This window comes from Teleopsis dalmanni, chromosome 1 (assembly GCF_002237135.1).
Source record: "Teleopsis dalmanni isolate 2A chromosome 1, ASM223713v2, whole genome shotgun sequence".
Lineage (NCBI taxonomy): Eukaryota > Metazoa > Arthropoda > Insecta > Diptera > Diopsidae > Teleopsis > Teleopsis dalmanni.
Window position 1 is genome coordinate 146,047,735 of NC_051846.1, and position 72,089 is coordinate 146,119,823.

Sequence of the window (72,089 nt, forward strand, 5' to 3'; positions counted from 1 at the left end):
GTCGAAGGTCGTCCAGAACGCGGCATGTCTTCGACGGTCGTACGACAGTCCTGAAAGGCTTTGTACCACTCATAAACTTGAGTTTTCGATAAAACTGATTCCCCATAAGCCTTTTGTAGCATTCGCAACGATTCTGCACACGAAATTTCGTTCGAAAAACAAAATTTGATGCAAACTCTTTGTTCAATATTTTTTTCCATTGTTTTTTTCGCAACGCACTACTGAGGTGAACTGGTTTCAACAGCTGCCGTAAACGAACTGTCCGACAGATCGCGCTCATTTTTGGCATAGTAATTAAGGACAGTGCTGCCAAACTACATAAACTTAAAATATCGAAAAATATACAGCGCGCGAATTTTAAATGAGAACCTCCGAAAACTTTTCGGTCACAATGTATAACTTTATTTATTATTTTATTTTATTTTATTTTATTATGCATTTAATATGCGTTTAAGTGACGTATAATTATAAATTCATATCGACAGGGCGATAAAGCTTGACACTGAGTGTGTCGTCGATATTGTGCGTTGTGCATCGAAAAAGTGGGTCAATTTTTAATAATGACATTTCAATTTTTATTATTGAAACAAGTAATTCTGAATGCATATTAAATGTCAAGTAATGGAAATTTTCAAGCAGATTTAATGCCCCAGAATATCACGTCTTCGGTTTAAATAATCGCTTATTTCTGAAACGAAATTTCAATTAAGAACTGTGATCGCAAGATTTACGGCATGGAAATGAGCGTTTAGGAAAGCTTAATTATGTCGAATGCATGAAGTGAGTTACAGACAATTTTTATAAACATTTTATTGTTTTTTTTAAATTTATTCAAAATTTTCCTAATTTAAAAAAACTACAAAAAAAAAAAACCAACAATTCTTCGAAAACCTCAACAACTTTCAATTCCATTCAATCTGATCCAATTCAAATCTATGTCACATGCATAATCAACTGCGTTCGCATCGGGCACCAGGCATCGGGCATGCGGTCTGAGACTTAAGTATTCGTCAAAAGATACATTCGAGTGCGGATGGGAATGTTCATTTGTTAGGTTAAATAGAAAAAAGTTGGAGTGAGTAACTGAAATATTGTCATTGGTTTTGTTGATCGTTTTACATGATTGAATTTAGATCGACAGCGACAATCGATTCAGTGTGGGAAGCCTGTTCGGTTGTTTGAAATGTGAATGCTGTCAATTGAGGTTGCCATATTACACATTTTATGGAACGTACATGGAAAGTGTAACGCATTGTGAATTCTTTTGTTTTTATTTTTATTATACTTTTTTTTTTGTTATAACATATTGTCATTTCTAGTTTATTGTACCTTATTGTCAATTGAAAATAACTTTAATAAGATCTAATTAATTAGAAGCACTCTCACCGCATGTTCAACATGACACAATTAAATCTTTTATTTTATTTTATATTTTAACTTTGTACTAAACTTTTTCTATTTATTTATTTTATTGAATAGAAATAAATGTATTTGTAAAATTTATTTGTACTCCACAAATGTTTCAAATACAGACGAACTATTAACGGTAGGCATTGTTTAAATCTTTTGAAGATTGATGGCAACATATGTAACCATAACAAAGCGTTTCATAATATGGTATTGAGTCTTTATGTGATCTAGCAATGGTTAATAGGAAATGTACAAAATATACTTCAATATTTATTTTAAGAACCATACTAACAGGACGTGTGATATGAGAAGAAAACTGACTAATTGGGGCATATTTTCAAATACTATTTTCAGAGGAGCAAAAGGAAAACATCGCTAATCTACACTATAAGTATAGTATAGCACGTCAATCAGTTGGAATCTACTTTTACAGAGTATTGCCGTAGCTATAGGTCAGGGAAGCAAGGGACACTTTCTTCACTTTCTCTGTATAGTATAGTATACAGACAATCTGGAGCCTGTTTTCAGGGAGTATTGTGCTACTAGGATATTACTATAAGAGCGTACATCCCAATCAGCCAGGACGTCGAGTACCTTTTGACACTCGCTCGTAGGTACCTCACCTGGCTCCACGACCTCCCCTCTGACGTCTCTATTCCTATAACCCTTGTTATTGTTAACCCTTGTTATGAAGATCTTCTTCTAGCCTTGTGCTTTAAACCAATACCTGTCTCACTACCTCAATGAGTGGGACCGTAACCTCCACTCCATTCCCTTATATAACCGCGGCTTTCGTGACCTCAGCCAGAAAATTTACCGCTAACCTCACCCCGCTCATCTGCACTAATCACACCACCTAACCAGTTGGGGCCTCTTTTCAAAAAACACTGCCATAGCTTGAACGAAATTAGGAAACAAAAAATGTCAATAATTTTGTTAGTGTGGCATAGCACGCCAAACAGTTAATGACTGCTTTCACCGACAATTGGCATCGTTACCTATATGTCAGAGAAAGAAAACGATAACGTCACTATCTACTCTATTAATACACTACACTCATCAGAAAGCTTTTATCCAGTTTAGGGATTTACTTTCTCAAGTGTCTGCCAAACATTACCAGTATCAGTAATGAAGACAAATCCTATTTCTTTAAACTATACAGTAATAATCTAGTTTAAAAGAGCGTTTCTTTACTTACTTTACTTAGAGTTCCTGAAAATAATTAAACACTGTGATCTTAGAACATTCTCAAGGCGTTCTAGGATTTACCATCTCATATCTGGTTCTTTGTCAAAATCATAAGTTTATCATCATAATCATAAACTGATTGCAGTTTTATTTATTACTTATTATAATATCCAAGTCTTCGCAGGATATTAGTTTAAAATAGGTAATTAAAATTGTAAACAAATGGAAACGAGTTACTATATTTATAATTAAGAATATTAATTTGTTCTCCTATTCAATGGATAGGTATTTAAGACAGTCCATTTTATAAAGAAATATCTTTATATACTAAATGTTTTAGTGTTATCTAGCACGCTTACCACACTTGAGTAATACTTCAGGATTAATTGTGCTATATTAATTTTGAATGCTTGACACACTTGATGAATTCTGCAGATTGAAAATTAGTATATATACATTCTGTTTGATTATATGTATGTGTAGAAAAGCAAAAATGCAAAAGAAATATTTTAAGATAAAAATTAAAATTTATTACATATAAATTTTTTTTACTTTTTTACTTGGATAGATAATATCCAAAATTGACTGAAGAAAAATATTGTAGGTTTCATCGTCTTTTCAACAGCATCCAAGCATGAGTTAAATTTCAATCCACTGAATGCAGTACACTGTGCGATAACTGTTATAAATATTAATTTTAATCTAAAGTCAAGTCAAGTTAGTTAAGTGTGGCATGGGCCTATAGTAGAAGATTAGTAGTATTGTAATTTGTAATACAAAAATTTTTTAAACGCTATAATCGTAAAACGGAAACTCGTGTTTCAATTGCTACTGATAATTTTGAATTGTAATTGAACAGCTTTCTCAGTAGTTGTTGTAAATTTACATAATAATTTTTCAATTAGTAAACAAAAAAATCTATTTTTTATTTATTATCAATAAAAGGTCAAAATACTAACAAAATAGAGAGCGTCCAGATGAGAAGAGAAAGAGCTTTAAGGCGTTTATTTAAATATTATTAAAAAACTTATCTCAATATTACGTCATCTCACAAAATTGAGCTTAAAACGAGGCAAAACAAGCTCAGAAAAGGTGTAAACAACCAAAACAGAAACGATTAAGTAACAAAACAATTTGTTTGATTTTAAATTAAAATTTTAATTAATTTCTTACTTTTAATTGAAATATTTTAAAACTAAACTTAACATTATTTATTCTATATAAAATTGTATATATCTATAACTCTCGACTTCTAACTTTCAAAATAAACTAACACAAAGACGTTAACACACAGACGTCTATAACCTCGAAATTTTAATAGCGATCAATGCCGCTGCAGTAGCCGCGACCAGTTGCAACAAATTAGCCTTTAAGTCTGTTGCGCTGTTGCAACCGTCGGAGCTGCATGTGTAGATACACGATCTGTAGTCCATGCGATCACCTTTGTTGCGTACGTAATCGCAGTAATTGCCCAAATCTTTCGAAGAACAGAAGCGTTTAGCACCGATTCCACCTTCGAAACGTCCAACATGTTTAATACAAAACTTGGCGTCGTGCACATTCGAACAGTTGCTCGGTTGCAAATCGGGTTCATCGAAGCGCTCGAACCACTCACCGCACTGAAAAGGGTTTGTTGTGTCAGAAGCGTCGCAAACGTAACAATTTATTGCGCTAGCAGCACTTAAGGCAGCAACAACAATTAGGCTTTGCAATAACAACATTTTATCATTTACATGCACTATATTACTTATATATATTACTATATTACAACAGCAACAACAACAACAACAAATGCAGTAAAACAACAATAAATAATATAAATTTATTATAAAATCGAAGCAAAAGACTCAAATGTCAAGTCGATACTGACGTTTAAAACTAAAGTTTTTACTTGTGTTGACTTGACCGGTTTTGTTGGTACACTGTTGCCGCTCATCAAGCAATCAAGTGTCTCTCGTGCTCTCTGTTTCCCTTTGTTTTGCTGGCAATTTTCATTTGGCTTTCTCCCATATTCTTAAGTTACTCATCGTTGCCATGCTGAACACAAATACCAAAACAAACTCGCACCTACATCAGCACTTCTTGTTTTGGCTCACACTGCCACAGAGCGATTTCGGTTGCCTTGCCTTGTGGTTTAAACTTTAAACTGAAGTAGCACATTCACTACCAACAAGTTGCACTACTGAGCTCGAATGCACTGCAACTCGAATGTGTGGTATTAACAATTTTTGATTGATTTCGTGGTAAGTAGGGCAGTCTAAATATGGTATGGAATGAGGTGAAATTAATGTACGGAAAAATTTTTATTAAATATTATTCATTATATTTTTTTTTAATGTAAATTAATACACTTTTTTATTTAAAATTTAAATATAAATTTTAATTAATGAAAAAATAAGTAAAAAATTAATCTAAATTTAAATAACTTTTTTTTAATATTGGTTATTAAACCATTTACGATTTTAATAAGCTTATTTTTTTATTTACTTAATTATAAGCTATAAATGCACTCCAACTGAAAAGAATATTTGTGCGCCTAAAGGCACCACTACAACAATTCTAGACTATTTATAAACCTCGTTATTGCTGTGGGCTTAATTTTTTCAATTTGATTTAGGGCTAAGATCCCGCTTTCAAGGTAGTTAAGTCTATCTCTTGATGCAGCTGAGCATTTGCATAGAATATATTCTGATGTTTTCTTCTCCTCATGACAGAGTCGACAGGAATCACTTTCTACCGCACCTATATTCTTAATATGGTGATTGAGTCTACAGTGTCTGGTAGGAAAGTTCAGTGTAGATTTTAATGTCGTTTCTGTTGAGATTAAGGATAGCATCAACTTTGATGTGTTTAGAATCAATGAATCTTTTTGACTGGTGCATGTTTGGGTTGTCTAGTGTTCAAGTAGATTTTGTTTCTCCCGTTCATACAATAAGTTGTTTGTTACTTCGCAGAAAGGCTTTGGACTTATAATAATAATAACAAAAAATTATACTAACAATAATGTAACATAAAGCGAAATTTTATGCTAATATTTTTCTTATACTACTAACATTACATTAGAAGTCTATTGCGATGCCATTCAAGTCAATTATGTTGCCATTATTCTGTAACTAGCCGTAAGCCATACATAGATCTATAAGATCTCTAGCAACTTATAGATTGTAGTTCCATCAAATATCTTCACGTTTGAGAGGTCAATCACAAACGTCAACATGACAACACACATTTTTTTCCCTAACAAAATAAGAAACCCATATCTCTAACAACCTATAGACTGTAGCTTTATCAGATATCTTGACGTTTGGAAGGTGAATCGCAAACGTTAACGTGACAACATAAATTTTTTCTTTAACAAAATAAGAAATCCATATCTCCAACTTTGCAGTTAAACTTTGTTGTTTTAATTGATCATGCATGGTCTTCATAACAGCTCTTCCAGAAAGTGGTGCATCTTTAACATCAAAATTACGAGATCAAAATTTTGCAATATGTGACAACAACACGTATATGACATATGACAGAAATTGATGTTTTATCTGTTATTGCTATAATAATGTGTTCAAGTTTATTATTACACATATTTTGTTTATAAACCTTTTAAAGTTGCTTTCAAAGAGAATGCCAAATTAGGTGAAATATTCCTTTATTTTATGAGTTGTGCACTTCTTTTTCTATTTGAGCCTGATAGAATTCTAAGGATTTACGCTGATACCAATTAAAGCTATAAGTTTGGGCATAGTTTTCTTCTTAAGTGAGAGAGCAAAACCCATAATACACCCATTAAAAGGGCCAATTGGTCAGGACAATAGAAGCTGTCGGACCTGACCGCTGTGGTGTCACTCTTACACCCCTGATCTGGTGCGGCAAGTGAAGCTAACTTACTAGCATTTATACTCAAGACAATATTGAGTGGAGCTCACTGGATTTTAATCGTCTATTATGACATGCAAGCCTTATGGTACATCGCGAATGTTTTAAACGCTTTCTAGTGGGACTCGTAGCTTATACAATTTGCAAATAGGACATTACAGTTTTTCAGTGAAACTTTAATTATTTTATATTGATATTACTATCGTTTATGAAATTTATAAGTCGAACATTATAGTTTTGAAGCAGGACTTTATCTAAAAATCCTTTACGCCTTCAAGAAATAGAAGAAAACCATAATTATAATTGGATGTTAATTGTAGGAAGTTATTTACAAAAAAGTTCCTGTAAGGAACACAAAAATGTTTTAAATTGCCAATAAATGTAATTTCGATATATATTTGATTAATTGTAGTTCTTTATTTGAAATACTTATTTGAAAGTATTTCTCATACCTTTACATGGAATAAACGTACCATTTATTTAATTTGTTAAGTATGTATATCATATTTTTTAGGTGGGATTCCGGAGATGTAGACATAATAAATAAATTTAATTATTTACTTAATTTTTTTTTGTGTTAATTTAAAACACTTTCGTAGTGAATAATTAAAAATTTGAAGGTTATTAACCTTTAATTGTGTTTAAGGCATAAACTTAATGAAGCTTTTATTAAATGATATCATTATTGTAATATTTTTATAATTACTTAAACTTGTAATTACGAGTATTAAATTTATAAAAGATTTATTCACACTCAGCGAAATAGCAATGAAAAAAAAAAACGGTTGTTTAAATATTTTTTTTGAATAATGTTAAAATAAGATATAAAAGTTTTTAATTGAAAGAGTAATAAACTGGAATCAAATTGTTTTTATACTAAACAAATGAGAGGAAAAATTGTAATTATATTTTATCTATCGTTTATTGTAAGGTATGAAAGTCTTCATCTTTACGGTTCATCTTCAACATCACCGCTTCTATGAAATATTCAATTTATCTGTTCAAAAATCTTAAAATTCAAATTCAAATTCAAACCAAACCAACTGAAATTTAGTGATCGTACTGAGAGGTAGAATTAGTGAGTCCATGATCTTAAATTTCTTCTCTACTGTTTTGTTCTTATTTTTAAACTTAGGCAACATTGGTTACCAAAACACATTTTTAGTTATAAGAAAACCAAAGCTTTTTTATTGAGGACAGTTTAATGCAATCGACTTTAAAGTTTTATAGATTACCTAGAAATGCAAATGTAATAGTACTACATAATCAATACAACACTTTGGCAATGGCTATAGTAAAAATTAATTCGTATTGAATCCAAACCTTATATATTTATTATATGACAATAATATAAAACAGATTTTGGTGTTGAAATCCATAATAACGACAGGCTTATCAAACTATGGAAGTCATTAAAACTTAATTTTTTATTTTATCAAAATCTTCATGTTCTTATATTTATATCGGTTGAGAATGAATTTGGACTTATTAACACTAACTGTATGTAGAAAAATATTAGTTTAATCCGTCCTAACACTGCTCAATTCATAAATCACAAATTCTAAAATTTTTATCACATAGAGGATCTAATCATCAATAAGAGACTCAATACTTCTGGACTTCATCTTTCTGGAAAAAGCTTATTTTGCTGCAGAAAATAACTTATCAAAATTGATGACAAGAACGCTGTGCAGTGTGCACCATAATGTAACCCTGTCGTTATAAAAATGAGAGTACTTACACAAATGCAGGAAACCTTAATCGATTCTAGACAGACAATATAAATTTCTGGCACGCTTTCGTAACCATCAGAATGGGAAGGCATAGAAATATATATTGCAACTAAGGCATTTAACGATCAACGAATCTTAATTTGTGAATACAGGAGAGATACAGCTGTCTTTAATTCTCAATTGCTACTTGACGTGTACTGAAGCAGATTCTAATTTTATGATTAAATTGATTAAATTAAAATAAATTACATTAGTTAAGTTAACTAAGCGATTGAATTTATGATAGGTGAAAGAACATTAAAAATTAAGATAAATTAACAAATTATTAACTGATTATTATTAATCAACCAGAGTTTGTGATTAATAGTTAATTATGTTCAAATATATAAGTCAAGTACGATTTTGGGTTAGTTGGCTAATGAACACTGACTCTGGGCTTCTGATTTGGCAGGGCACGAGTTTAACTCTTGGTACTTGCAACCTTAAAAATTATTCATGAATAATTAAATATAAGAAGTAATTTCCAAGATCACTGATGATGGGTAAAACCGCTGTATGGTCAGCCAAAAATTGAATTTCTTAAAAAATATAAACAGAGGTTTGGTTGTTGTAGCTTAATACTTTTCGAAATCTCCCTATAATTTACGAAATTTCTTAATTAAATGGTATGAAGACTGAACTCAGTTCGTTAATAAGAACAACTCTGTTTAAAATAATTATAGCATTTTTAATTTTGAAGCATGAGAATAAAAAAATATTTATTAATAGGAAGATATACTTAATAGTATGTTTAAACTGAAACGTTAATTGCAATAATTCACATATATAATTATTAATTGATTTTATTGTGATATTTATTGTAAATTGAATGAATTATAATAAATGCAGTAAAACTGTTGTTAGGTTTATTTGGTTTGTGTATATAATAAGTATCGGAAGAAAAGAAACAGTATTACATATTTGATTTATAAAGAGGTTTTTCGAACAGTAGTGAACTACAATAACAAACATTTTATTTTTTTTCTTTATATATTACTTTAATTAATTGAATTTTTGGTTGATCATACTGCTGTTTCGAGTATTGCCAAATACCCATCATCAGTGGTCTTGGAAATAATTCTTGTATTTAATTATTCGTTAATAATTATTTTATTATAATAAATAATAATATAATAATTTTATTATAATAAATCGAAATGACCAACTTTATAGAATAAGAGTTATAACTTAATTGATTATAATAAGTCAATGAAGGTACTACAAGATATGATATTTAAAATTTATGAATATTTTTATTTTGTCATTTTTTATATTAGTTTTATTTTTTATTACATTAAATAAAATAATAAAATAAAATTAAAAAAAAATGCTAACAGGTGCACCGTGGTTTCTGAAAAATGCTAACCTTCATAGAGATTTGAGCGTGCCAACAGTAATAGAAGAAGCTGCTCGATGTAGCCGTCAGCATCTCTTAAAGTTAGAAGACCATCCTAACCAATTAGCTTACATGCTGCTACTGAACAAAGGCCACAGACGTCTAAAAAAGAAGGACACCATTAACATCTGTTAACCTTCAAAATTTTTATTTCATTTAAAATATTATAAATTTTCTTTAATTGAACTGAATGTGATTTCTTGAATTAATTTTAATCTCAATTTTAATTTTAATATTAATTTTCAATTTTATTTTATTAAATAAATTAATGTCTTAATAATTTTTTCCAAATCAATGGCTTAGGAAAAAAAAAATAAATTTAGTTTTAAGATTTGATCACTTATTGTTAGTTTCCAAATTGAAAGATTCAATAAATAACGTATGAATTGAAAAAAAAAAAAAAAAAAAAAAAAATGCAAATAAAAGAAAAATCATTTATTTAATATAGATACATATTTCGGTATATTTCGTAAACCATCTTCAGTAATATTTCTTTTAATTATTGTGTTATTTAATTATAACATTTTATTTAATTATTATATACAATTTAAAATAATTTACATTTTTTTTTTGTGGATATAAGTCAATTCTGACAATTTAAACAATATTTATATTGTTATTTTTAATATTTATTCTAAACAAAATAATTAGTTATACTTCATTTTTGATTTTATTTAAATTTAAGTAAGTTTCTGAAGAGGACAATCAAAGATGAACGTCGAAACATTAAAATGGTTAATAAATTCAAATAAAATAATGATTAAATAGAGTATTGCTCTATAGACCATAATCTATATCCAAATGTCACTTTCTTGATTCTGTTGTCTATATTACACTATAGACAATATAGTGCTATATAGACAAGAGAATTAAGAACACGACGGTTGGATATAGATTTCAGTAATATTAATTTATGTTTATTAATTTCTGATCCGGACCTGATAATGACTCTCAAGGAGAGTTGAAATATAGAAAAAATATAAAACAAATGTTTGATTTTAATTTTAATAAAAAGGTAACCTGTAACCGGATATTATATATACAAAAAACATTTTAATTAAAAATTAATTAAAAACCAGCGATAAAAAAGGTAAATTAAAAATAATATAAATGAGGATTTAATTAGAAATCAACAAAAATTTTCATATATAAATCATTTTTTAAATAAATTTTCTGATTAGTTTGAATTCTACAGCGTAGAATTTGGACCGTTCAAATAAAAATAATAACAACTCTGTTGATTATGCAATACCAATAATCATTTCTATCTACACTAATTACTGATTATTGTCCTAGTAGTTTTGTTATATATTTGAATCAACTTCTCACAAAATCACAAACAAACAGACGAACTATATACGGACTATGAACTAATTAAAAAGAAATTCGCATATTTCCTAAGACCACTGACGGTGAGTACTTGACAATACTCGAAACAGCGTTGTATGGTCAGCCAAACTTCCATAAATGAACTAAAATTTTTGTTTTTGTCTTTTCTTTGCTATTAGAATCTGTCTTACTTTTAAATAGCAAAAAATAAATAAAATCACAATATTTTCTGTACCACTCCGGTCAGGTCAGGACAATGGTTGCAATTCATTCGAAATCACTGGAATGACTTTTCTTATTGAACTTAATTTTTTGTCGGATAGTTTGTCATAAGAATTTTTATAAAATGATTTTCAATAATTTTCTTTTGTGTCTTCGTATTGAACTACAAAATGTATAATTTGTTATCTTAAATAAGGAAATTCTCGATACGAAGCATAAAAAAAGATTAGCTGTGAATAATTCATTAGTTCTGCTGCAAAGTCATTTTTAGCAACCTGTTGCTAATGCAAGTCACCTCTCTAAGTCCAATTCGTCTTCTTTGTTCGATGATTGCGATATCGGTTCGGAACACACTAATAGGTCTTCATGGTACACCAGAGATACGTGACTGCAATAGCTTCGCTAATATCAACAAGCAATCACGTACCATTTCGGGCCTGGTTTGTTTTCATTCCTATGTCAGTGGAAAAAAACTCGTAGGAAAACATTTTACATTTTACATGTCGCATGTGTTTTCAGTTTGTAGAAGATAAACGCCGAGAATCAGCAGGCGAATCATGAAAAAATGTTTATTTATTGGAATTTCATTAGAACCATGCTCGGTAGTGTCTTATGTTATAGATGCATACGTCACATGATGTGGCCATTTCTATTGAGTGTTTTTATGTGAGTGCGGCAAGCTACATGCGATTGTTGTGAAACAAGACTTGCTTGACTGTGTGGCAGTGGTTGAACGAAGTTGTTCTGGCAGAAGCGCTCCAAAAGTCTGTTTTCAGTCGATGTTCTCCGCTGGGTGTGAGGGCAATAAACTGCAGAAAACATGCCCGAACGTTTACAAGAATTTCATGGTGGAGGTACAGCGAAAGCTGTTGTTTGCGCTTCGTGTCATTTTGTTCCTACGTCGGTATTTATGGTACAAGTACTTGCCATATTGGCGGCTGCACAGATTCTATATGGTCTGTCTTGGAATGCAATTGAAGCAATGTAACTCTGCGATTCTCATTCTATTCATATTTTTATTACTGTTTTGTTAGTCATCACAGGAGCGGTGCTGTGATTCAGAAATTGTTATTTTAATTTGAAAAAATAAGTTTTAGAATTGTTTATAGTGTTTTTAATGATTTAATTTGGTCTGTTTTGTCATTATAATTGTTTATGCAGATTTTTTTCACATAAATATTTCAAAATAATTTTTAAAATTTTATGTTTTTAATTGTTTTGTTCTTTTTAGTCATTAGAAATGTTTATGCAGACTGTTTTTACATAAACATTTTGAGAAATTATTTGTGTTTTGCGTTATTAGTGATGTTAACTAGCACTTTGGCTGTCTAGTTTTTGTATATCTTTTATTTTTCATACTGATATATAATACCACATATATTTTAAAAACTGCCTGTTTGCGTTTACAAACTAAAATGAACTTCTTAGCTTTCGCATTTGGTGCTAGCAGCTAGCACTTTGCTTTAATTTTTTTTATATTATATGTGAGTTACTTTGAGTATCTTGAGGAATGACTGTTTCCATGAGCAAAGTGATAAGGTTTATCTTAGTTTTTGTTATTTTTGATGATATGTAACAAGTAGCTAATTCATGTTTCCGTACTAGATATGCCTTATTACGTGAGCTAAGTGAGTTGGTTTACTTACTATAACTTTTATTTTTGGTGCTGATAACCAGCGCTTTGACTTTTGTTTATTTTTATATTACATATGAGTTACTTTGTATACTTTCTGTTTGCGAGAGCAAATTTAAATTAATTTGCAATACTCGACTTCGTAAATGATTTCAAAAGATCTTTTTTACATCAAATGGAATTTGGAATTTGTTGAAGTATATAAATTGATATAATAAGTAGGCATTAAGATTGTATATTAGTTAAAATTAATCTGCAACATAGGCAGTGGGGATAAGAATGAGGTCAGGAAAAAGCGGGGTCACGTAGAACAGATTTCTTTCATCAATTCTTTGTAGAATATCGGTAAAAAATATAACCAAATCTCTTGTATCATGCATTTTTCTTTTTGATATAACTGGTTTAGTTACCTAATATATAATCTTTCAGTACCATTTCTCAGAAGACTGAATGCGAGTATTATCCTATTAAGCATTTTGGTGAAACCTACAACACTCTCTTCATAGCAGTATACTAGCTATAATTTAGACAAGAACAATTGAATGACAGTATTCAAAGAGTAGGAACAACCTATAACGCTTTCTTTACTCCAGTGTATCATTTATGATAAACAGGAATAATGGAACTGCTTTTATTAATAAATCAGCTTTAAATGGAACACTTCATTGTCATCACAGTTATGTTTTTAATACAAAGAATTGGAAGAAGACAAAGGTTGAGGTTGAGCTAAATGGTTTAGTTACACTAATCATAGTTTCATTATTTTGATCTTGATATTAAACAATTTTATAATTAATCTTTTCTATAAGAACGAAGACCAAATAGTTTTCTTTCTCTCTCTCTCTCTCTCTCTCTCAACATAGTACTTATAATGAACTGTTTTCTTTATTTCTTTCTTTCTCTCTCTCTCTCTTAACATGGTACTTATAGTGAACTGATCTATCCATATTTTAAGACAATAAACAATGTGAATCTATTAATTACCTCAAATAAATAGAGAATATAACTTATCTGTGCTCTATATTTATAATATCGTATCTCATTTAAGATGACATACATAAGATATTATGATTGATTATGAGGAGATACACCCAATTTATTAATATATTTGATAAATTTTAATCGCATTAAGTATGATGTAGTCTGATATTAATATTATTTGTTATTGATAAACATTTTTGTTCTTATTTTTTATTATTTTTATTAATTAAAAATTAAAAAATTTTAAAATTCTCAATTTTTAAAAACGCCACTGTTCCAAATTGTTTTTATAATTACTTTTATACTTTTTAAGCACACATGAACACATTATTTAGCTCGTCGATACACCCCAAGGGTTCACTTCAATGCAGCTACTCTACTCTGCCATATTCCAGAACATATGTCAGTCAGTCTGTTTGTTTGTCTGGCGGTGGATTGCATCTATCGGATATAAATTGTTAAAAACACTGGTAAAGATGCTTGGAATAATTTTTTTTAACATTTTCTGTATCGATGTTGTTTGGTTTGCTGATGAAGGGTCTTGTTTACCTCCGCAAGTGAGCGTGTGTGCGTGTATCTATGTGCGTACGTTGCAACGTATAATTTCCACACAAGTTCAGATACTTTTTCAAAAAGTACAAAAGGGACAAGGTAAGCGTTACAGACGCTTTTTGAACTGAAATGATATTTTAACACGGAAAGCATTTAAAACAAAACTGGAAGATTGAGTGAAACTCGAAAACTTCATTTGTTTTGAGGCTTCATTTCTGTTGTTTGGAGTTTTTATTAAAATATTTAATGCTGGGAATTCATATGCTCATGTGCTCATCTACAACACTAAAATATATTTAAAGGAAACTGAAATAGCGGAACTGAAATACAAACATAAACATTAAGAAAGCTGATGAAATTCTTTGGAAAATTACAACAATTATTAGGTTGAACCCAAAATAAACTGAATGATTTTAATTATAATTTAATACCTAAAATATAATTTCCTTGTAATTATTTTGGCAAAAAGTTATTTATAATTAAATTTATTTATAAATTTCTTACAAACAATTAGAACGTTTGAAGTCATATAAATCATACAAAAATAAATTTCTGACTTTTATTGAAGTACTAAATAATTAGTAATAAAACCAGAAATAATCTTATAATAATTCAGTTCTTCTTCAGTTTTAAAATAACTTTTATGTTTTCGAAGACCTCTTATCCATATATCCTATTTCATGAAAGTATAGAGTTTAGGATAGATAGTAAGTTATCGTTTTATTAAACACCGTACAAATAACAGAATTGTTATTATTAAGACCATAAAATTGATAGATCTATTGACCATGATTTTTAGAACGATACTGTTTATGCAGAGTCAGCAATTTACTTGCATTTTATTATATATGTGAACTCAACACTTTTTTCCCAGAGTATAAATATTATAAATAAAATTAAATTAAAAAATAGAATACTCTTTTACAAAGCTATTATGAAACCAGCTCTGTGCCCATTTCTTTCTGGTGAACCATCCAAATGAATTGCTAATAACATATATATTAGATTTATATTCTGAAAAAAAAACATTAAAGAGAATAGTCAAAACGTCATGGTAGATCAGAAATTAATATATTTACAGAGACCTATAAATTGATATAACTACAAAAAGGTTTAAAAACAGAGTGGTAGAACTTTTCAATGTTATGAAAGTATCTAAGCTCTATGCTCGATTATTCAAACTCAGAAGTTCTTCAGAAGAAGAAGTGGTAGAACTTTTCAATGTTATGAAAGTATCTAAGCTCTATGCTCGATTATTCAAACTCAGAAGTTCTTCAGAAGAAGAAGTGGTAGAACTTTTCAATGTTATGAAAGTATCTAAGCTCTATGCTCGATTATTCAAACTCAGAAGTTCTTCAGAAGAAGAAGTGGTAGAACTTTTCAATGTTATGAAAGTATCTAAGCTCTATGCTCGATTATTCAAACTCAGAAGTTCCTTATCAATGAAAGAATGATATGTCATATGCAGCTCAGTTGAATGAAATATTTTTTTAAATTTAATTAAATTCTTAGATATATTTAATAATTTTCATAATTTTAATAATTTAAAAAACTTATGTTGTTAAATAATTTCTTTTAAGATATATATAGTTTTAAAAATATAAAAACAAAGATAAGTTAATCATTATGCATCAATAAACATGTATATTATGTATATGAATACAAACCTTCGATCTGGGGTGGGCTTGAGTTTCAATCACTTAAGTATCCATCTCACCAGTGGCTACGTATCTAGTTATAGGTTATATTTTAAAAATAAAATATAAAACATTGTGAAGAATAGTGGCATTATATCGAAATCTTCACATCCTAAGCTATACACGACTGTATACTAATACAAAGGTTTTGAATATTAACTTTAAATGTGTTTACTTAGACTTAACATTAATTCTACTTTAATTACTTTGAAAAAGCAGTCCCCAAGTTAATGAAGACGACTTGTCTGCAGTCCTGGACAGAAACAGAGAAAGTGATTGATAGATGCTACCTCTTCTTCATCTTGCCAACTCCTGCATAATCCACTTGTTTGAACTCGCCACCGTTGAGGGCATAGGCGCAATGGCACAGTGCCCCCGATAGTACTCCAGAAAGTATATGAACTACAAGTTTGCTAAAGCTCAAAAATCTTTTCGTTTTTTTTTTGTCTAATTAGGCCAGAAGGTTTTAGCAACCTCTCAATCTTCGCGTTATCCTATAAATTGTTAGTCACCGCATTGGTGAATCCTCTATGATTCTAAAGAGTTCGTATATCGGGGTTTGTACTGAGAGCGCGGCCTTTTAAGACTATAAGAAGGTGCATGTATAAAACATCATTTCTGCTTAAATAAAAAAATATTGGAATGACAAACTATGTATGTATGTATGGATGTATGTATGTTTGGATAAATCAGTCAGTAAACAAAACAGCAAATTTTATTTCAAAGTCTGTACCAAAGAAAATTCAAAAATGAAATCAACAATATCTCTCTCTACTACTCTGCCTTTCTTCCAATTAAAAGCATGTGCTGGCGATCAATAAAGAAAATACTCCTATGCAGCTATGTAAATATAAAATCCTTTTCGGAAAAGTCGTAATACTCCAAAGATAAAAATTTCAAAGACGTACGTGCGTTACAACACGTGCTACACGGCAAATGCGTGTATCTACATTTGCTGCGCGGCATTAAAACGCAAACTCGCTGCGCTCATGCACTTACGAATGGATAGACGGATGGATGGATGGATGTATCTGCGTTTTTCATCTGGTAACTAATTTCGGTGCAAGCCATAAAAGTTATTTCATATAGTTTGACATAACTGTAATTTAAAACCTGACTTCATAAGACCGGACTTCTTTTATTTATTTTTGGTAAACCACGAAACGAGACAAAATGTAGAACTGAAAAACTGGAATGTGAAGAACGAAGAAGAATGCAAAGTAATTGTTAGTTTGTAAAAATTTTGGATTGAAGGAAAGCCGTAAGAGGTGCTTGATAAACCTGCTTTCTGATTTAAGCACTTTTGTTGCCAAGTCGAGTTTGAATTTTTTTTTTTTATTTGAAGTGATTTTTATTAAAAAGGTAATTACATTGCTTGAGTTTTATTTTTGTGTAATTATTGGTTGCCGCAGTACATTTGTGTATCTTTGGAAGGGTCAGATAGGTCTTCAAGTTATCGTCGTACAATAAACTGAAGAAACTAGTTTTAATTAATCGCACTCAATTTTTCTACTTGCGGATTTGAACGCATTGTGTGAGTAACGAGCGGACTACACTCTCAATTCCGTAGCGAAGCATTTTGTCAAAATTTCGAATAGAGTGGCTCAAACACAGATATTGAGCGAAAAAATTCAGTCATGTTTTTCAGGCCCTTTCTGATAATACTGCACAAGAGTATCTCGCATCTTGTTGTATCTCAATTACGAGGAAATGCTCAACAGCACTGCCAGATGTCGCACAGCTGGTGCAAATGAGCACAGAGTGCTGCTGCTGGTATTACCGTATATATGCTGTAGATGCACTGTGCATGTGTGAGTGTTGTATCTATGTGAGTTCTGAGAAGGCGCTCACACCGACACTCACACAAAGACCGTGTTCAACTCACAGATACTGAGTGTTTCCGTCGGTGGGTTTTATTTTTATACAAAATTCATAAATTTGTTTTTCTCTTGGTGTTGTTTAGTGTTTCAGCATTCTGCTTCGATGTTTTTCGAGCTTCTTCAACATCAGCCACTGTACAGGCAAATTAGTGTAGTATTTGTATTTCACAGTACTCAGCTTAAAACACAAGACGACGCGTGATGCAACTCGCGAAATTCAAGCGTAGTTTTAAACGTTTTTCAATACGAATTTTTTGAGTTTTCGAAAGTTTGTTTTAGGACAAATCATTTAAGTAATTAGTCGTTTCAAGGCATTTCAAAGAAAACGTGATTTTTAATTATTTAAATAGAAATTTTTGAAATTTGTGCATTTTTCACAAAAAAATATCTTTACTTTCGGATTAAAAACGGTGTTGTTTGATTTGAAACAACTCTTCAGCCACACATAAAACAACACTTATCAGCGGTTGTTATATTTCTACCTCGGCTTAGTGACATTCTAATACGATTTTTTCGGTTTTTCGGTTTTTCGGTTAGTGATAACAGTTTTTTATGCCCACAGTTAATCCTTATCACTCGGTATCTATTGTCAACATAGACGCGAAACATAAATAAACAAAGTCATATGTGACTGCTTTCAGCAAAGTGTAAAAAAAGATACAAAGCAAATAGTGACAGATCAGCAGAATTCGAGATTAAATTTGTAAAACGAATCACGAATCGCTTGTGGAAGCACCAACAAATAAGACCCAAAGCCAGACTGAAAGATCTTTAGTTTCTAGGAACATAGCATTCAATTGAATAACTCGTGCTGCCATGTCTCATGGACCAACTGTGAGTATAAAATAAATAAAAAATAAAATAAATTTTTAGATACAGTAGCAATTTTATGTGTTAAAAAAAATTATATACATTTATCTGAAAAGATTTTATTTACAACTGCGACATATTCCTATATGGTGGAGTAGCACTTTTGCATGTACAAGTCTATCTATTCGATGCTGTCGGCGTTATGAGCTGTTAATTGCCTTGCCAAGCCGACATGGATGATTCACAGCCGCGTTTCTTTGTCAAAATACTGCAATCCGCTGTTGCTGTTGTTGTTTTTGTTGTTTTTGCATTGTTTAATTATATATTGTCGTAAATATTTGCTTAGCAATTTAGCAATTAATTGCCTAGCTACTGTACTAACTCCGTACTTAAATGACTTTTTCTGTAAAAAATGTAATTTAAACCATACAGCACGTTTTCCCGCTCAAATTTCTGCTAGAAAACAGCACTAATGTGCGCGGCGAGAATGCATATCGCACAGTATTTGAGGCTTCATTTCACCTGACGGATTGAATTTAAATTTCTGCGAATTGTTAATTTGAGTACAAAATGTTTTTCTCTTTATAAGTATTGATCTAAGTAAATAAAATGCTACTTAAGCTCTAAATCAAATTTAAAAATATAGACAAAATAGAAATGGTATGGAGATTGCGGAACTATTACATCAAAAAAACCAACAAGCGCCATTATAGGATCTATAAGAACATTATTATCTAAAATAATAGTTATTTAGAAATCTTTTTAGATATTTTAATATAACTAAAAAGAAAAATAAATGATTTTAGCAAAGTAACAATCCTCCAGAAAAACGTGCGAACAAAAGAATCAAGTACGGTTTTGAGTCAGTTGATTAAGGTGCGCTGACTCTGAGTTTCTAATTTGGCAGGATACGAGTTCGAATTAATTATGAATAATTAAATATAAGAAATAATTTCCCAGACCACTGATGATGGATCTTGGATACTCACAAAACTCGAAACAGCTGCAGAGTCAGTCAAAAGTTCCATTAATTAAAATAATATAAAATGAATTTTTGTTGTTGCAGTTCACTACTGTTCGAAACACCTCTTTAAAAAAATAAATGATAAAATATGAAATTATTAAAAATATACCTAGAATGCTTTAGAAGTGCTTCACAGTTGTAACTTAAGTCATCAAATCATATGACTAAAAATATCTCTACAAAGTTTTAGCAGTATTTAAAGACTGATTTCACAGTCGTGACTAAAGTCATCAAATAAAAAATATCTCTTCAATATTTGAGGAGTATTTAAGGAGTATCAACACAATAGAACACTTAAGCATAACTTAAGTCAGCAAAGTCAGTATTGAGATTTAAGTTGCAACTGTGATATTGACACGAAATACTTTTTTTAAAATAACCGCTATTTGTTTATAGATAATTTAATGTAATATATTTTGTTATTGTTGCAGTATAATTTCCTTACGCAAACCGTTTTGAAATAAAACAGTCAAACAATAAAAATAAAATAATAGCAAGTAATTGGTTTTTTTTACTAACAAACCTAAGTAAAAATTAAAATCAGAAAAAAAACAATATTTTAAAAAAATAATAAATAAATAATCATTTACAATTTAAATCAAGTAACTAATCTGTACTACAGAACATGGAACAATATTAAGCACGTAAACTTTGAAAGACATACCTAAGCGTATCTGTTACGGTATAATATATATGGTTCATAAACCTTTCTTGCTCGTTAATTTATAAAAAGCTATATGTTCCTTTAGTCTTATCAGTGGGGGGTTTTGCCTTACAAAAGAAGTTGCGGTAACGGCGTTAAGGTAGTTACTTAAGCTAACTAAGGTGAATCCAAAATTACATGAGGTATGAAGTGGTTATAAACTGCATAAGAAAGTTGGCGCCAGTTGAGTTAATAACATACGAGTAAAGAAATAAATTAACTCTTATTGAATAACTGAAAATTACATTAAAAGATCATTAATAATCAATAATATTATATTGAATAAAATAATTTATTAAGCTAAAAGTATTTTTTTTATTAATGTTACTATAATTAAATTAAAAAATTACAAATTTACTTCTGATTAAATTTTTGAAATTTACTTACATTCATGTAGATACATACTTACATACATAATAAAAGCAATAACAACAGTCAAATAAAATTGCTGATAACAAGTAGTGTTATCAATAATGTTTACTACATTGTGGCTTAAGCTTGATTTAAGCTTAATTAAATTAAAAATAATAAGAAGATATTTATTTAAGTTATAGGAAGACACTGCAAAATGTAAGATATCCCAAAGTTACAAAGAAGTTGATATAAAGAAGTTTAGCATAACGGTCAAGGTGGGAACTGCGATCATGCTAGATCTGTTATGCTAATAACAGAATCCTAACTGAACAGAATATGTTAATAGCAAAATTAAGAGACAGACACATCGTCTGCGTTTCTTTTACTAAGTCAGATTAAAACTAAACAATCATGAATAATGCGACAAACAGTCTTAGCTCCCATCACCTAGACATAACATTCTGTCACCTCAGATAGAGTCGTCTTGCCAAGATGTTAATGGGAGCGTAGGTGACCGATCATATAAGTCGTTAGCTGCATTATTTCTGTTCTATTGAAGACGGATGTTTTCTGCAGATGAATGAAAAATCATGTAGTACAAAATGACTGTTTAATTTTTGGGAATATATGCTAATTATAAAGATCCACATATTAAGTCATTAGCTACTTCTTAGACATCAGTAGAAATATTTTTATTTTGGAGTTATTTTTTAATTAACATTTTTTGAATTATTACTATTTAATTAATTATTTTTATTATTAATAATTATTTTTAATTATAATTATTAATAATAATAATTATTAATAATTATTTTTATTATTAATAATTATTATATATTAAATTTATTGTTAATTTTTAATTATCCATATATATTACACAATATATAAAATTAAAAACAAGTTATTACTAAATGTAGTCAAAATTTTGGAAAAATTGTATCCATAGCTTGATTTGTTAGAAACTACAATTTCAAGTAGAAGATAATAGGATCCTGCTCTCCAGATGTTTTAAAACCGATTTTAGTAGAATATGCATTATAAATAATCTTTTTTAAAATATTTCATTTTATTGAATAAAACTGCAATCAGTAAAAACTGTAGTAGATTTCGTAATAGTTTTTGTTCATTTTGAATAAATACATTTTGAATCAATTAACTATATAATTACTCTTTAGGGTTATGTCATTGTTTATATAAGATCCTTTTGTTTTTCTAATATATGTGGTAATATATAGTACCAAGATATAATATATTACAAAATAATGTGATGAAAAATAGTTTAAAGTAAAAGTAATTATATTATAATATATTCTGATGGTTTGTTTTATGTATAAATATAATACAGGCAACCGCTCTCTAATATTTGTTGTATCTAAGTAAACCCGTGGAGTGACATATGACAAATGATGTAATAAACAAAATCTATTGTATATACAAAAAACTAAAATTGAAAATTAAAATTGATTTTCTTCGAAATGTATTGTAAACACTTTTAAAAAACATTCGTTTAGAACGGAAGTTCCTAATGAAGTCATTAGGAGATGACATTAGTTTTACATTTGAAAATTGTTTGGTTATTGATAACTGATAGACCCCGACTAATGGCAAGACAATGCACTTCCATTTGAAAGTTTTTATCAAATTTTGTAATTTTGTGATTTTGTAATTTTGTTGTCGTAACAAGAAACTGCACTAATTGCAGTTTGAAATGCATTCGGTGATGAATTACGTTAAAAGCACTAAAAATGGAAAACCTGCTTTACGACAGCAACTAAGTGCGAGCGAACGATAAGATTTCCTTTTTTAGTTAACATTAAGTATGAGTAATGATTTTAAAATTATTTTGTATTTTTGAAAATAATTTCAAAGCAATAAATTTCAAAACATTTACCTTCTAAAATATTTCAGTCAAAATAAAATAAAAATAAAATAAAATGAAATAAAATAAAGTACCTAATCTGAACCGGCTTTGGACGGAGCAGCTGTTGTCTGTTTTAAACAGCAATTTGGTACCTTTTCAATTCATTTCCTCTCTTTTGTCTGTTACTTGAACTGTAGGGAAGCATTTGTGGTCAATTTGAGATACTTTTTTATACTTTTTGTTATATGCCCAAACGAGTATAAAAATTGTTTTTTCAAAAGCACGCAAAAGAACCTCAAAAACCATAAAAAACTAACATGCAATTTACTTCCGTTCCATTTCACTTTGTTATTCGTTAAGTCAGATAAAAAAATTTTGTCTCTTAAATGGTGAAAAATATTTAATAATAATTAATTTTTAGCGATTGTTTTATAAATCATAATACAGAGCATAAATTGCAGAAATATCTCTGAAATAATTAATGGTGTATCTCTACCCATATTGCGTGCAGGGAAATTGAATATTCCAGGTGTTCACTACTATATATAAATTGAATTTTCCAAAAATATTACCAGGAACTATTAAAAGATAATGTAGTCAGTAAACCACTTTCAATCCGATTTACCTTTGAGTCCATATTCACAATCACATTATTCACGTATTGTATAGAATTTTATAGTTTGATCCGAATAGAATGCCAACAGATCCTTATAAGGATAACGATTAATCAACTACGATGAAGTAATATACACTTTGATATTGGACTTTATGTTAGTGTGGAAGGGATGTGAAACAAATAGGTGTTTAAAATGATCACATAATTTAATTTATACCAAACTATAGTTATCTTGTAAATCGAAATGAGCTTAACTTACTTCATATATTTGTTTTTTGCAACTCTGTAGCATAATATAATTGTTGGGCTTATAGTGTAAGATCTAAAATATGTCCTTCAAATGAAGATTATAGGTCTCCTCCTGTCGACTCTGTCATGAGGAGAAGGAAACATTAGCACATATTCTATGCAACTGCCCAAGTCGGCAAGACGTAGACTTGACTACCGTGGAAGCGGAATCTTAGTCCCAAATCAAATAGGTAAAATTAAGTCCACATCATATTTGATGAACTAAGTCCACATCTGAGTCTCTGAAACAAAAGTGGAATTCACCCAATATAATTCGAAATTGCCATAATACAGTAACCGCAACGCGAAAACTCTGGTTCACCCTTACAACAACAACAGTAAGGTGGTTCTCATGAGTAGATCAGAGTTAAGGCTTTTCGCAAGTTATCTGACAGGGTGTGAGGAAAGCTATCTTAAAACCCGTTGAGATCTCTACTCATATTCCTTGCAACTATTCGGTTTTGATTTAGCAAAAAAATAGAACAGCAACGAGTTTCTTTCCCTGACTCATGTAAGAAACAGTCAATATTCTAGTTTTCATACAAAGTTCTTTCTTTTGTTCAGTTAAGATGGTCAGTTGGATGAAACAGATGTTAACAGTAAGTTCACATCACCGTAGTTAATAAACTTTCAAAATTAACTCGTTGATTATATAGCAATTCTCATATAAATATTTTCGAGATAATTGTGTAAGAACATTTCATTTATTTGTAATCAATTATGGGTTCGAATAGGAGAATACTATCTCTAAATACTACAATGTGCCAATTATGTGTGCGGAAGTATTGATATAAAAGTTATGATATATGATAATAGATTACAGTGAATATTACAATAATCTTTCAAATAAAAACAAACCTTTTTTTTCGAAATTTTTTAAAATATACATGATAAACCTTCTTTCTCGGTTTTAAAATATATTTTATTTTTATTACAAATAAAATATATTATTTTTATATAAATTATTTTCTTTTTTTATTTTTGTCTTATTTTTAATAAATTTAAATCTTAAATCAAAATTTATTTTATAAACTAATCAGTTTTATTTTTGTTTATTTTGCTGTTCATTAATTGAGTTGTCGTTGTGTAAACGCTTAATAATAATTATAAAGTGATAAGTCACTTAAAGAGAGGTTACTAGGATAGAAAATTTTTATTAGTTACATATGTATTTTTTAATATTCATTTTAAACAACAATACCTTCTATATGGACACCTCTTTTAAACTAATAAATGTTGGCTCAGGATGAGTGCCCACTTCAGAAAGCATTCAGAGTACAATAATTGTTAATTGAGATACTTTAATTGTGAAGTATAAACATAGTTCAAGACATTAATGAACTAAAATAATTTTATATAAAATAAATAAAAAAAATTAATTTTTATTTCCATTGCCTTAATTCACAAAATATTTGATTTAAAAATCAAAATAACAAATAAATGCAATAAAGTACTTAAATTGTTTTAAAAAATAAACTGATGGCTCTTCAATGGCAGTAAACGCTCAGGTTCCGTTTTCATGAGCCAGAAAAACTTCGTTCATTATATGGTGCAATGGCTTCTCTCTTGTTGTCATAGTCATAGAAATCCTCAGTTTTTATACCATAAAAAGGTACTTCCTTTCCATTGCTGTTAAGGAAACTTAAAAAGTAATAATTAATTTAATTGTGATTTAAATATGGTTTACACTTTAAATTAATACCTCTCAGCTTCATAGTCGTAGTTGTGCGTATTTAAGTTATTCATAAATTTATCCAGCATTGGAATATCATTCATTGACAACTGCGCAAGCTTATCATTTTCGACTCCACTAGTTAAGTGTACTCCAGCCGCGTTGCCACCTGTTAGTAGGGTATTTTGCTAAATGAGACAACAATATATAATTTAAATCGAAAGTATTAATAGTTAGTAAGTTTTTAAATTACTTGATCTATAGGTTGGCCATTACACAAAGTTGGATAAATGATTAATATTAATAAAATATCAATGATAATTATTGAAAACTGCATTTCGGTATAGTTAAATTAATAATCTCAAGTTATGACTAATAATTTATAATAATAATAACAAAAATAAAAGAAATATATCTGTCAATGGTAAAAATAAGTAGAACATTTTATATGTTGCTTGGATTTATTATAGAATTTATTTTAATAGAGGTTTTTGAACAGTAGTGAATTACAACAACAATTTTTGTTTTAATTTTTATTATTATGTTGAAGCTATTTAAGCCAGTGCACTTGAGTACTTTTACTCTTTCTTAACTCGAGGTATTTTTAAAACCCCTCTTTACGCCTTGACTGGATTATTGTTTATTACTTCATCAGACTAAGCAATAATTGACCTCAGATCGGCATACCTCCCAGAGAAGCCTATAACCATTTTGAGATTTGATAACGCGGTGTTGGTAAGTTTGTTAGTTTTCGCAAATAATTTCAGGGCTTTATCCTTTATGTATCTTTTGATGGGATCCATCTTGAGGTTCCTGAGAATGTTATTCGTCCTGATGTACCATGGTACTTTGAAAAGTCTTCTCAGAGGCTGGCTTTGAGCAATTTCTATCTGGCGAATAGTAGTATTTGAAGCTTTGGTAAACGCAAAGAATAATAGAATTCTTGGCTGACTATAAAGCTGTTTCGAAGTTTGCTAAATACTCATTATCAGTGGTCAGAGATGTTCAAAAAACTGGCTTTTAAAAATAAATTGTTTCCATTGTTTTTATAATTTCCCCATGTTTTTTTTTTTTTTGAAAAATGAATAATAATATATGTAGTGACCAAAAAACAATAATAGATCCCCTTTAGTTGATTATAATACTTTTTGTAAAGGAAGTGTTTAAGTAATTAACAGTTCTTGATCTCAGTATTGTAACCATGTGGTTATACTATCGTTTGCTATGATTTTCGACCAATTTTCTGTCAATTCATGGACTCCATGGAAAACAATTCTTTGCTTTTTGATGCGATCCATTCATCGAGTCATTTTTTGATTTCTTCATAGTTTGTGTAGTGCCAGTCTTCAAGAATATTGTATATTGATCGGAACTAATAGTAATCTAATGAAGCACAATATGGTGAATAGGGAATATGTGGTAGAATTCCCCAAATCAGTGCTTGCGAGGTATTTTTTACTTGTCTTGCGACATGTGATCGAGCATTGTATGGAATCGGACGTTTTTTTGTTCAATGTACGATTTCAATCTATCAATTGTTGCTATTGATAATGTTTAACACTTACAGTTTTATTTGGTTTTAGCAGCTCAGAGTACACCATCCCTTTGTGATCACACCAATTGCTCAACATAACCTTACTTCGATCAATATTTAATTTTGCTGTTATTTTAGATGGTTCGCTCGGATGAACGCATGATTTTTTGCACTTAGGGTTATGGTAGTAATCTTGTATCTTGGGTATCTTGTAAGCAGCGATTTGTAAGCTATTCAAGGATTTTCAATAATGGCTTCAGTCAGTTTAAGTAGAACTCATCTTCCTTCATTTTGAATCACTTTCATAGCATGAACACATTTGTTTATGACCGATAGAGTGACATTTAACTGTTCTCCAGATTGTTTTTCTGTTATAGCTGAGTTTTCTTTCAGTAATCTTCGAATTTTTTTGAACGTTCTTTGTCACTGATATCAAATTCCTCATTTTTGAATAGTTAAAACTATTTTCCGCTTGTCTGTTGAGTTGCCACATGTTCACTATAGGTTGCTTGAAGGCAAATGGAAACTTGCAGCAGCTTTTTAATTGAGTAAAGCTTAAAAGATATGTTTCGCACATTGATACGAAACGCAACAAGACATATGTGGCTTACCTCCTCATGAATAATGACATATTAATTTTTAATATGGAATGGTAACCCTATGAAACTGTTTAGTGTCATTGTAAAAGAATGTTCAATACAAGAGTTAAGCCAGCTCTTGTCAAAATCCAGTGACTTTTATACATTTATATTTAACTAAAGATTATTCTTTAGTTATCTCAAGAAGTTGGACATATTTAACTGCATTGGGTGTTCGAAATATGCATAAATCATTGTTAACTAATAATTTTCATGTCTCCGTAATTAAATCAAAAACTAAAATTGAAATAGTAAAAAATATATGTAAAAAAAGTAAAATTAAAACTTGTAATTAAAAATTCATAAATATTCATTTTAGTATCGAAGCGTGTGAGAAGTGAGGATTGTTCGCCAATTTCAGACCTGTTCCAATGCAAACAATTATCAGAGTGCTCAGTTCAATTTGATTCTGACTTTCGCATGACATATTAATTTAATTAAAAATAATTAAATTTAATTGATTGAGTTTAATTACACTTAAATTTCAACTAAATGTTGCCTTCGTCTAAAACTTTTGACACATTGTAATGAATATACAAATGAAGACAGTTTTATTTAGTTTTTATTAATTTTAAATCTTATTAGTAAAATAATTTGCATTTAATTAAATTTATGTAAATGAAGATTTTTTTCACAGTGTAAAATGCATAACTGCATATCAAGTAATTGATAGCATTTAACCTTTGTTGGCTCAGTGGAAAACTTGTACAAATTTATGGGTGCATTTTTTTAAAATTATTTTCCAATGAATGTGTGCATTTCGTCCAATAAAATAAATATCAATTGATATAAATTTATACACATTAAACAAAACTATTTTCAAAGTTATTTTTAGTTGCTATAATATTGAATTACTATTACAAGCAATTATTATTTTTATCAAATATTCATTTTTCTCTCACATTAAAAACTGTCATACAAATTTACGATATGCAACCGAAATCCGGTCTTATGCAACCTTGACATTGATCTAGTTTACATGTACAATTATTTTTTGCTTTGTTTCTATTTATTTGTTGTATGATTTTGTTTTTGTTTTACATGCACTTAATCCCTCTTGTTTTGTTTTTGTTTTTTCTGTTGTTTACATTTCGCACTTTGACAAGTGCCAATTCTCATTCTAACATCTGCAATTTAACTGCTTAATAAATCTGTCGGGTTTGGCACTTTTTCAAACGATCTCCCACGCCGCACACTTCTTCATACATACACACATACTTACATACATACAAATGAAATCCACATGACAATTCATTCATACATGTGCGCTGTTGTATTTACTTCTGTTGCGCTCGGATTACATGTCGTCCGAGCTCGTAATCATTCCAAATTATGCATTTCGTATTTATGAGCTTCGAGACTCGTAACAGTTGAAGCAATTATCTTATTGTTGGTGCCCCTTGCATGTCGCAATTACCTTTAGCTATCCATTTCGACTTCCTTAATGCTGTAATATTTGATCTCTTCTATTGTCACGTTTTATAGCGTGACGTAATTAATTCCTGCTCATATTAAATGTAAAAATAAATGTAAAAAGTGAATATGTTGAGAATTTGTAATAAAATACATATGTACATATATGCATAGGAAAAGCCCTAAGTTGCTATTTTTATATATTTATACAGATTTAATTTTTTATATATATGTTTTTGTATATATATTTTTATATATAATTTATATATTGTTGTTGTTATTCAAACGTCCAAAGCTGTGCAGAATATTGTTTTTCTATAGAAATTTGCATTTAAATTTGATTTTTGTTTTTGCATTCGCATTCTAGACATTGAATTTGTTCAAACAAAAGTTTTTTAATCAATAAATAAAATTTTATGTTCTTAAAAGTTTAAAAGAAATAAAATAAAAAAACTATTCTTCATTCCATTGTGTTCCCAGGAGAACATTGGGCCAAGTGGCTACAGTTGTAACTAACGAAGATATTCTATTAAACGTGAGTTTCGTACCTCCAAAACCGTTGTGACTGCTCCCGAAACAGGTGGATTCGCCGTATAAGTACAGGCACCACTTGGTGATTGTAATTCTATCAGATTTAGACTCATATTTTATTTTCAGAAAATAGTTAAAGAAGGGAGCAAAGGCCTGACAATGGGTTATTAGTGCAATGTCAGTCCTGTAAGCTTTGCACGTAGTAATAGGTCACTTTTAAATGGTTCGCTCCTAAGTGGAAAACAGATACCTTTTGCAGCCGCTTATTATGAGTATCGACGCTACGTTGTGAATTGCGCTTAGCTTCATTACTCCTCATTCGACCTTACCGGCAAAGGAGGCCCTAACAGTAGCATGCATCGCTCGAAGATTCTACGTAACTACTGGCCTCCGTTAAGGTTGTAGTCCCCGAAGTGGAAAAAAATATTAGTTTGTTTTAATTTTTATTGGCTATAACTTATGATATTCGGCCTTAACAATAAAATCGTAAAAACTTCGAAACATCGACGACATTTATTTTTGAAATAACTGTATTTAAAAACAATTTTGCTATTATATTTAATATAGAAAATATATGTGTTAAAATGAATATTCTATAGAAAATATCTCTGATCATATTTAAAATTAAAAATACAAATTTTAAATGCTTTGTTTACATTTTTGCTTCAGAAAATATATCTCATTTACAATTTTTAATACTATATTTCTTTCAATATAAATTTCTACAGAAATTTTCATTTATAAAATAATTTCATATAATTTCTATTTTATTGTTTTAATACCGCTAACTAGCATATTAACTGTTATTTTCGTATAATTTTCTTTCCTTTGTATTTAGTGCTGTTAAGTAGCAATTATTTTTCATGTATATTTAATGTTTGTTTTTTTTGTTGCTGTTGGCTGGCACATTGATGTCTGGTTATTTTTGTAATCATCTTTGAATTGAGTTCAGCACAAAACGAAAAATTAAACTCTAACTTATAAAAATGTATATAATATATATATATATATAAATTTTATATGAATGCAATAAGCATTCTCACAATGTGAGGCAGCCAGTTAAGAATGTAGGGTATTAACAATAAACCTTTTGTTACTAAGAGTATTTTAAATCAAAGCCTTATGAATTATTTTAAACACATTATAAAATGATTTATTTCTTAAATTTTTTATTTGTTTTATTTTATTACTCTATTAAAAATTAATTATATATTAAAAATACAAATATATATTATTCACTTGCATTAACGAGCAGAAACGCCTGTGAAGAACAAGGTTAATGCACAAATTTACCGGCAGAAGCATTGCTTCGTTTTCAAACTAAAAAGCTTAAAGTACAACACAAACACACAACAAGCATAACACACACATACACACAAAGTGGAAGAACGAAAGGGAATGAAAGAATATTTAACAGTTTGTGTTTATTTTTAGAACACAGCATAAAGCTTTTGAGTGAAAATTGCTACAACGTTCCTAAGTGGGGATATAGCTCAGTGGTAGAGCATTCGACTGCAGATCGAGAGGTCCCCGGTTCAAACCCGGGTGTCCCCTTAAATTTTTTTTTTTTTATTATATGAAATTATTTTTTAATAATTTATTTACTTATTAATATATTATTTTACTTTTATTATGATGATTTAATAAATATTACTTTTGTATTTGTAATAAATCTTATTTTTTAAAATCAACTTTTTATTTGTGTCGAGGAATATGACACTTATTTATTTGTTTAAAAATGATATAAATTATATATATGTTTTAAAAATAACTTTTTGTTTATAATATGCTCTTTTTTGAAATTGAAACTTTTAATTGAATAATAAATAAACAGATGAGAATTATGCATATGCATATATCATTGTGAGAACATTTTGATTAAGAATATTAAAAATTTAATTCAATAAATTTTAAAGGAATTTATTCATAAAAAATTTGTAATTTTTTGTTAAATTGCCTATCACTATTGAATACTGCGGTCCTTCATGTAGTGTTTTTAAACCCAAAATTAATTAATGGCTGAAAAAAGCAGCTCCGACTGATTGGGATAATGTAATTACCTGTAAACAAGCTAAAGAATCCATGCCAAATAGATCAAAAGCGAGAATTAGGGAACTACTAATGCAAAACAGAAAAAGCATCCGACTTGTTATAGGGTTTCTCATTGAACATTGCGGAGTCCAAAAACATCTATCGACGTTTTTACAAGGGACCAAAGCTGCAGACTTTGTCACAAAGAAGAAAAACAGCGCAACACATTCTGTGACACTTTGATAGTCTTGTCAGACTCAGACTTTGGTACTTATCAACTGCCTATTCACTTATAACGAAAATAGGCAATAACTCTCTAAGGGACATAATGACATTTTTAACTGCTATGAAACTGAAGTGGATTTGTCACAATAATCCTCAAAGGATGAAGTGGTCACATCGTTCCCAATCCTTTCAAAAGCTATATATCTATCTATGGCCCTTCTTCTTACGCTAATTTCCTGGTAATGATGGTGTGGTATTTGTACGTCACACCTATTTACTTGAGTATTCGATTTAGTGTATGTATTTTTCTTCATTCCTCAAAGTTTGGATATCTACCTTTTAAATTGGTTGTAAATATTTAATGACTTTATGCTATTCCTGGTTTTAATAGAGTATCAATCTCCTAGTCGTTGTCCTGTATTTTGTATTGATATTTTTTGTTATTGTTTATTATATATTATATTATTATATTTATTATTATTGTTATAATAATTTATTATTTATTATATATTATTATATTTTTTATATTTATTGACATTATTTTCATATCAATGTAGTTTTATTATCAAGAAAGAACATTGATTAAGCTTATTACTTTTATAATGATTGACTGAGTAAATAAATATTGAGTATATAATATTCAATATGTGTATATATAATATAAATAATATATGATCTATGTGACTCCTGAGTCCCGTTGTAATAGCATTGGAAATAGCATTTCCTTAATTACCACTAGTAAGCCATGTATTTTTAATAACAGAAATTATGAGTATGTAGATTCCAATAGGTCTGAGTTCCATTTTGTTAGGATTTACTTTATTTCCTTCTCTTTTTTACATGTCTAGTAAGCCTTTTGGTTTCAATATTAGACATTATGAGTATGTAGAATCCTATAGGTCTGAGTCCTGTTTTATTACCATTATAGAATTTACTTTATATCCTTCTCTTTTTTACATGTCTAGTAAGCCATTTGGTTTTAATAACATTCATTATGAGTATGTAGAATCCTATAGGTCTGAGTCCTGTTTTATTACCATTATAGAATTTACTTTATTTCCTTCTCTTCTTTTTATGTCTTGTAAGCCATTTTTTTTTCAATAACAGGCATTATGGGTATGTAGAATACTATAGGCCTGAGTCCTGTTTTATTACCATTATAGAATTTACTTTATTTCCTTCTCTTTTTTCCATGTCTAGTAAGCCATTTGGTTTCAATAACAGTCATTATGAGTATGTAGAATCCTATAGGTCTGAGTTCTGTTTTAATACCATTATAGACTTTGCTTTATTTCCTTCTCTTCTTTTTATGTCTTGTAAGCCATTTTTTTTTCAATAACAGGCATTATGGGTATGTATTTTCTTAAAGCAATTCTATTCGTGATTCTACGATCCTTTAAATTTAAGTCTTCTATTAAGAGCATCCGAAAAGAATCGTATATTGGCACAAGAAATATGCAATCATTTCTTCTATACTTTTATCTTGACAACATCTGCAGATGTACATCTACTAGAACACCTAAACCTTCACCGTAATGACGAAGGTGAGAAAATTGGCACTACATCTTGTTAAGCTCAAGAGAGTGTTTGGTTTTTTTGTGACATATTTTCGGAAAGCAATTAAGCCATTTAATACTTTAGAGAGTTATCTTAAGTTAAAATGCATTTTCAATTAGTTAACTCACACATATGTATGATATACATATGTATCTTGGATCTACTTTTATGGCACTTAATTTCTTAATAAGTTGTGAAATGCCTTATGTGAAAAAGGTGCCAATTTGTCGTTTCTAAAATTTAAAAAAAAGTGCAAATTGTACAAAATATTGGTTTAAATGAAAAATAATATATATATATATATATATTTGAGTAATTGTACTTAAATGGTAATATTAATAAATTTTTATAATGTATTTGTTTTTGCACCATTCTGAACGTTTTTATGGCATTTTTCCTTTCGGAGTCTAAATTCACGTTAATTGAATTAAACGATTTGACTCTGTCTGTTGAGTCCAATTGAAAAAATTGCCAAGTTTTAATTTTCTTTTATGTATCTACTATAATATATGTATATATGACATATTATTATTATTTTTTTTTTTTTGAAATTTTAGTATTTAATTTTTCAGTGGTGAGATACGCATGAATTCAATTAAGGCAAAACGACACAAAGATACTCCCATAAACGAACTCGCATTTGCTGAGTAGCACTGAAATGCTATACCCGTTTGCCATATATATGAATATCTGTAGAATTATTGTATATAGAAATGTATAACTTTATTCTTTTGTAATACAGAAGTAAAAAAATTGACAAGCTTCAAGTGAATTATTTAACCTGCCACCATAAATTTGAAATTCCCCATAAAGGTGCATTGGACTTTGATTCAGTCCATGAGCAAAATCGCAAAAAAAAGAGACTACTCGTATGAGAACTCGGCTTGAGCTCCAGTAACTGCTTGGCTTTCAGTTTTTTTTTGTGAATTTCGTTATCGAATTAAAAATTTCAATTGGGGCTCAATGCACGCTTTCTGTGAATTTTATTAATTTTAATTGTGAAATTTATTTTTGGCACATTTCTTGCACGTGAACATCAAAGCAAAATCTTTAATGGAAGACTAGACGCAGTCTTTGCTGAATGCCGGGATTGTAGGTCTTTCGAACGTAACTATTTTTTTGCTATTGATGATTTTTATTTATTTTTTTAATTAACCACATTATTCATCGAAATTTTTTGGAATTTTAAAAATGTTCAGCTATAATTATGCTAATCAGTTAACTAAATAATTGCTTAAGCCAAATGAATTGACGTCTGTATTAATACCCGTAATTTGTTTATCTTATATTTTCAGCTGATATGAATCTTCAAGAGTTCGTGTATCTAAAAATTCTGCACATGCACAAGTGAACGAATTTCTTTTCCTCTGACGCAATACTGATTATTTACGCAACAAGTGATTCACTGCCAACTCCACACGCCATAAAATGTATAAGTTACTCGGCAGTTTAAAGACCTACCTTAAGGTGCAGGACATACAAACGGATAATGCCGTCTTCCGTTTGCACAACTCATTTACGACTGTTTTATTGCTGACCTGCAGTCTCATTATCACCGCGACGCAATATGTGGGTCAACCGATCAGCTGCATCGTCAATGGCATACCCACTCATGTGGTCAACACGTTCTGTTGGATACACAGTACCTTCACCATGCCGGATGCCTTCAATCGACAGGTAAGTCACAAAGAAATTTAGTTCAATATTTTATTTCTTTTATCAGAGCCTTATAAAGTAAATATAATATTCGATTTTTATTTTATTCTTAAATTATTTATTTAATAAATGTTAACTTGTATTAAATTATTATTTATAAATAATATATGCTAAATATTAAATATATACCAAATAATTTTTTATTATTTAAATTTTTAAAAATACTTATTAAATAAATGTTTAAACATATTAAATTCATATATATACACTAATATAAAATAACAATATATGTATATATTTGATGTGTACAAAATAATTCTTTAATTGAAATAAAAATTTATTAAAAAAATTATATTAAATTAATATAAAATAATATATCGTATATATTTAATTTATACAAAATAATATCTTAATTTTAATAAACATTTGCTGTATATTTAATATATAGCAAATAATTTTTTATTTTTTTTAATACTTATTAAATAAATGTTTAAACATTTTATTATAATATAATATACAATATTATATGTTGTATAGTATATATATAATATATACAAAATAAATGCTTAATTAATTTCTAAATTATTAATTAAATATATGTTAAATTATATTAAATTAATATAATACCATACATGGTATATATTTAATATATACAAAATAATTTTTAATTTATTTTTGAGTTATTTATTAAATGAATACTTAATATTTGTGTAATAAATGTTAAATTATATTAAATTAATATAAATTAACATTTTTTTTTATATATTTTAAATTTTATATTTACAAAATAATGTTTTAATATTTAAATTTAAATAAACATTTATTAAATAAATATTTATATATATTAAATTATTATAATATATTATAACAATATATATGGTATATATTCATTATATACAAAGCAATTGTTTAATTCATTCTAAATTATTAATTAAATATAAGTTAAATTATATTAAATTAATATAAAAAAAATATGGTATATATTTAACATATATTGTTTTATTATATTTTTTAATTAATTTGTAATGTTTAACAATTTATTTTTTTTTTTTATTTTTTTATATTTATAAATGATTTTGTACTGTTGAGCTCAAATCTGCAAATCGTTTTTCTCCTAGTTACCTGGGTTTTTGACAGTAATGGGTTAAGGTTGAGGTTTTAAATAGTTAATTTTTTTTTTATATTAGAATAGGTGCATTTCTTTAAATACTCTAGAAGTTTCAGAAACTGACAGGAAAATGAAAAATTTGATTTTTTTTTCTATGACCTTTTTTCACCTTCACCGGTCACCTATATGTATGCGAATCAACGTTTCTGTCCTGTCTTTAACCGATTTTCATAACAACTTATCAATATCCCCCTTTTCACCTTCACCGGTCACCTATATGTATGCGAGTCTACGCCCTCATGTTTTAAATCTTTACTTTTTTCCAATTTATTTTATAAATACATTATATTTGGTTAACACTTGCTACAAATATATAATTTCATTTCACTTTCTTTGATATATATAGAACTTTATCCAGAAATCTTCTACTAATTTTGAAGAAAAGAATTAGAGTGTTAGAGATAGGTGATAATAGAAAATATAATAGAATCGATAATAGAAGCTAATCGAGATTATATCATCATAATTCTCCAAAAATCTTCCAGTAATACTAACAAAAAATTATGAGTAATGGTGCTGGAAATTTGGTAAGATAATCTAATCCAGATTATTTCATAGAGGATTCTACGGAATCCCTCCAGTAATTCTAAGAAAAGAATTAGAGTATTAGAGAATTTTGGAACTTTGATAATAGAAGCTAATCAGAATTGTTTTACACATGATTTTTCAGAAACCTTGCAGTAATTCTAAGGAATGATTTAATGGGACTATTAGAGAGTATTGAAGTTATTAAGAGATGATTCTCCAGAAACCTTTTCAATTATCCAAAGAATGATGCAGAAAGAATGTTGCACTCGTACTTATGGGATTTTTAACTAGTTAATTGCATTTATAATATTATTATGTAGTACTAGACACTACTAGTTGTAATAAATAATTACTATTATTATCATATATTTTGTCATTGTGGGTATTATTCTACTATGTGGGTATTTAAATTCTTCTATTATGTTTTGTTTAATTTTGTGGAATATGTATATTACACTACATTATGTTAACTATTAATTTATTTTAGTTTATAAATAGCATGTCATATTTATCTTTATTTATCGCAAATGAACCCATTGAATACATTTAAATTAAATATATTCAGCATAATATTCACTTCTGAAATGCATTACAAATATATTTTATCTACAGTTCTCACATAAATTAGTCATATACTGGCTTTAAATTTTAATTTTAGAATTTCTCAAAATAAAAATAAAATATCTGAGAATTCAATATCAGCATAGCATTTAAAAACATAATGGATGATGATAATGACTATTTGTCATTGTGATGGAGTGCAGCATATGACGGATAGCACAGCTGCTTTTTTAAATTCCCAACATATTTTAGATATCATCCCTACAGCATCTGTTGTTATTCTCGTAAACTAAAGTAAGCCTCAGAGAGTCTGCAGGCGATCCTTGCACCCGCATCTGACCTTCGCTGATTAAGCAAAAACAAAGGCTCAACACATCATTTTCGAAGCCACGTAATTCAATTACTCAAATTGAAAGAATCCCAATGGTTTTAACTTTCAGTCATAATGACAACCGATTTAAACTCAACTCTTTTAAACTCAAAGATCTGTGCTACTGCAAATGAATTGAATTTTGGAATTTCGTTGAGTTTCTATAGGAAATAAACAAAAAATCATATGAATTATTAAAATCACGTTATGGAGCATGGAAGTATGAAATGAGAGAACGTCGAGAAATGTATGAATCTCTTGAATTTTAATTTATGCGCAGACAGCGATTTCACCGCCCAAGCTTAACCATTTTCCCTTTGCAATATACAATATTTCATCCATTCACGCATCCCTACATATCATCAGGCGTTTACTATTCCAATATGCGTTGTGTGTACCGGCGGTTTTCTTGGAGTTTCTCAGCTCGCAAAACTACTGTACGCGTTTGCGTACCTTCTGTATGTTTAAGATTTAGTTTCGCTGTCCCAAGTTTATATAAAATAAAAAGGAATTCCATTTAAATTGAAGATGAAAAATAAAATAAAAAAAGATTTTATAAAATTTCTGGAAACCGTAATTGGATATGCTTGAATTGTAGCTTTTAATTGTAGGCTGGATATCTTAAATTTAAAATTGTTGTTCAAGCTTTACTTGCCGATGATTCTTCAAAAAAAGGGTCATGAGTTTAGTGAGAAACAGAAAAAAGTTTAGCAAAGCCAAAGGAATAATACCCTTCACCCAAATATATTACTATATGTATACGTTTAATCCAGTCCTAGTATGTTGACATACATATTTACAAATACGAACTCTTTTCCGGAAACTATTTTTTTCTATATAAAAAATATATAAATTACTTCTATTTGTCGACTTTTTCTATATATAATAGACTAACAAAAAAGTTCCGGTTGCAACTATTCCATTACTTATTCTTACTTTTCTATCATATAAACTAAAAATTGATGGACTAATTATCAACAAAAATGGAGATAAACGGATATCGCTCAACATACCGACTAAAATCAGTCTTGTAAACTTTTTGAGCAGAAGGAAATACAGATGTGTTTTTAAAACAATAAACCAAAAGTAGTGCCATAAGTAACCAGTTCCTATATTTTTTATAAGCTGTGAAAATAGTCCTCATTGCTGTTCAGCATATATATTATACATGTTGTTTTTGATTATTGATTATATATAAATACCTATGTGCGCGGATTATATTATCTTATTTGTTAATATCATTATTACGATTAAATTGGAGAATTTTGCACTGCGACCTAGAGATCTATTGTGCACCTTATATAAACTCAGGAAATTCCTCCAACTCTTACATCCTAAATAAATTGTAGTGTTACACCTACATTACAGAGTCCTATTTCTTCAGCCTCTAGAAGATGTTTACCTAGGTATTTCTATTGCATATGCAACAGGGACGGTCAAAACGTCAGCACGTGTTTTCAGGTCCTTTTGTTTTCTTAATATTATATCATCAGAATTTTAATAATTATAGTTATATTGGACTTTACAATATCGACATTAAAAAAGGCTTCGCTTATGCATTCACAGCCTGTAATCATTGTAAAATTGGATCCCTATTATTTTCTATATCCGATAGCTAAAACATTCTAATCATAACATTTTTTCAATAATTACTGGATTGAGCCAATATGTTTCTTCTATTATTTTGTAAATATTAAAAGTAGTATTACTCAACTGACCTTAACTCAATAATTAATTGTTATTCCTAAAAATCATTTGTATTGCCTGATAACTACTTCTGGCACTTACGATGTGTTACTAATCATATGAATATTAAGATCTAAAGAGTAAATTAGCAATTAGGTTGTGCTGGCAGACCAAAAGGGCCACGCGTAGATCATTAAGGTTCATTGCGATACCAGATCAGAGTCTTATTTTTAGCGATTGTGTGTGCTCCAGTCCGGTAAAACTGACAGCCTCCAAGTATTTTTGTCGAGTTCTCGAGAAAGCCGGGCAGCTACACAGCAGATGCTCCAGAGTTTCCTAAAGAGTAAAACTTACACTTAAGACGTTCAACAAATAATATTAAAATTTTTATTTATATGTATATAATATATATAATATATTGTACTATAATTTTCCGTCAATTTATAAAATATTTTTATTTATGATTATCTTAAATTCAAATTATTTTAATTTATTCGTTCGTAGGTTGGCCGTGACGTAGCACATCCAGGTGTAGCCAATGATTTCGACGAGGAAGATGCTAAAAAGTATTACACCTATTATCAATGGGTCTGTTTCGTGCTCTTCTTTCAGGTAAGTTTGTATTAATTTTTTCTTTCTGAACATTTGGCAACAGTTTAATTATGGCTTGTCAACAGTAAAAGATTACTTTGTGAAACTCCAAACAGTAGAGCTTACGAGTAGCAATGGAAAAACATTTCAGTTGAGGTTGGCAATAAAATAGAAGCCATTGTTTCTTGTAGTTTACAGTGGAACCAGTCTCAAAAAATTAATTTAAAGTAGAAATGTTGTTCAAGCATTTTTATGACAATTGATATTTAAACAGAAACGTTGCATTGTTTAAAAAAATATTTTATAAAACAAAAATATTTAAACAAAATATTCGATATTCGAAGTCGAAATCAACGTGGTCAGCTGAAATTAAGGAAAGTTGAAAACTCCCTAATTGTCTTGATGTAGCAAATTCTTGACCTCTTAAAAGAATGCTGACTTCTTTCTTTTTTTTTAGCGCACACTTCTATCGATCTATCAAGTGCTACACGTTTTTATTATTGAGGTTTCGCTCCACAATCCAAGCTAAATGAAGATGAATGATTTTTAAATTACATTTCGAATTTTGTGAACTACAATTTTTTACCTCAACGGCGTTATAATTTCTGAAAAGAAAAAAATTTCATTTAAAAAATAAAAAAAAAATTTCATTAGCTTTCGAATGTCTATCAATTTAATTTATGGAATATTCAGTTGGGTAGATAGATGGAAGAGTGACAGAAGTGTGTGCGGGATAATATTTTGAACCAGTTACGAGTGGTCTTCGTAGATAATTTCTTCAATTGTTACTAGTTTTACTTTAAATGATATACTCATATGGATAGTCGGATAACAGCACACACGTATGAAGGCACCGAACTTATGTGCCTTTAAGATACTAAATACTAACGAGACGTCGAGAAAGAAATTGCTTCAATTTTATTTCAATTAAAGTCAATTGAATGCGTACAGAGGCTTCGCATGTATCTGAAGCTTATGCGATGCATGATGTATGATATAATAACCTCGGCTAGTTAAAGATACAATAATCATCAACAATATCATGTCATTCAGAGCTTAGGTTGAATTTATGAATACTAAAATTGTCTAATTTAAACTTAAGCATAATTGTTATTTCTATATTATATATATCTTTTATATATATAATATAAATATATATAAATACATTTGTAAACATTTACATCTTTACTCTAAAATTTTTAAATAATTCATTTACTTAAAAAATTTCTTTTTAAATCATTATTCGAAATAACTTAGGTTAGGTTAGGTTATACGTGCGATCCCTGGTGGATCTACTTAGGCCTATTGACCCATTCTGTTATCGTATATATAGGAAAACTCAGGATTTAAAACCTCCTAAAACCTTTGGCGAAGCCTAAAATGCTATTTAGTACCACGTCTTATAATTAAATACGATCCTCTAGAAAGAGGGGCTCTAAAAGTGTTAATTCGCCGCCGTACATTCTGCTCAAAAAGTACACGGATTTTGTAAATAAAACACACAAATTTAAATTTTATTCCAAATTTATTTTATCTCCTTCAAAATATGCTCCTTCTAAACCGATACACATATGCCAACGCTTAACTCAATCTTCCATACCCTTTTCGTAGGCCCGTGAAGGTATGGCTTTTAGTTCCTTCAGCAAATTCTCTTTTACCGATTCAATCGACTCAAAACGCTTACCACGAAGGGGCAATTTGAGTTTCGGGAACAGGAAAAAGTCGCACGGATCCAGATCTGGCAAATATGGTGCTTGAGTAGTACCGTGTTTGGTCAAAAAGTCGCGTACAACAAGAATTTTCCATAGTAAAAATCGCTAAATGCACTTGAGGTCGTTTCACATTAACAGCTGTTGTAAACAAACTAATTGACAGATGGCGCTCAAATTTGTACCATATGTCAAGAAAGGGCGTACTAACATAACAAAAAAATTTTAAAAATCCAGATTCTTTTTATACCTTCTACAGCACTATGTTTCTGTGGTGGGCAAAAACATAGTAGTTTAGAGGCACTCTCATGGTCTTTTCCATAACTGCGACAGGTTTGATTGAAAGGTAGACGTGATCTACTAGCATGGTTCCCTAGTGACCTGTAAGCAAACTTACCAAAAGACCAATATCTCTATGGTGTATCTCAATGAGAATTTTGGATGTCTTTTTATTGGAACTAGAAAATTATTTATAAATTAAAATTATCAATAATTAAATATGTCTAAACTGGGATATTTATGATATTAAAAATTAATATTTTTATTAAATATAACTAAAATGGAATATTTATTAAAATTTACTTAAATATATAATACTCTAAATAATTAAATATATTAAAAATATCATATTTATTTTAAAAGTAACGATTTCACAGTTCATTTTCATAGAATTTTCCTCTTAATTACGGAATTTTATACATAAATTTCATTATGCTCTCATTTAAATTATCTTTAGGCTATATGGGTAAATGCTTCTTCTTAGATATTACATATGTATCTTAAAAATCCATATATATGTATATGTTACTATTGATTTTATAATTACAATACATTGGGTTTTAGTTACCCGCCGCCGCCCGCAGTTATACAAAGCAATTATTAAACCACAAAAGCATATTAAAATATTTTGTGGTTTTCGAAATGTTAAAATTTTATAAAAAATAAAATTATTTATAATTATATTTTGTTTTACTTAACCACACTGAGTTTCTTCGATATATGTTTGTGTGTATCTGGCACAAAGTATCTTATTTCAGACATTCCCAAACAAGATCAATGACCAACTTTTCAACCAGAGCACCGGTATTTATGTTTTTGAAGTATCTAAACCTAATCCAATAATTTGCGATTTGATTTAAGTTACTTATTTTCATCATATCATATAATTATATGAGTATGTATGTATTTTTAATTATATTATAATTTAATTTTCAAATAACCTAAATTTTTAATACTTCAATCATTGTAGGTGAATAGAGTTTCGTAACTAAAAAGAGAGACCGATATGTCTTATTCACTTGCTCAATAAAAATTTATAGTTTAAGTTCGACTACATCGAATTACTGTCCCTAATTAAGTACCATACTTAACGTATTAACAATTTTATTGATATATTTTTTATTTCTCTAAAGAAGTAACTAGTACCAGTAGGTACTTCTTAGGTAGAAAACTGAGCATTTAATAAATACTTTTAAGTATGGTTCAATGCGCATACTTTTAGACTTTATTAACGTTCAATGATCCCCCGTATTTTAGAGCTCTCCAATAGGTCACTTGAGGTATCTTACTAAAAAGTTTAAACATTTCAATTTTTATGACAGCCACTGAGGTAGACTCAAATATGTTCTAAATTCTTACATGCAAACCATTACAATAATTAGTGTATGAACTTCACTTGTACGAGACATTAAGCATCGATTTACTCGAACTTACTCAGTTTATCATAGAAATTATGGCTACCACACGTTACAGAGGCTGTCCATAGAATCAAACCGGGGTGCTGCCAAGAATGTAGACGATTTTTAAAATTACCGATATTTTTTCTCGTAGCGATCATAGCGATCCATTGACTCATTGTACTATTGTATAAAAATTAAGAGCTTAAAAACCTTGAACCTTTGGCGAAGTCTAAAATATTGTTTAAAATTAGATTTTATAGTTGGCTAAGATTCTCTAAAAACTAGGTCCTTAGCATAGTTAGCGACAAAATAGATATGACACATTTTCGTTGTCATCTCTACAACAGCGGCTGGAGTCATTAAAGGGTCATTTTGTTTACAGATGTATTCATATCCTCAAATCCTTCCATCTTAAATTAAAATAACCAATAAAGGAACCTTTTCTTGAAGTATTCTTTATAAAGTTCCAGTATAGAAACGGTCTGGCATTCGAATAGGATTATCTTTAATCCGTACAAATCGCAAATTGAGCAGACCACCATTCTGACGACATTGTGACGATGCGTTAGGTATATGTAACCACCTCTCTGCACAAAAAAAAATATTAAATTGAACAACTGTTTGCATAATGTCAACGGTATCTTCAGACCTTTTGATTTGATCTGGTCCTAATGAGTAACTGAAGAACGCTTTCTACTCAGCTCATCTAATTGGAATCTGCTTCTTTGTGTGACTGTAAACCCAAAGAAAAGAAATATTAAACTACTTCGATGTCTCGGTTGTTAATAGGCGCAATGTTGGCGTAGTATTGCCACCTATTTAAAAGCTGTAGAAATTGATTGTTGTAGTTCAGTTGAGCTACTGTACATCCATGATCTCAAAAATTTATTTCAATTTATTTACCTAACTATACACAATATATTCATATGAGCAACTTCATATAAACTTTTGCCTATACTTACAATATATATATGTATATATATTTCTAGTTTATATACACATCTAAATATTTTCCAATTAAAATTTTAATAATAAATCACTTATCTGTTTTAGGCCATTGCCTGTTACACTCCCAAATTTCTTTGGGACAAATTCGAAGGTGGTCTGATGCGAATGATTGTGATGGGCTTGAACATAACTATCTGCACTCGCGAAGAGAAAGAAGCCAAGCGTGATGCCTTACTGGATTATTTAATCAAGCATGTTAAGGTAAGTTTTCCAACAAAATTAATTTTCGCTTCGAAGTTTTAAAAAAACTTTAAATTTTACTATTTCTTAGCGCCATAAACTTTATGCGATGCGTTACTGGTTCTGTGAGGCGCTATGCTTCGTCAACATAATCATACAAATGTACATGATGAATCGTTTCTTTGACGGCGAGTTCCTCTCATATGGTACACGTATTATGCAACTATCTGATGTGCCACAAGAGCAACGCCTTGACCCAATGGTGTACATATTCCCACGCGTAACCAAGTGTATCTTCCATAAATATGGCTCCGGTGGTTCGCTACAGAAACACGACTCACTCTGCATACTGCCGTTGAATATTGTCAATGAAAAGACTTATGTGTTCATTTGGTTCTGGTATATGATATTGCTGTGTCTGTTGCTGGGATTATTGATTTTCCGGTATGTTAACCATAGTAGTGGTTATAACTTGAATATATACTCATTAAAAATATAATATTTTACAGTGCTTGCATCTTCTTTATGCCAAAATTCCGACCACGTTTGCTCAATGCCCGCAATCGCATGATTCCCATGGACGTTTGCCGCTCACTCTCACGCCGTTTGGATATCGGCGACTGGTGGCTCATCTATATGTTGGGCCGCAATCTAGATCCAGTAATTTACAAGGATGTGATGATTGAATTTGCAAAGCAAGTCGAGCCATCGAAGCACGATCGAAAGAAGGACAAGATAAGGGATTACGACAACAAAAACAACTACTGAAGATGGTTCTGTGATTGGGATGCTTTCTATAAATTAGAAATGCAAATTAGAAAAAAAAACAAATAACATAACATATATAAAAATGATTATTACTGATTTTATTTAATTACTGCTAAGAGTAATTCAAGCAAAACTCAATTAATTCAATGATCACAACTCGAATTTTATTTGCCTGGAAATTGGCAAGTGCAAATGAATAAATCCATTATTCAGATATGTCTATATATTACGATTAAGTATAATTTTATTTAATAAATTCTAGGCTAAGTTACGTGAAATTTAGTTCGTCTTCAGATTATTTAAATGTTCGCTTTTGAGTCTTCTTATTCTTGTATAGTTCGAATGTGAGTTAAGCTAAGCATTTTTCATATAAACAATTAAGTTAGTTTTTATTATAGCAAAAACCTGAAACTACGTATAATACTTTGACTAAATATTCACGAGAATATTTGCATAAAAATGTATGTACTTTTAAGTTTATACATATATATATACATATATTTTTAATATGAAATCAATTTTATATTAATTATACAAATACAATATTTTTGTAGACTCTGCAGACTTGGCTTTTATTGATAATCGGAAATTGTTACGTTTTGATTAGCATTTTTATGTAAATTAGTTGTGGTGAAGAATTAAAATTAGTTAACAAAATATTTTACCACAAATATTACAGCAATATTTTTCCACTATATTATCACGCCAACATAAACATATCAATTATCATCACTCAGAGATTGCAATCAAGCTGATGAAGGAATGTCATAGAATTTTTCTCTTTTTCTTCTTCGAAATTGGAGTACAGAATGAGACCAGGGCACCACGGTTAGCAGATCATTGTGCCCAAGCTCAGAAATAGAAGAAGTAGACAATGGCAGTATAAATAGAAGAGGAAAACAAAGAAGTTACTTAATCTTGAATTTCTTAGTTCCTTTAATGCAACTAAAAATAACAGATAAAGGGAGAGTATCGAAATAGCCTCGTTCTTGCAGAGAAAATGCTCTGAATTGTCCATCTATTATACAACTCATCATGACCACTTTTGGTTCACCAATTTTGTGCCCTAGGATATTCTAGATCAGTTTCTTGAACTCATTTGTCTTAAGTTGCAAGAAAAGTCTTGCCAGTTTCCTGGGAGGCTTCTTCACACAGCATTACGTTACTTTATATGACTACCTTTTGGACAAACTGCTCTTGTGGGTAAAACTTGGAAAGTTATTGAGCTAATAATCGACTGTAAAGTAAAGTTGGCAGGAGTCGAATATTGGTTCTGGTTCCATAGGTGTCATAGCAGAACCCTTGTTGAACTTCTACAAAGTTGGCACCAAATATTGGTTCCAATATCTTAGGTGTCCTAGCAAAGTTCTTGTTAGCTATGCAATTAGTCAATTAATTTATCTGAAAACTATGTAGGAATAAATTAGTTGTTTTCTAATAAGTTAATTTAAATAATTCATTTTATATTCATTGATTATCTCTAAAGAACTGGCGGAGATTATTTGTGTATTTTTCATTCAAAATCTTCAGTTATTAAGTTCAAAAATTTAAGTGGACTTCTCTGACTAAAGTAATATTTACTTTAGGCTTACAAATAAAAGAAAAACTCATCGTTTCAATGGGGAACTCTTTGCAACAAAGTGGAATATACAAGTATATCCAAATAGGTCCAAAAGTGCGTAACTCAAACAACGCCTTTGCTCCACACTTACTTCCTACCTAATCTACATCCTAACCCATGTATTTATATTAATTATTCCTTTCAAGTCTCCTGCTGTATAGATTTCTTCGATAAACAATAAAAAAACTAAACGCTTTTAGATATCAGTTAATTTTTTCTATGATTTATATCGAAGTAATCGCGGCTTTTTAGTACTTTATTGAGGTAAAGTTGTCTTCTTTTATTATTTATTAGTTACTTCATGAAAAAGCAGTCAAATCCATCATTAAACAACTAATCCTTCCTTTAATTTGCATAATCTCTCCTCGTTCCTTTACTCTTTTCACAAATTTCATCCTGTCCCATGTATTTGTCTTGCAATTCTCTTATGTTTTCTCATCTTTACATATTCACAGGTTAAAATAATATTGAACAACTAAAACCTTGCCAGATCCATCAAGTTCTCTCATTGGTATATTATATGAGAATGTCATAATATATTTTAAAAATAATGTATTAAATCTTTTCAACATCAAAATAAAGCACTCTACATACTCAAGACACAATCTTTAGATTATTATCTATTATAATTATTATATAATTTAGATTATTATCTATCAAACCTCCTTTAAGGACTAATAGTATTTCTCCAAGTCCAACTATCTTTATAAATTGTAGTATTGCATCTTTATTGTAGAGTTTTACTTTTTTGTACGATAAAATATTCCCACTTAGGTACTTCTTTCGTTTAGTACGTGTTTTGGGGTCTCATTCTCTTCCCTACAAAAGCTACAAGTTTCATTAGAGTAAGGTCCCAATTGTATGAGGTGATAATTCACCCTACAATATCTGTCAAATTCCCTTTTGTTTGTAAGTTTATTTGCAAAAGATTGCCAGAAATTCCAGCGTGAATTTTCGTCTTAAATACTCCATCACGTCTTGATGTCTCCTGACGACTTCAGATACTTTAATATAATTAGAAATGGTGATAAGATTATTAGCCCACTCTTCGTTGTTAGTAAAAATGTAAATGTAATTATTTTATATAGTATATGAAATAAACCTTAGTATTTTCTTATTACTATTAAAATTTAAAAATAAAAATACTATTTCTAGATAAAAAATGAACTAAAATGACTTGGAACTGATTTTCAATCAAATTGAGCATTGTCTGTTATCAAATATTTATAATACAAATTAATTAAATTAAAATTAACATAATTGACAAATTATTAAAACTATTGAGCATAATACAGTCCTAAAATGGGATTAACAAATGTAGTTGTCGTTATCTTAAATAAGATTTACAAATCTTCGAGCTAAAATATTGTATACTTTTCAACCTTTTGAAGAAATACTTCTTTCAATGACTTGCTGTCGCCAGAATGGCAGTACCAAGTTCGTTCACATTGTTAGTCATCTGGTCCTTTCAGTAAAGATGCGGATATCCTCTATTAGTTTTTCTTACCAGCGGGTACTGAATCAAATATCTTTCTAAGCGGAACACTTTCTTTCATTCGTTCTTTGCTCGACACCACCAAGCCAGAAAAGTCGCTAAATTTCTTTCCAATTTTCTTAATATCGCAGTATAGCCCATACACATCGTCGTTACATCAAATTCCATACTCATTGCTAACATGTAGGGGATCATAGATCTTCCAAAGAATTTTGCCCTCGAATCCTCCTAATACTTTCGCATCACGTTTGGTTATTTTCAAGCTTCTGCATCATACAGCAAATGAGCAGCAGAACAGCAGAAGATTTTTAGACTGTGATTTTTGTTTGGTAAGAATTAGCCTTATTTCTTAATTGCCTACTTAGCTCAAATAACATTTATTGGCAAGAGTGATTCAGCGTTGACTGTCTAGGGTGAAAGACATATGATACAAATGAACTGGTTTAAATATTGACCCGATTACAATGTAAAGACCGGTCTGCAAATGCCCACGACTCGGTCATCACTTCCGTTCGCAGTTTGTACAAAAAATATTAATATATATAATTACTATTATATATTTCCAAAATGGATTTAAGATAATATTAATATAATATTAACAATATAATACTAATACTAATAATATAATATTAATAAAATAAAGTAAATAATGTAATAGAAATAATACAATAGTAATAATATAATAATAATACAATTTCAATCATTTAATATTACTAATATAATGTTAATAATATAAATTAATAATATAATATTAATTAAATGATATTGATAATACAATATTAATAATATAATACTAATAATATAAAATTATTAATATAATACAAATAATATAATATTAATAATACAATGTTAATAATATAATATTAATAATATAAAAATAATAAAATATTAATGATATAATATTAATAATATAATAATAATAAAATGTTAATAATATAATAATATATATATATATAATATATATATATATATATATATACATAATATATTAATATATATAATAATATATATATATATATATTATAATAATATAATATATATTAATTAAATGATATTGATAATAATATAATAAAATATATACATAATATAATATTATTAATATAACAATAATATATATTAATAATACAATGTTAATATATAACATTTATATATAATAATATAAAATATTAATAATATAAATTAATAATAATATAATTAATAATATAATAATAATAAAATATTAATAATATAATATTAATAATATAATGTTAATAATATAATATTAATAATTATACTAATAATATTAGTAATATAATACTAATAACATAATAATTGTATAATGTTAATAATATAATAGTAATAAAATAATATCAATAATATAAAATAAGAATATGACAATAATATAATATTAAAAATATAATACTGGCAATATATTATTAATTATTAACAGGTAATATAATATCACTTAAGCAACAATATAATAAACAATAATTACTGAAATTTTACTAAACCTGATCGTTAGTTAATACTTAATCTATTATGACTAAGATTAAGATTATTATGAATAATAAGTAACAATATTATTATAATTGAATATAATCCGTCCGTGACGCAATACATATTACATTAATCAACTGGTTCCAGTATTGAAGCGTTTATGCTTCCCAAAAGCACGTATTCACAACAATCAAGAAATTGTTTAAACGTTTATGTTTGTTGGTACTATATACTTTACACTTATATTAATATTATTAAACTTAATTAATAGCTAATGTTTAATCTATTATAGGTTCTTATAATTAATGCGTAAAAATATTCTTACAATTTTTGTTAGCTTGATAATGATTTATATACGCAAAAAAGTCTCGTCTCAAATTACGATTAAGTTTTATCTTTTATTTGTATCAGATAAATAATCACGAATACGTACAAGTTTATACTAAGTTATTTGCTATCAGAAGCAATGAGTTGCATTTCACAACCCATTTTGAAATAGAAATTTTATAAGGAATTTGATTGTTAAACTAATTGTTAAACAAATTAAATGTACAATTTATTTAAATAATTTATCACAATATCTCCAGCGTATGTTAAACAAAATAGCTGCGCCTACCCAAGGGCTGTGGCTCTCAGTCCAGTTCCACACTGAAAGTAACGTTCAATATACAAAACTCGAAATTATCCGGTGCCGCAGCAGGCACGATGTGATTCGGGCACTTCTGGTGCATCATCATCGCCGTCTTGGGAATCTTCAACAATCAGCATATTAGCGGGACGGCCACCTTGCAGCAAACGCACCGAACTGTTTTCTTGTTCTCGTTGTGTGTGTCGTTGTGTCATAAGCTTAGTTAAACTAAAGAAGAGTTCTTCGATACCTTCGTTTGCTTTGGCAGATGTTTCAAAATAATGTGCACCCATACTCTCTGAGTACTCGATGGCTTCGCTTTGCTCAACGGTACGCTGCGCTTCTAAGTCTGTTTTATTACCAACAATCGTTATGACAATATCAGCCCCCAGCATCCTCTTGAGTTCTTTTACCCAGTTTTTGACTTTTTGAAAGGAGTCTTGATCGGTTATGTCATAGACAAGTATGGCACCATGTGATCCTCTGTAGTAGATGGGACCTAACGCGTGGAAACGTTCCTGCCCGGCAGTATCCCATATGTTGAGCTGTACACGTTTGCCATCCTCCAAGGTCATTTTCTTGTTAAGGAAAGATGCTTGAAGGGTGCTTATATGCTGTGAATTGAATTTGTCTTCCACATATCGCAATACAATCGACGTTTTCCCAACGCAGCCTTCCCCAAGCAGAACAACTTTGAAATTGAATGTCGTTTGTGTCGAATTGGAGTTCGCAATCATATTCTATTATTTTATTTAAACATTAATTATTATAACTAAATGAAGAAATTGTTGTTCATATTTTGGCTAAAATACAATTTAATTAAGACTTCCTTCGCTGTTTCACTATTTTCGCTAAATCAACAAATTGGATTTTATTTTCTTTCTATATTTGTTATCTCTTCGTCCCGTCAGTGTTGCAAATTACATCGATTAACATATCTGTTGATATGGAAATCGGTTACTTCGCCACAGTAACGATTAATATCCATGCAGTACTTGACAGCTAACAACTGTCATCAGCTTATGTTGACAGCAATAGGCCTTGAATTATTAAAAATATTTATGTGCTAAAGTAAAATTTTAAAATGCTTAGATATTATATATTTTATAATAAAAAAGTTTTTCTTAAAATTATTTAAGTAAACCATTTTGGAGAGGTGGGCTATAATTTGCAGGAAACTAAATAAAGTTTCTTAATAAGTTAATTTTTCTATTGTTTAGGCACCTACAAATCTAATTAGGAGAATAACAGGAAATGAAACCTCGGAAGGTGCAATAACTATAAACAATGAATTGGTTCAATGAATCGATGACAACTTTGTTCATATCTCATCTATATTATTATATGTAATGATGGATGTACAACTTACAGATAGTCCCATTAATGGATGAATCAAAAGCAACTTGAATAGACCATAGAAATCACTTCCTAGCAATTATAGGAAGGATCACTTATAAAATTTAAACCACGATAAAAGTATTAATCCATGGACGAATTCGAATTTAATGCGTGGATTGATCTACCGTGGAATGAAGTATTAATCCATGTACGAATTTGAATTTAATACGTGGATTGATCTATCGTGGAATAAAAATGAGCAGGTTAGTATTTCCATCAGATAATATTGTAATTATATATTTCTTTTTGCAATATGTGAACAAATGTATATAAAAATGTACATAACGATTTCACAAACAATAAACGAGGCAAGTCGCTCCTCATTGAACTTAATAGTAGAATAAGGTGCATTTTCTAAAGATATACATATTTTATGAACATCTTCAATCTTTATGTAAAATGATTAAATTCCATAATGTAGAAGTTATGGCCATCATAATTACTCATTATTGATTCTGTTAATCCTAAATTGGTCGCACTTTATTAACTTTCCTAGATTAAATTGACGTCGTTCCAAATACTGTCAGGCTTATGTCTCAAACTACTCCTTTGCTTCAACCAAGTGTTGCTCATTGCTCCCAATAAACTGTTACTAGTACAGATGAACGATTGGAAAGAACAGCACAGTTTTAAGAAACGGTTTAAAATTTTTTAAATTAAAGTTGGCTTAGAATCATTGAAACTTTACATATCAAAATTAAAATTTATAAAAATTTAGAACTAATTTATTTTTTAAGAAGAATATTTATTTGAGACACATCTAACCAAAATTTATTAGTAACCTATTTTGCAGAGGTGGTACATTGTGACCGAAAAGTTTTCGGAAATTCTCATTTAAAATTCGCGCGCTGTATATTTTTCGATATTTTAAGTTTATGTAGTTTGGCAGCACTGTCCTTAATTACTATGCCAAAAATTAGCGCGATCTGTCAGACAGTTCGTTTACGGCAGCTGTTGTAACCAGTTCCCCTCAGTAGTGCGTTGCGAAAAAACAATGGAAAAAAATATTGAACAAAGAGTTTGCATCAAATTTTGTGTTTCGAACGAAATTTCGTGTGCAGAATCGTTGCGAATGCTACAAAAGGCTTATGGGTAATCAGTTTTATCGAAAACTCAAGTTTATGAGTGGTACAAAGCCTTTCAGGACGGTCGTACGACCGTCGAAGACATGCCGCGTTCTGGACGACCTTCGGCCTCTACCACCGACGAAAACATTGAAAAGGCAAAGGAAATCGTGTTCCAAAATCCTCATGTGAGTGTTAGAGAGATAGCACGAGAGCTAGGCATCGGTCGTGAGAGCTATCCGCCGTAAACGGCCTCAATTGTGGAAGGATAATTCATGGATTTTTCATGACGATAATGCTCCCTCGCACCGAGCCAACATTATCAACGATTTTAAGGCCAAACATTCAATAAATACCATCAAACAGCCACCGTATTCACCTGATCTTGCACCGTGTGACTTTTTCCTGTTTCCCAAACTCAAATTACCACTCAGAGGAACGCGTTTTGAATCCATAGAAGACGAAAAACAGAATTCGCAGAGGGAACTCAAAGCCATACCGGAAAGCGCCAATAAAAAATGTTTTGATGATTGGAAGAAACGTTGGCATTTGTGTATCGCTTCTAATGGAGCATATTTTGAAGGAGATAAAATAAATATTGATGAAGATTAAGAATTTTGCGTTTTATTTAAAATTTCCGGAAACTTTTCGGTCACAATGTATATAAATTGCATGAAACCGTACAAGATTTATTAATTAAGTATTTTTCGCTTTTTAGGCATCACCAAGTCTACGGATGAGAAACCATGGAAACATTCGCTATTTCGTGGTAGAAAAAAGCATGGACACGAATTTAAACAGGGTGCTGGGAACAAGATACATTTCCATTTCTTATAACACGTATATGGCAGAAGAACTGAAGCTTTCCCAGACTTAAACATTTGTAGTGGTCAATATTCATAGGTTATTATCATAAGTTGAGTTACCAGTAACCGACCACAGTCAAAAATTAATTTGTCTTGAGGCTTTTATTCGTGGATTGACTCACTGCAAATTGAAATCTGGTGAGTTAGTATTTCGGTAAAAAAAATATTTGAATTCTGTATAATATGCAGTATGCAGTTCTAGAAGCAGTCGAGTCTACGTCCCGCAGCCACTTATAAATATTGACGATCCAGTTCCGGTACTATACCCAAGAAGAGTTAGTAAACAAAAGCTAGATAAGTTCACTTGTCCCTTTTGCAACTATGTGTGCTTAATCGAAAATGGTGACAAACCTCTTTGTGAATGCGAGATAATCTAGACATTTTTTTAAGCCAGATACAAAGATAGGTCTAGATGGTGAAGCTGCTAAACAAGATGCATAGTACCAGTATTGTATGTACAAAATTGAATGTGGAAAACAAATTTGATCGAACGAATTTCAGATATAGAATCAGGTATAGATATACTAAAAATTATTTCATCCAAACATTTAAACAAAATTTGCTATTACAGGATCGTCCCCACAAACCATGGTGAACCGCTGAAAAAGTGAAGTGTTCTCCTAATTAGAAGTAATTTGGTGCCTCATCCGATAGGAATATTATTAGTTTTTGAAAGAAATAATTAAGTGTAGTTAGTGAGTACGAACAAAGGCTGAAATAAGTGCAGTATCAATCCATTATTTGATTAATTCAACTAAAAAGTATAAAATATGGCTATAAGAAACTAAAATGAACTAACAACGAGTACGATATGAATTTTATGGAATGAAACCACAAGATCCAAAGGCGAATATTATGAATTTCTTGAGTATACATCTTATAAAAAATAACAGACGTAGTTTCTTAGGGAACATTGACTCTATTAGAACAAAGTATAATAATTGTATGATTATATGAAATTTTTTAGTATTAATGTATTTAGTATTAGTATAAAGTGTTAGTATTAGTATTTAGTATTAGTATTAGCTTAAGGAATTGTTATTAAATATGTAAAATAATTTATTAATAAACACACTAGTATATAAGAAAACAGTGCTGAATAAAAGCTTGTATGAGTACGTGTATATTATAAGAAATATTGAAACAACCCATTAATAATAATTATAATTGTTTTGAGAAAAAAAATATACATTTAAATAATTACTAAAGATAGTATAATCATAAAACTTCCATTAGTTCCACTAACGCTTCCAGAAAGAGTAGTGCAATTTATCTCCATATCGTAAGATATAATAAAATATTGAATCAGCACTCAGAGATCAGCCAGGGTAAAACTTTGTGTGTTATAGTATATACTCGGTCTACTAAAAAATACCAACTTGACCAAATCGGTAACGTATTGTTGTTGTGACCCGCAGGGACTTGAGAGCATATAATATGTATGGTTCAAAATACGATCACATGGGTAAGGTAGTGGATGGGTGATGATTATTGTTATAGAGGAGGGAGGGGAGGTCAAGGAGTAGGGAAGGGGAAGTGGATTTCAGATAGGTTGGATTTAAATTGAAGTCAACCTGGGTCCAGATGGAGGAAACTGGTCACTTCAAGGGAATGGTTTCAAAGGTCTACTGGACGGAGGTTTGAGTGTATGGTGAGGCAAGATAACAAATCGGCGACGTCGTGGGGGTTATACCTGCAGTTTGGAAGCACAGCAGAAATAGACGTGTTTATGCATGACAAGTAAGTGTTTAGAACTTGGCTATGTCCTGATGTTTCTTCGTAGATCATCGTATCCAAATCGGGTACGTTGAAGTGAATTTCACTTTTTCCTCGTTAAAAAAAAATAATATAACATAAATTTTTTATAATTAGGAGTCTCTATTGCAATCTATTACATTTTTTTTTGTTTGTAGCATTTGACTGTGTGGTCGCTAGAACCTTATGGCCTAGGTTGGGCTTCAGCAAACCTGCATTTCGTGTGCTTACTGGAGTACTAACGGGGCACTGTGCCATTGCACCTATGCTTCAACGATGGCGAGTTCCAACAAGCGGGTTATGCAGGAGTTGCCAAAATAAATAGGAGTTAGAATCTATCAACCACTTCCTTTGAATGCGGTTATTTTTGTTTTTGAAAATATACTAACTTTTATTTCGAAAGTTTTTTTGTGTATCTCTACACGTGTTTCGGCAAATTCACTTTTGCCTTCATCAGGAGAATTCCTAATATCCTTTGTCTCTGTTCAGGACTTCAGACAAGGCGACTTCAATGTCTCGGGGATCGCTTTTTCACTGGCTTGGAAGAGCTCAACTTCATCTGGAAAACCAAATGGTTTAACAAGCGTTACAAAGGTTACCAACTCGCCTCTCTCGGCCAAATTTTTTAAGTGCATCACAATGGACAATATGTGCCTCCGAGTGGAAGTGCTGACAACTGTCAGCACGCGGCTTCCAAACCTAACCTAACATTTAATAAGCGCGTATCTTTTTTTTTATTTTGGTTACTTATAAATTAAAAAAAATCTAAAATAAAAATTACAATAATTCTTTAACTTACATTTCGACTACTGTTTAGGGTTACAAAAAAATATTCTTTATATATAGAAGGTCAAATGAGTAAGAAACAGCTTTAAAGATATAGAATGCCTTCGGCGTGTTGGGAGAAGAATTTAACACAGCATCTTAAACATCGACCGTATTGAGTCTATAAAAGACAAAACGCCATAAATGTATTGAAAGCTGAACTAGAAAAAAGAAGTATCGCTGCAAACATCGACTAATGTTTGGGAAGAAAGTGAAAAAAGTTCGAAGAAGAGGAAAAGAGTCTGATAAATTAAAACGACGAACAAACGTCGAATTGGGAAGATAGATTGTCTGACTCACTCCAAGTTGTATCGCCGTGAAGATATCGCCGTTAGATTAAATAAAACAAAAATGGTTCATTGATTTGGCAATTTGAAATAAATGGGGAAGTCATAAGATTTAGATGAAGTGGTAGTAGTACCACTTACGTAAAAACCAAAAATGTTGTGGTTCCAGTAGGAAATAATAAAATAATATTTTTATGCAAAATACATTTATTAAATATCAAAATGAAGTAGTTTTCATTCCACTCGATAAAAATATTTTTTAATAAATTATATCAAAATTACAATACATTATATGATATATTACTTTGCGTTTAACTTTGCTCTTCCACTGTAAGCGATCATCAATAATGTTATTATTTCATTTAAGCAAGTGACGTAGAAGAGCAAAGACTCGATAAGTCATACCCATACTCTGGAACAGAAAGATAACATAAATAAATAAATAATAAGTGTTATGAATATATATAACATTAAAGTGGATGATTACAGTTTTAAAAGTGTCCAAACAAATGGATTGGAATCCTTTTGCATATAATTCAGCAGGTTTTTGGGCTCGCATCATGATAATCCATATCATATTGTTGTATGCTTTGGAACCGTTGTACCAGGCATTCTTATATGCTGCCAAGGCTATCTGCTCACTCTGTGTGAAGCACAAATAAAAAATAAAATTATTGGGTATATATCTCGTAAACCAACAGACCAATTCTTCGTTATTGTAAGCAATGTTGTGTGGGAATAGTTTTTAATTATATACTAATTAATGGTTTAAATTACAATATATTCAATGGCATATACACTTTTTATTTATTATATTTTTTTTTTAATTTTTGGGTTAATGAAGCTTACCAAATCTTTCAACTGCTGACCATAGAAACAAACCAAAAAGAACTGAGCTGATACGGTTAACAGGAAACCAATTAAAAAACAAAACTCCAGACTTAAATCTAATGTGATGGATAAATATCCTGCAATTCCACAAAGTACTGTGGTCGTAGATATCAAATTGAATGCCAATGATATACCAAAGATGTCCTTTAGTTGATTAGATATGCTGTAATAGAAAAGTCGGTTATTATATAGCAAATATATAAGTCTCTAAACAATTTAAACTGGAAATACATATATGTTTTAGAAAGGTATCAAATTGTACTTCATATTTACTACAACATAAGTTGATGTTTTTTGATGAGTGACCCCAAGAAAGCACAATCCATTTTTTCGTTATTGCGCTCGGGTTCATATTTCTCCAACATACGACAAATAAACTTCAAATGCATACACACTTGCATGACGTAGCTTATCAACCACAGATCCGTGCCTATATTGGTAACCGTTGTGAAGTGCACATTCAAAGCCTCAATCGCATATATGGGTAAGTACAACGCAGCACTACGAAAATCAAAATCATACTCCATTGGCATTGGTTTAGAGTAATCCAAGCTGGCATTACTAAAACCCAACGTTACTAATTGGTACAAAAATTTGCAGGCAGTCTCAATTATCGGCCCTATTATTACCAAAAAGCAGGAAATATAAAAGATCTGCAGAGTAACGCGTATTATAGGTGAACGATTGTTTTCGTAGACGGCATAAATGTTTTGTTCCTCCTGAGACTTAGGATAGATTTTGGAGAGTATGAAATGTATTTTGCGCATACGTTTGCGATTGATTATAAAGGCCAGAAATTTTATATTGGAGTCAACTGCATATGAGGCAAAAATCGCAATACGTAATGCACTCAAAATTTCCAATGCTCGAGCTTTCTCGAACATATACTTAAACATTATATATTTGCAAAAAAAATGACAGATAACCGCACAGAATATAAATGTATTCATTATATATTTGATCCTCTTAGGTTTTCGGGTTTGAAGAAAATCGTATCCAACCATTTTATAAATAAAATTTGGAGTCCAGAAAAGTTTTTCACTTTCGGCGGTCCGTTTCAGTTGAGATTCCTCTGCCATTTGTTGTGAACTGTTGCGGATTTTCCATCGAACCCACATTTTAACCAAAAACTGAAAGCACAATTTGTGGTTTTTCTAGGAATAATTAATAGTTAAAGTAAAATGTTTTCATTAATTATTCAAGACTCCAATGCAAGATTCTAGTTTTAAAATGTAAGGAAGTCTTTAATTATATTTTATTGCTCAGAACCCACATCGAAATAATTCGACATCCAAAGGCACCAAATTTTTGCCATTCTCAACAATAAACTGATTTCAGTGGTCACCTAATTAATGCCTCCATGCGGTTAAGTATATTTTAGCAATTACGCACCCTTAACATACCGATTCGGAAAGCACTTTCATATTCTTAAGGCTCGCAAGATTTCTAGGACATGAACTCATCGATCTGAAAATGACATCACCATTGTTTGTATGTGTTGGAAGTATGCACCGCCTCCACACTTCTGCCTTGATTGCACTAGAAAATAATTAGCCAATTTATAAATTAAAAGACCAGACAGTTGGCTTAGAATTTTTAAAAAAATTGATATACCAAAACTATTTTTTTTAAGTATTCAGATATTATATATTTTATAATGAAAACGTCTAACTCGAAATTATTTAAGTAAACTATTTTGGAGAGGTGGGTTAGAATTTGCAGGAAACTAAACAAAGTTTCTTAATAAGTTAATTTTTCTATTGTTTAGGCACCTCCAAATCTAATTAAGAGAATAACAAGAAATGAAACCTCGGAAGGTGCAATAACTAAAAACCATGCATTGGTTTCAATGAATCGATGACAACTGGGTTCATAACTCATCTATATTATGATAAGTGTAATGGTGGAGGTACAACTTACAGATAGTCCCATTAATGGAGGAATCAAAAGCAACTTGAATGGACTATAGAAATCACTTCCTAGCAATTATAGGAAGGATCACTTATACAATTCATACCACGATAAAAGTAATAATCCATGTACGAATTCGAATTTAATGCGTGGATTGATCTACCGTGGAATGAAGTATGAATCCATGGACGAATTCGAATTTAATACGTGGATTGATCTACCGTGGAATAAAAATGAGCAGGTTAGTATTTCCATCAGATAATTTTTAATTATATATTTCTTTATGCAATATGAACAAATGTATATAAAAATGTACATAGCGATTTCACAAACAATAAACGAGGCATACATATTTTATGAATATCTTCAATCTTTATGTAAAATGATTAAAATCCATTATGTAGAACATAATTACTCATCATTGATTCTGTTAATCCTAAATTGGTCGCACTTTATTAACTTTCCTAGATTAAATTGACGTCGTTCCAAATACTGTCAGGCTTATGTCTCAAACTACTCCTTTGCTTCAACCAAGTGTTGCTCATTGCTCCCAATAAACTGTTACTAGTACAGATGAACGATTGGAAAGAACAGCACAGTTTTAAGAAACGGTTTAAAATTTTTTAAATTAAAGTTGGCTTAGAATCATTGAAACTTTACATATCAAAATTAAAATTTATAAAAATTTAGAACTAATTTATTTTTTAAGAAGAATATTTATTTGAGACACATCTAACCAAAATTTATTAGTAACCTATTTTGCAGAGGTGGTATATAAATTGCATGAAACCGTACAAGATTTATTAATTAAGTATTTTTCGCTTTTTAGGCATCACCAAGTCTACGGATGAGAAACCATGGAAACATTCGCTATTTCGTGGTAGAAAAAAGCATGGACACGAATTTAAACAGGGTGCTGGGAACAAGATACATTTCCATTTCTTATAACACGTATATGGCAGAAGAACTGAAGCTTTCCCAGACTTAAACATTTGTAGTGGTCAATATTCATAGGTTATTATCATAAGTTGAGTTACCAGTAACCGACCACAGTCAAAAATTAATTTGTCTTGAGGCTTTTATTCGTGGATTGACTCACTGCAAATTGAAATCTGGTGAGTTAGTATTTCGGTAAAAAAAATATTTGAATTCTGTATAATATGCAGTATGCAGTTCTAGAAGCAGTCGAGTCTACGTCCCGCAGCCACTTATAAATATTGACGATCCAGTTCCGGTACTATACCCAAGAAGAGTTAGTAAACAAAAGCTAGATAAGTTCACTTGTCCCTTTTGCAACTATGTGTGCTTAATCGAAAATGGTGACAAACCTCTTTGTGAATGCGAGATAATCTAGACATTTTTTTAAGCCAGATACAAAGATAGGTCTAGATGGTGAAGCTGCTAAACAAGATGCATAGTACCAGTATTGTATGTACAAAATTGAATGTGGAAAACAAATTTGATCGAACAAATCTCAGGTATAGAATCAGGTATAGATATACTAAAAATTATTTCATCCAAACATTTGAACAAAATTTGTTATTACAGGATCGTCCCCACAAACCATGGTGAACCGCTGAAAAAGTGAAGTGTTCTCCTAATTAGAAGTAATTTGGTGCCTCATCCGATAGGAATATTATTAGTTTTTGAAAAAAATAATTAAGTGTAGTTAGTGAGTACGAACAAAGGCTGAAATAAGTGCAGTATCAATCCATTATTTGATTAATTCAACTAAAAAATATAAAATATGGCTATAAAAAACTAAAATGAACTAACAACGAGTACGATATGAATTTTATGGAATGAAACGACAAGATCCAAAGGCGAATATTATGAATTTCTTGAGTATACATCTTATGAAAAATAACAGACGTAGTTTCTTAGGGAACATTGACTCTATTAGAACAAAGTATAATAATTGTATGATTATATGAAATTTTTTAGTATTAATGTATTTAGTATTAGTATTAAGTGTTAGTATTAGTAGTAGTTTAAGGAATTGTTATTAATTATTTAAATATGTAAAATAATTTATTAATAAACACTAGTATATAAGAAAACAGAGCTGAATGAAAGCTTGTATGAGTACGTGTATATATAATCATAACCATATCGTTTATTATAAAGACCCATAAATAACAGTTAATTCATTAATTTGTTTGATAAATGACGATGGATCTAAATATTTATTAATGAAAGTCATTTTGAAACTTGTATGGGAAAGAGAGTCAAAATATCTATGGATCTATTTGGAACTATTTTTGCTCCAATTAAAAAGAAGGTTAACGAGTAAAAAGCAATTTGGAAATTTCAAGGCATGGTAATGTCTTGGATTATGGATTGACTAAACAAGGAAGATATTTTTTTCAATAATAGAACAAATTTTAGAATCTTTTAAAATGAATTGTGTGCTTGTCTTTCGAACTATGTCGAAATAATAATTAATAATAATTTTTATCTCATAAAAATAATTATAGTATATATACTACTTATACTATAGTGTTATATAGTGTATGTATAATATACTTATACTATAGTATATAATGTACTATATGGTATATTAAGTACATACTATGTACTACAGTATGTATTAGTGTCGTAGTATATTCTTACTGAACACATAATACTACAGTATATACTATTGTGTGACACAAATAATATGAAGAATCTCTTTGATATAATAAAGAAACTAACAGGCGAGAGCGTCAAAAGAACTCTCCCTACCAAGTGTCAAGCATCATTGCGAGGGTATCACAAGGGAGAATAGATGGCGTAGAGGATGAGTAAAAGATGATTGATGGTAAATGATTAGAATTAAAATGGAAGCAGAATCGATATTCCGCTAACTTATCATTTCATAAGATGATGAAGTCATAAATGTTGAAGTTTGCTCAAATACCAAGTTTACACATAATGAGTAACTCTCTAGAATTACATTCTACCATCACATAATTAAACACATATCAGTTTTTATTTCCTGAGATTGTGGACATTCTTCCTAGGAAAGTTAGTCGAAGCCCTATTGATCCAACTCAAAGAAGATATTACTTTAGTATGCATAATTAGAGGCCCCTGGTTTATTGCTAAGATAGTTGAAGATGTGCGACATAAACGTTGTATTCCGTTACGACTATAAAATTGATTATAATATATCTTTTTATTTTTCAATGAACTAAATTGACTAGGTACAAATATCCTAAAGCATTAATGGTTTTATTGAAAATATACCACACACATTCCATTATATTCTTAACGCAAGCAACTTTTATACGTTACTTCTGGTATAAAATATTTAGTTTTTTATCAATACTTCTTAATAAATTAATTTTTTTATTTATTTATTTATTATGAATAAAACATCAATTGTAAATACTAGTACGTGCGCTTTCTGAAGCAGATGACCAAGCAAAACAGACACTATCGACTCACTATAAAATACCTAGAAAAGCTGTTTTTAATTAATTGATTATTAAAATAATAAAAACATTGCGTATGCAAAACAAATATGTTTACATTTGATTTCTCATATCTTCGGTAACACCTGGAAATATAATAATTTTTTGATTATCAATGCATATTTCACGCCAATAATATAATTGCTCTTGAAGAATAAATAATACTGAATTATTAAATTTATTGCCGAAGTTCATTAATTTATACTTTTAAATGGTTTTTTTTATATTATTATAATTTTTGGTGTATTTTATATGAAATCACACGCACAGATACACATAGTTTATGTTAATGTAAACGATTACTATTTAATGTAAGTGTAGTGTTTACACTATCATAATTAACTCTACAAATTGTGGTATGGATTTAAACAAAATCCATAAAGATATGTGCTAATACTTTTTAATAACTGCAAACGGAATAACACTGTTCAGACTTACACAAAATCCATGTTAATAGTTTTTAATAACTGCAAATGTGATAACCCTGTTCAGACACAGCTTCATTTAGCAAAAAGTTCTTATGTTTTCTTTATTAACGCTAAAGGAGGTTTTATTGAAAAAAAGTTTCATAATATCAATAATATTAGATCTAAGTTAAAGTAACTAATAATTCAGTCATTATATATAAATAATTTGTTTTAATTATATATGAACTCAAATATATGAACTTATGTTTTCCGCACTAGGTTCAGTACTATTAGTGACAAATATCCATTATTTGTTTGGGACGTTCATTTTCATAAATTGACTTCAGTTTATTACTTGTGTATTGTTAAGATCACTGTTTTGATTTTAAAAGTGGTCGAAAATATACTTTCTGTTAACCTAGGTGATCGAAACTTGCTCTGAAATGGCTCAACGTCTACAATTCACCACTCGCAAAGTTTGTAATTCAAATTTTGTTGAGCTTATCAATGCTATATAGAACCATCTTCATTAAATTTGATGGAATGCTAAATTTTCTTTTATATACCAACAGATGCGTCACAAATCTTTCTCTTAAAATATCTTAATAAATAGCATATATCTAGACGATACATATGTGAACATCTTATGATTTCGTTAATTTATAGACGTTTATGAAGTTTTTTTACTTCGCCTGAATATATGTGAAAATATAATATATTTTATAGATCAACTAAGCAAACATTGATTTTCTTAACTATATATTTATTATATAATCTATATACAAATCTATTGTGTTATATTATAAATTTTTGCGTAGTCAAATTTATAAATCTATATACAATTTAATTCATTCGAATATAAAATTTGTGTAAAAAATCAAAAAAAGAAATGGATTCAATCAATGTACAACAAATTAAAAATGGTAATTTTATATATTAATATATTTATTTATTGTGTAATTTGTAGAGTTACATATTCTAAAGTAAAGTTTTCTTTGCAATATAATATAACGATCTAAAGCTTGGTTCATAGTAACATATATTAGCAACGAAGTTCGGTTAAAAAACAATAAGTCTCTTGCTAAACTCTCTAATCTAACGAGTCTAACGTAAGACTTGTGAATTGTGTAAAAATAATTACAAAAAGCACTTATTACATATTGGAATATTAGGCTTCAAGAACTGCGGGTCTATGTCATAGTGTCACACATCGAGTTCAACGACCAAGTGCCGTCAAACATTCCCTAAAGGGATTACAACAACATATCTCCGCGGGTGACAACAACAGAAAACAACTTCAAAGCGCTTCTTTTTTTTCACATATCGTATAACTATTAAAATAGTCTATATAAATGCTGTAATATATGTATATATATTTTTTTTTTTTAATAACTTATGTGATTTTAGTTACTTTAATTTTTCTTTTGCTAATAATGTGACTTTTATTAATTTAAGTTCTTAGATTTAACTTATACAATATAGGCCGTGTGCAAGTTCGAGTAAATTGAGGAAAATAGTAAATTATGTCGGTATGGCAGCGAATGTTGGTATTTACCTGAATTTCGAGTAGGGTAAATTTAATAAAAATTTAGTAAATTAGTTGCTACCATTGTGAAAATTTTATAAGATGTTTAATAAATTAATAAATAAATTGGAAAACTTTTAACCAACCATATTATAATATATATAATGGACGTGTGCGAGTTAGGCTAAGTGGATGCTAAACCAAATGGGACTTTTCTTGGGATTTTTTGCACTGCACACATTTAGCCATTTATCAACATATCGACACATCAGTATATTATCGGCACAACTTAGAATTTCCCTTATTTAGAACGCAACTTAGCCTAACTTGCACACGACCAATATATTTGAGATACACCTTATAAATAGCGCCACTTATGGAAAAATTGAGAGCAGTTTGAATAAGACCCTCTGTTTTATAACCACGGGATCATTTCGTAGCAATTATAAGAAGCAACACATATAAGATGTGTGATAAATAAGTGCAATAAATAAATAATTAAATATTTACCTAAGTGCAGTGCAAAAAATTCCTAGAACATTTTATTTTACTTTACCTCAATATTTAAAATTACCGCCATGACTTTACAATTTCATTCCAACAACAATATTCCATACATTTATTATCCGCACCGCTTTACAACACTATTTGTTATCGATATGTTTTTACACATTTCTCTTTGTTGCAAAAATTACACTTTTCAGTTGTGTTGTTGTTCTTCGTGCGGTTGGTTGGTTTTGTAAATTGTTATGTGTTAAGTTATTTTTATTCCTTTTTAACGTAAAGTAATTTATAACTTTGCAAAAATTATGACGCATCTTATTAGTTATTTAAGTGTATAATTGTGTCGTGTTTTTAACAACTGAGATTAATTGTTTTTGAAATAACATTAGAAATTTAACATTACAATTAATATTGTGGTGTTTATGTATAATTATAGTGTGATTAAAAATTGTTAATGTAATCAAGTAAAAATTTCAAAAGGTTTAATACCAAAAACAAAAAAAGAAAGAGAAAATCGTTTTCGTTTATATTGAAACATACTGGCAAGCAAACAAATACGTTTTTAATAGGGAAATATGTGGAGTCCCACTCATATTCAAGTCACTGGTGAGTAAAGAAAGTTAAAAATATTTTTATAATCCAATTTTGTTTTGCTGCTACGTTTCTTCTTATTAGTAATGCATTTATATTGACATCATGCCTTCGCTTACCACTTTTTGTTACATACATATAAATATTTTTCTAGTTTCCGCTAAGTCTCCCGTTATTTTAGTAATTCCAACAACAGCACAACCCAAAAACATAATTGCTTTTGTTTTTTTTTCTTCCAATTTTTGTTTTTTTTTCCCAATTTTTATTTTCTTTTTTTTGTGATGCACGTTTATTGCTCATGAAAAGTAATTATTTGTATTGTCCACAGCTTTGTCATTGAGGTTGTTGTTTTTTTTTGTTAATGATTATACTTGTACTTGCCTAATTTTTTAAATGATTTGCAATTGTGTAGCAGTTAGTTAAAAATTAAATTAAAAAAAATTGTAATGAACAATTTTTAGCGAATCTTTTGTAGCGCAAAATTCATTCGATTTTAGTCATTATTTACCAAGTGATGACATACTGCAGCCGTTTTGTGTGCACGCCATATTTGCTGTTAAAGTGGTAAGTTGAGGGGAGCAACGGGCGCACAGCCTACACTCACCTACAACGTAACAAATCCACCACAACAGAAATCAAGTGATTTGCTTCGGCTCTTCAAAGCAAATAAACATTTCTGCGTAAATGTTTTTAGCAGCGTAAAAGTATAATTTGTATTGGTTATAAATATTTTTATTATTTACTCAAATATCAATTAAACACATTAAATAAATATTTATCTAATTTCGATAGAAAAAAAAAAAAACAAACAAAAATTAGAAAAACATTGTGCAAACGTTTATGCCTAACCTGTTGCTTTGTACTTTTAGAAGGTGGTAAACCTTATAAAAAAAATGAATAATAAAATTCGATTATTTGTATAAATTTATTTTAATTTAATTTTTCTAACTCAATTGTTGTTATTCCAAATGCATACTTTCTCTTTTGATAATCTATCTCTATCTATCTATGTTAAATTGAGTTGTGAGGAGCTGACATTTCGAAATGTAGCACAGCGACGGCGACAGCGCTGCCAACTTAACGTTACGTGTTGAGAAAGAATGCTTATTGATTTGCATGTGATCGCCTCTATGTCTGTCTGTTTGACTGTCTGTTTGTGTGTCTTTGCTTCTCTGTTTTTCTTTCCGCATATGCATTCGGTGTAATCCAAGAATAGCGGTCAATTGCTGCTGCAGATAGGCGATTGCATGAAAACAGCTGTAACGTGATACAGTTACAATGTACAGGTTGGTACGCTTGTGAAGTAATAAAAACGCAATCCAAAAGTATGCGGTGCGGCGTGATTAGCATATCAGTAAAAGACACCGGAGAAGGCATAATTGCCGATTGCCTGCCTGCCTATCTGTCCGCTCTCAGACCAAACCAATTCCATTCCATTCACCGTGTTCCAAATGTGAACATCAGCATCTAAAAAATTTGTTTATAAAGAAATTTATATATTCAAATATCAACCTTATTATATTCAACGCATCTCTCTTTGTTATAGTTCTGATTTATAGGTTAATAACGTCTATAAATTATTTCCAATATTTGAAAATTTCTATCATAAAAAACTCATTAAATACTTTTAATACTTTAAAAATCAATACTTTAAATACAGTCAAACTTCCATAACTTGAAGTGCCATTTTGCAAAGAAAGAGTTCCAATTATGGAGACTTCAAATTACAAAATTTTTTTTTAATTGTATGTAATTTGCTCTCTAAACCCTGTTGCACTCTATTTAATTCGAGTTATAGAAAGTCCGACTTATGGAAGTTTTATTGTACTTCAATACCTTAAAATACAGTAGAGTCAAATATTTTGGACTCTAAGCGATGATGACAAAAAGTATGTCATATCTGAGTTTCTAGTGATATTATAGACCAGGGCTGTCCAGGCTGGATGCGATCGCGGGCCAATACAAATCACTGTACATATTGGAGGGCCGTAGAAACATACACATAAGAACATTAGTTGCGGGCCGCATGTGGATCACGGGCCGGTCTTTGGACAGCCCTGTCATAGACAATGCCTTAGGAAAGACAGATTCGGAACATCTGATAAACCTGGGCATATGCTGAACATTATTCAAACTATAGTTCAAATTATGCTGTTATTGTTCTCATTGTTACATTTTTAAAATTAAATAAAATAAATCAAATATCCCTAACAATGGCAAAAATGAGCAAAATTAGACAAAGCAAATGATTAATTAATAAAATAAAAAATAAAAAAAAAACAAAAAAATGTAATTGAAATCTTCTTTTATAAAACAGTTGAATAAAAGATACGAATACTTAATAATGTCTCTTATAATTCATGTTAGTTCCTCATAGATAGGTAAAAATCGTGCAATTTTATTGAACTCACTGTAAGGATAGTTCAGTTAGGAAATCATGTTAGAATATTAACTTCGAAAACTTGTTTCAACGATATGCAGACATTTGAATAAATAGGAAAAATTCGAACAATCTTATTGATATCTTGACTTTAAGATATTTTAGACAGATCCCTTATATATATGTAAAAATCTACCGATCTTTTTGAGTGCGTTCTAAGGGTATTAGCCTTATAATGTGATTTCTGGTAAATCAACATCGGTTAGGAAATCATGTTAAATGTTTCTATTACATTTAATAACTTTTTAAAACTCTTATCTCAATGATATGCAGACATCTGTATGCAAGTAAGTTCCTTTTAAAGAGATAAAAATCTAGCGAAATTATTTGATTGTATCCTAAGGATATTAGTCCTGTGCTAGAATTTCTGGTAAATCAACATAGATTAGGAATATCTATGATTCTTATCGGTCCGATATGCAAACATCTGTACGCAAGTTAGCTTCTCTCCAATAGTTAAAAATCAAGTGATCTTATTTGACTACACCCTAAGGATATTGGGCTTCTAATAGAATTTGTGCTATGTCTTTGCCTAAAAACAATACTAATTCATATATATTAATATTATAATGCCACTTCTAGAACTGTATAATATGATCTCCAAGATTAGAATATTCTATATATAATATTAATATGTATTTCTCGAGTGGTATCAAAAAATTAAAGTCCTCTGTATGCCAGTTATGTTGGCGACATTAATGTTGGTCAACAAGCTGGTTTCTTCGATAACTAAATTAGAGAACAACAGCAAAATATCCTACAAGTCCGTTTTTCTTTGGTAGTTACTCCAAATATATTTATTTATTTATTCATAAATAGATAAAAATCCAGGGATCTTATTGATAGCGTAAGAATATTTTAGTATCGGTTAAAAAATTGTATTGGAATGTGGTATTAGTCTTGTACTGAGTGTCCTGGTAAGCCAATATCGGTTAGGAAATCATGATATAATGTTCAATAATATCTTCAATGACACATCTCAAGTGTAAGAGGAAGAAACTGTTCTACAATTGATATCTTGTTTTTGCTGAGTATTATTTAATTGCTTTTAATTTAATTTACTTTTTATATGATTTTAGTTAGCTACAATATATCTCCACTTAAGGAGTATTTTATGGTTTACAAATGACTTGAACTGGTGTTAAACCCAATAATACTATTCGTATAATACAATAAATTTTATAGTCATCCTCTTATACTAGGTGTGTATCAGTTAAATGCAATTAAGAACAATCGAAGAAAAAACAGAAATAGTATGAAAAAATCCATAAAATTTTTTTTATGTTATACAGTAGTTCAACAATACAATAAATATAATTCAATTTAATTCTGAATTTGTTTTTATAGCTTAGAAGATTTGTAAATTACATGGTCTTGAGGTTGAACTTTTTGAAAAGTTGTTAGTCATTCATACAAATGACTAACCTCAATGTGTGTTGAAGACAACCGCTATAGATTATAAACATAATGTGTAATTATGTTGATAATGTAAAATATAGAATATTTCATTGAGGCAAATTTAGTAAAACTTCAAAGGAATCATTGCTTAAAATCATTGCTTCCAAAGAAGACAATTTCCAAAGAAAGAATGACTGCTGTTCACCTTTATTCTTTCAGCATTGAACTAAATTAGATCTTTTTAAAGCTTCAATTCTTAGAGCTCGGTTTCACATGGAATGAGAACCCATGCCTTAAAGATTTGTAGTGTTAAAATACCGTCTACGTGTCAAGTGAGCTTTATTTACTGAATTGTGTAAGGTCCTCTGTGTAAATAATATAAGTACGATCACTATACTTCGAATTTTTAATACTAAACTAAAATCTATGCTACTATATATTTAAGAAACATAATTTGTTGCAGAAGAATTTAAGGCGAAATTAAAGTCTTTTGTTAATGGATGTCTTAAAAACATTATGAGAATATGGTGATAAGCGACTATAAGTAATAAAAATCTTTATATATGGGGGTAAAATTGTCTTCAAGATGAGCAATATTATATACATTATATTAATATATTAAGTATTTTTTCAAAGCAGTACTGAAAAGCTATGTTGCCTCGAGCACCAGTTATCTCCCGGTGCTGTTTTGAGCACTAAGTTGGTATCTTTGATAACTAAAGCATAATAACAACATTCTACAATGAAAAAAAATTTATTTCTAAAATTTAATAAACAAATCCATGAAATTTTTACTACTTATTTCTTATACTAACAGATTATTTCCTCTTCTTAAAACACTGTTTTCGTTCCTAGTTTAACATTCTTCCTGTCTAATTTTTTTGTTAGCTAGTTTTATTTATTTCAGCTTCTAAATGAGTAATTAATTTTGGCTGAAATATTTTGTTCAGATAAACATTATTTTTTTGTTTTGATAAGATAGGTTTAATTTCTTACACATTTTATTTTCATGAGTATAATATATAATATTACATATTTTGCAAGAATATTGTGGTCTCAGTTAAGACTTGATTTCAAAATGACTCATTATGGTTGTATAGTGATGACTCCATATAAAATCTTTCTATGCTGAATTTTTTTTAGTTTTTGTAAAAAAAACTATTCAGAAATAACCTTGTATGAGGTCTTTTCTTTTTTAGAACAAAGAAAAAAGTTCTAAAATAAGAAAGTTAAGATTTGAATTTATTTACCATTTGTTTTCTACTTTTATATTTCATTTTGTAAAATTTTCTGCAAGTTTCTTCATATAAGCGAAGGCAAGATATCTATAAAAATATTTTATAAATAGAAGTAGTAATCATTGAAATAATGTTTAATCTTCATGACTTTAGGTTATGATTAATTTTGGTTTGGATTATGTTATAATTTTTAAAAAATCTTTCAATCAAGCATAAATCAAGCGTAAATTTAGCCAAAATATTAGTAGTTTTAACACACTACAATGGTGTTCCAGTATAATGAATCTATGTAGAATGATGGTTTCATATAACATAACCTTTTCTCAATTCTATTGATGATGAAAACTCTAGTACCTTAATAAGAGATCTAAGAAAAATTCCTAAAAAATTTCAATCCTCATCATCTTCCATTTTTTCAACATTATTAGATATAACTTCTATACAGTTTAGAACGTAGATCCACTTTCTAAAGCAGTTTTCAAATGTTTTTTTGGTTTCCAGGATTTATGTTTTTATGTTTAGATTTCAAAATAACCTGGACTAAAATAGCTCCTCTTTATAGTTGAAGACCCTTCCTCTCAAGTTTTTTTTATTTTTTGTTTAAAACGTGGGGTTAGCTCCAAAAAATATGGTGGTGAACGATTTTCTTGAATCCCTGATGTTGTTAGTACAAAATGACAAACCTAATCTCTTCCATAGTGGTGGAACGTGCATTGAGTTTTTGTCATCAAGTTTGCCTTTTTTGTTTCCATTTTGACTGTTTGCATCCCGATTTAATTTTCACACTGTAATTAAAATATCGCATAGTGTGCCATGTCAGCTGGCAATTTTTTTTTTGCTAAAAATTTATATCGCGTTGCTCTATTAGTCCGTTATGTTTCTAATGTTTATAGAGAACCCCACGTTTTTTTTAAATAGAAACAGACAAACACAAAAAACAAAACATGAAGGAATTTAGAACAATATATGTGTAGATATAGTCTCTCAAGCCAGCTAGCTATCTGGTGACTATCTGAATACAAAATAGAATTTATAATTTGTGTGAAGGTAGCAAATAAATAAGATTCATCACAGGTCATCACTTAACATAAGTTGAGATTGCAGTACCATATTAAATTTAGTTATCCAGGCTTATAGAAGAACATTATCTTAGCTTAGTAGCTGTTATCAATGTGTATGAGAGTGGATTTAATGTAAAGATGTTATTATGTGCACACTTG

The 72,089-nt window shown here is 29.6% G+C and overlaps 6 protein-coding genes, 2 long non-coding RNA genes and 1 other non-coding gene across 13 annotated transcripts in view; 5 read left to right on the top strand and 4 right to left on the bottom strand.

Annotated features, from left to right (window-relative positions):
* Positions 1 to 3,813: 3,813 nt before the first annotated feature.
* Positions 3,814 to 4,423, bottom strand: LOC119667350. The gene has a single exon (XM_038076641.1). The coding sequence runs from the start codon at positions 4,317 to 4,319 to the stop codon at positions 3,897 to 3,899; it is 423 nt and encodes a 140-aa protein (XP_037932569.1). The 5' UTR covers positions 4,320 to 4,423; the 3' UTR covers positions 3,814 to 3,896.
* Positions 4,424 to 18,040: 13,617 nt separating this feature from the next.
* Positions 18,041 to 45,656, top strand: LOC119669232 (innexin inx1). Of its 2 annotated transcripts, none has more exons than XM_038079056.1 (6): positions 18,041 to 18,767; positions 34,486 to 34,867; positions 39,664 to 39,771; positions 44,192 to 44,347; positions 44,418 to 44,770; positions 44,836 to 45,656. In XM_038079056.1, the coding sequence occupies exons 2-6, from the start codon at positions 34,619 to 34,621 to the stop codon at positions 45,092 to 45,094; spliced, it is 1,125 nt and encodes a 374-aa protein (XP_037934984.1). In that variant the 5' UTR covers positions 18,041 to 18,767; positions 34,486 to 34,618; the 3' UTR covers positions 45,095 to 45,656. The 2 variants fall into 2 exon arrangements, with proteins under 2 accessions (XP_037934984.1, XP_037934985.1); XM_038079057.1 differs by lacking the exon at positions 18,041 to 18,767 and adding an exon at positions 34,240 to 34,297 and having other exon boundaries at positions 44,836 to 45,142.
* LOC119669233 lies at positions 24,996 to 25,629 on the bottom strand. The gene is made up of 3 exons (XM_038079058.1): positions 25,515 to 25,629; positions 25,292 to 25,449; positions 24,996 to 25,230 (listed from the first exon to the last, which is right to left on the bottom strand). Exons 1-3 carry the CDS (start codon positions 25,596 to 25,598, stop codon positions 25,107 to 25,109), a joined length of 366 nt encoding a protein of 121 aa, XP_037934986.1. The 5' UTR covers positions 25,599 to 25,629; the 3' UTR covers positions 24,996 to 25,106.
* Positions 30,860 to 30,931, top strand: Trnac-gca. The gene has a single exon. It is a non-coding gene; the product is annotated as a tRNA-Cys (tRNA).
* Positions 45,657 to 50,111: 4,455 nt separating the features above from the next.
* LOC119669234 (ras-related protein Rab-21-like) lies at positions 50,112 to 51,226 on the bottom strand. The gene has a single exon (XM_038079059.1). The coding sequence runs from the start codon at positions 51,049 to 51,051 to the stop codon at positions 50,368 to 50,370; it is 684 nt and encodes a 227-aa protein (XP_037934987.1). The 5' UTR covers positions 51,052 to 51,226; the 3' UTR covers positions 50,112 to 50,367.
* Positions 51,227 to 51,428: 202 nt separating this feature from the next.
* LOC119669236 lies at positions 51,429 to 54,631 on the top strand. 2 transcript variants are annotated; one of them, XR_005251582.1, is made up of 5 exons: positions 51,429 to 51,470; positions 51,535 to 51,915; positions 53,495 to 53,780; positions 53,839 to 54,155; positions 54,214 to 54,631. It is a non-coding gene; the product is annotated as an uncharacterized LOC119669236 (long non-coding RNA). The 2 variants fall into 2 exon arrangements; XR_005251583.1 differs by lacking the exons at positions 51,429 to 51,470; positions 51,535 to 51,915 and adding an exon at positions 52,418 to 52,507 and having other exon boundaries at positions 54,214 to 54,628.
* A 2,189-nt stretch (positions 54,632 to 56,820) lies between these two features.
* Positions 56,821 to 63,215, bottom strand: LOC119666394 (odorant receptor 49a-like). Its single transcript, XM_038075672.1, has 5 exons — positions 63,205 to 63,215; positions 57,674 to 58,441; positions 57,359 to 57,563; positions 56,997 to 57,152; positions 56,821 to 56,921 (listed from the first exon to the last, which is right to left on the bottom strand). Exons 1-5 carry the CDS (start codon positions 63,213 to 63,215, stop codon positions 56,868 to 56,870), a joined length of 1,194 nt encoding a protein of 397 aa, XP_037931600.1. The 3' UTR covers positions 56,821 to 56,867.
* LOC119669238 lies at positions 59,063 to 60,888 on the top strand. 3 transcript variants are annotated; one of them, XR_005251584.1, is made up of 5 exons: positions 59,063 to 59,104; positions 59,169 to 59,552; positions 60,141 to 60,426; positions 60,485 to 60,801; positions 60,860 to 60,888. It is a non-coding gene; the product is annotated as an uncharacterized LOC119669238 (long non-coding RNA). The 3 variants fall into 3 exon arrangements; XR_005251586.1 differs by having other exon boundaries at positions 60,491 to 60,801; XR_005251585.1 differs by lacking the exons at positions 59,063 to 59,104; positions 59,169 to 59,552 and adding an exon at positions 59,989 to 60,078.
* Positions 63,216 to 65,405: 2,190 nt separating the features above from the next.
* The window catches only part of LOC119669237 (rab11 family-interacting protein 1-like), a 13,501-nt gene continuing 6,817 nt past the window's right edge, over positions 65,406 to 72,089 (top strand). Inside the window, exon 1 of the mRNA XM_038079060.1 lies at positions 65,406 to 65,808. Within this exon, the coding sequence (XP_037934988.1) occupies positions 65,778 to 65,808 (31 nt within the window). The 5' untranslated portion in view covers positions 65,406 to 65,777. The remainder of the gene's footprint in view (positions 65,809 to 72,089) is intronic.

Bases quoted from the DNA above. Each gene is read 5' to 3' on its own strand.
- LOC119669232 (XM_038079056.1), top strand. From the start codon at position 34,619: ATGTATAAGTTACTCGGCAGTTTAAAGACCTACCTTAAGGTGCAGGAC. The intron at 34,868-39,663 runs GTAAGTCACAAA...ATTCGTTCGTAG, and splicing joins CGGATGCCTTCAATCGACAG to GTTGGCCGTGACGTAGCACA. The intron at 39,772-44,191 runs GTAAGTTTGTAT...TATCTGTTTTAG, and splicing joins GTTTCGTGCTCTTCTTTCAG to GCCATTGCCTGTTACACTCC.
- LOC119669234 (XM_038079059.1), bottom strand. From the start codon at position 51,051: ATGATTGCGAACTCCAATTCGACACAAACGACATTCAATTTCAAAGTT.
- LOC119666394 (XM_038075672.1), bottom strand. The intron at 57,564-57,673 runs GTAAATATGAAG...TTTCTATTACAG, and splicing joins AAACATCAACTTATGTTGTA to CATATCTAATCAACTAAAGG. The intron at 57,153-57,358 runs GTAAGCTTCATT...TGCTTCACACAG, and splicing joins GTCAGCAGTTGAAAGATTTG to AGTGAGCAGATAGCCTTGGC.
- LOC119669233 (XM_038079058.1), bottom strand. From the start codon at position 25,598: ATGCAGTTTTCAATAATTATCATTGATATTTTATTAATATTAATCATT. The intron at 25,450-25,514 runs GTAATTTAAAAA...TGTCTCATTTAG, and splicing joins ATGGCCAACCTATAGATCAA to CAAAATACCCTACTAACAGG. The intron at 25,231-25,291 runs GTATTAATTTAA...TTACTTTTTAAG, and splicing joins TACGACTATGAAGCTGAGAG to TTTCCTTAACAGCAATGGAA.
- LOC119667350 (XM_038076641.1), bottom strand. From the start codon at position 4,319: ATGTTGTTATTGCAAAGCCTAATTGTTGTTGCTGCCTTAAGTGCTGCT.